At 49.6% G+C, this 71,457-nt stretch overlaps 3 protein-coding genes and 1 pseudogene across 3 annotated transcripts; all 4 read left to right on the top strand.

Annotated features, from left to right (window-relative positions):
- Positions 1-7,415: 7,415 nt before the first annotated feature.
- On the top strand, positions 7,416-12,718 carry LOC140389413 (zinc-binding protein A33-like; annotated as a pseudogene).
- An 8,514-nt stretch (positions 12,719-21,232) lies between these two features.
- On the top strand, positions 21,233-30,170 carry LOC140389415 (E3 ubiquitin-protein ligase TRIM69-like). Its single transcript, XM_072473557.1, has 2 exons — positions 21,233-21,347; positions 29,334-30,170. Exons 1-2 carry the CDS (start codon positions 21,236-21,238, stop codon positions 29,852-29,854), a joined length of 633 nt encoding a protein of 210 aa, XP_072329658.1. The 5' UTR covers positions 21,233-21,235; the 3' UTR covers positions 29,855-30,170.
- A 5,326-nt stretch (positions 30,171-35,496) lies between these two features.
- LOC140389127 (zinc-binding protein A33-like) lies at positions 35,497-45,710 on the top strand. The gene is made up of 6 exons (XM_072473283.1): positions 35,497-35,898; positions 36,273-36,368; positions 37,178-37,411; positions 38,427-38,449; positions 38,534-38,652; positions 44,861-45,710. The coding sequence occupies exons 1-6, from the start codon at positions 35,497-35,499 to the stop codon at positions 45,391-45,393; spliced, it is 1,407 nt and encodes a 468-aa protein (XP_072329384.1). The 3' UTR covers positions 45,394-45,710.
- Positions 45,711-58,254: 12,544 nt separating this feature from the next.
- LOC140389126 (zinc-binding protein A33-like) lies at positions 58,255-68,596 on the top strand. Its single transcript, XM_072473282.1, has 5 exons — positions 58,255-58,656; positions 59,034-59,129; positions 61,406-61,428; positions 61,513-61,631; positions 67,733-68,596. The coding sequence occupies exons 1-5, from the start codon at positions 58,255-58,257 to the stop codon at positions 68,281-68,283; spliced, it is 1,191 nt and encodes a 396-aa protein (XP_072329383.1). The 3' UTR covers positions 68,284-68,596.
- Positions 68,597-71,457: the final 2,861 nt, after the last annotated feature.

Here is a 71,457-nt window from a genome sequence, read left to right as displayed (position 1 = left end):
CAGAGCAGCCAGGGTGAGCATCTCCCCCCTCCAATATCCATATCCCCCCTCCCCCATATTCTCCCTCCCCCATATCCCCCCTCCCCCATATCCCCCCTCCCCATATCCCCCCTCCCCCATATCCCCCCTCCCCCATATCCCCCCCTCCCCCATATCCCCCCTCCCCCATATCACCTGATCACTGCCTGCGTGTCTAACCATGCATGCCTCATTGTGTATCGCAGGAGCAAACGTCGAGGCACCCATCCCCGCAGATGCGTCCACCCGCAATTGTGCCGCAGGTGGATCGGCAATGGGGGGGGTGGTGTGCATGCGGGTGGGGTGGGTGGGGTTGGGGAGGGGGGTGAGGGTGGTGGATGGGTGGGGGGTGTGGGTGGTCGGCTGTTGCCATGGTGTGCGGTCTGTTGCCATACTACCCGATTCCCACGCCCATCTAGTCAGTAAAGCGGGCGGCTATCAGCCTGTCCCGTGCCCGCTGGGCCAGCCGGTAACGGTGGACAGCCACCCGCCTGTGTCTAGCCCGTCTGCCCTGACCATTGCCCCCATCCCCCCATCTGGGGAGGACTGCGCCTCTTCCTGCTGCTCCTCCACTCCGCCCTCCTCTGCCTGCGGCACATCGCCCCTCTGTTGGGCTATGTTGTGCAGGACGCAGCACACCACAATGATGCGGCCGACCCTATCTGACCGACACTGGAGGGCTCCCCCAGAGAGGTCCAGGCACCTAAAACGCATCTTCAGCACGCCAAAGCACCTCTCCATCACTCCCCTTGTCGCTACATGGGCATCATTGTAGCGGTTCTCCGCCTCATTGCATGGCCTCCGTACAGGCGTCATCAGCCACGATCGCAATGGGTAGCCCCTGTCGCCCAGCAACCAGCCCCTCAGCCGGGGATGGCGTCCCTCGTACATGCCGGGGATGGATGACCGCGACAACACGTATGAGTCGTGTACACTGCCTGGGTAACGGGCGCAGACTTGCAGGATCATCATGCGGTGGTCGCAGACCACCTGTATGTTCATCGAATAGGTCCCCTTCCTATTGGTGAACACGGCCCTGTTATCTGCAGGTGGCCGCACGGCGACGTGCATCCCATCAATCGCGCCCTGGACCATGGGGAACCCGGCCACGGCAGAGAAGCCCACGGCCCGGGCATCTTGGCTGGCCCGGTCCACAGGGAAGCGGATGTAGTGGTGCGCCATGGCATATAGGGCATCTGTCACTGCCCGGATGCATCGGTGCAACGATGTCTGTGATATGCCGGACAGGTCCCCACTCGGTGCCTGGAATGACCCCGTTGCATAAAAGTTCAGGGCAACCGTAACCTTGACGGACACGGGGAGAGGGTGTCCCCCGCCAGGGCCACGCGGTGACAGGTGTGCCAGCAGGTGGCAGATGTGTGCCACGGTTTCCCGGCTCATCCGGAGTCTCCTCCTGTATTCCCGGTCCGTGAGGTCCTGGTATGAGTGCCGGGGCCGGTACACATGGGGCGCCCTCGGGTGCCTCCGTTGCCATGGGGCCGCGACGTCCTCCTCCCCCTCCTCGTCCTGTCGGTCAGGTGTCCCTCCAGCCTGGGCGGCTGCCGCCTGCCCCTCTGCGGCAGCCTGCGCCGTCTCTCTGGCACGCTCCTCCTCCTCCTCCTCCTCCTCCTCCTCCTCCTCCTCCTCCTCATCCAGGGCAACATGGACATGAGCTGCTGCCGCCACGGCGGCCAACATCGCTGGATGATCTGAAAACATGACGGCCTGGTGCGGGGGGGGGGGGGACAACGACATGTCATCATTGCCCATATCCCCTCCTTCCCCCCAGCCAGGTGGCATGGACCGCATGGGTCCAACTGTTGGAGGCTGGCACCTGGCCAGGTGGACCAACTCACTTGCCCCCCCCCATCCCCCTCCCCGGCACGGACCCCCCCCATCCTCATCCCCGGCACGGACCCCCCATCCCCCTCCCCGGCACGGACCCCCCCCATCCTCCTCCCCGGCATGGACCCCCCATCCCCCTCCCCAGCACGGACCCCCCATCCCCCTCCCGGGCACGGACCCCCCATCCCCCTCCCCAGCACCGACCCCCCATCCCCCTCCCTGGCACGGACCCCCCATCCCCCTCCCCAGCACCGACCCCCCATCCCCCTCCCTGGCACGGACCCCCCATCCCCCTCCCTGGCACGGACCTCCCATCCTCCTCCCCGGCACGAACCCCCCATCCCCCTCCCCGGCACGGACCCCCCATCCCCCTCCCCAGCACCGACCCCCCATCCCCCTCCCCGGCACGGACCCCCCATCCCCCTCCCCTGCACCGACCCCCCCATCCCCCTCCCCAGCACCGACCCCCCATCCCCCTCCCTGGCACGGACCTCCCATCCCTCTCCCCGGCACGGACACCCCATCCTCCTCCCCGGCACGGACCCCCCATCCCCCTCCCCGGCACGGACCCCCCATCCTCCTCCCCGGCACGGAGCCCCCATCCCCCTCCCCGACACGGACTCCCCATCCCCCTCCCTGGCACGGACCCCCCATCCCCCTCCCTGGCACGGACCCCCCATCCCCCTCCCCGGCACGGAACCCCCATCCTTCTCCCCGGCACGGACCCCCCATCCTCCTCCCCGGCACGGACCCCCCATCCCCCTCCCCGGCACGGACCCCGCCATCCCCCTCCCCGGCACGGACCCCCCATCCCCCTACCCGGCACGGACCCCCCATCCCCCTCCCCGGCACGGACACCCCATCCCCCTCCCTGACACGGACACCCCATCCTCCTCCCCGGCACGGACCCCCCATCCCCCTCCACGGCACGGACCCCCCATCCCCCTCCCCGGCACGGACCCCCCATCCCCCTCCCTGGCACGGACACCCCATTCTCCTCCCCGGCACGGACCCCCCATCCTCCTCCCCGGCCCTCCCCGGCACTGACCCCCCCCTCCCGGCACTCTCCTGGAGCCCAGCCCACTCTAACCACCCCCCTCCCCCACCCTCCGCACACACACACACACACAACCCGAGACACACCTCTCCTCACGCATTCAGACTGCGGCCACGCCATCGCCTGCCCAGAGCCACCGTCACTCACCTCCACGCTGGTCGGCGTGAACCTGGAGCACAGGTTTACGCCGATGAAAAGGAAGTTTGATTTACGTCGACGTGACCGGTCATCACGTCGACGGGACTTCGGCCCATCCGGAAGGGAGAATATCGGCAGGCCGAAAATCGGCTGCCTTGCGCAGACCCGTGACATTCTCCGCGGCAGCGGCGACATTAACGCCCCGCTGACTTTTCTCCCTTCGGAGACTTCGGCAACCGGCGGGGGCGGGATTCACGGCGGCCAACGGCCATTCTCCGACCCGCTGGGGGGTCGGAGAATGACGCCCCAACATTGAGACTGAATCTGTTGTTCGAGACGCTTCTCCCCACAGGCAGAGAATGTGCAGCATCTGAGAAATGAGCAGCTCCAACACAGCGTTGTTCCTCTTCACTCCAGTTACACAAACTCTGCACCAACTTTCCATCTTCCTGTCCAGAAGCTGATCGGAGAGGTTCAGGCAGGATTGAGGGGGGAAAGATGGGCCCGGATTTGGGAGAGAGAAAGAGACTCTCCAGGAATTTGGGGAACAAGGGGGAGGTTGGAGATGGGGGTGGACATTTTCAAAAAGATGTTTTTTGTAAGAATGAGGGTCAGCTGGACACAGGGTGGAGAGAGAATAAGGAGGGGCTCAGGGATGAGATGGATTTGGAAAGGACTTGGGGAGGGGAGGGTGGGGGGAGATAAAATAGATAAAGATGTGGGGGTGAAGGGGGGATGTTTGGTCAGTGGGTTGGGGGGGGGGGGCAGGAGGTTAGTAACAGAAACAGCTGTAAGGATGGTCTGGATTTTAACTGAGAAAGTCACTTCTGACTTCCACAGACAGGGGGAGTTGAGGGAGGTGGGGAAAGGGGGGAGAGAGTTTTCAAGGAGTGAGTTTGTAGCGAGAGAGAAGAGAAATAATGTTATAAAGCTGACTTTATAAAAGTGAAAAAGGCTTCAGACACAATAAAGGGGTCAGTTTGATTTAATTCCAAAGTTCCTGACACTGAGATGTGTCACTGATCAGTTGAAGTGAAATCCAGGAAGTGCAGCCCTGAACAGGAATTGAAAGCGAAAGAGCTTGAACAGGGAAGGAGAGAGAGACTCTGAGCACTGGGATGGCGTCTCCAGATCTCACACAGGAACTAACCTGTCCCATCTGTCTGGAGATATTCACCCAGCCGGTGACTCTGGAATGTGGACATCATTTCTGCAGCTCCTGCATCTCTCAGAGTTGGCAGAAGGTCCCGGGCGATGTTTCCTGCCCCCAGTGTCGACAGGTCTTCACCCAGAGCAACGTCAGGCCTGCTCTGACCCTGATTAACATCGTGGAGAAGTTCAGAGAGCTGAAGGTGAAGGTGACACAGCCACAGGAGGAGTTTTACTGTCAGGAACACGAAGAGAAGCTGAAACTCTTCTGTGAAGATGAACACAAAGCGATCTGTGTGGTGTGTGGGATGTCCAGAGCTCATAAGATGCACAGTGTGATCCCAATAAAGGAGGCAGCCCAGATATACAAGGTACTGGATCACTGCTACTGACACAGGTAGATGGGGAAGAGGGACAGGGTGTAAGTAATAGAGAGAGAGAGTGTTTGTCGAATGTGGGAAGGGGAAGAGAGGGCAGGAGAGAAAGGGGTAGGGAAGGGGAGAGGAATGTAAATAGGAGAGTGTTGGAACGAGGAAAGGATTGATTGAGGAGGGGAATTAACCTGGAGGAGGATAATTGTAACAAACAGAATTAACCCACAGCTTCTACTTGTGAGTGTCAATCCTGAGAATATCTCCTTCTCTACCTCACTAGTCTCACTCTATTTAAAACAGCAAACTCCTCCAGAATGTGACAATGATTGTTTCCTTTGACAAACCCCTTTGTGTCCTTTCTGTCTCAGAACAAGTTAGAAACATCATTGGAAACTCTGCAGAAGCAAATGGACCTCAGTCTCCACAGTAAAAGAGAACGAGAGGATGGGATTTTACACATGAAGGTAGGAGACTGGCCTTTAGGCTTTGTGTAAACTTCCCTGTGTTTGTTATTGAGAGTGAGTGAGCTTCTCACACAGTCAGAGAGAGAGTTTTACTGAATAAAATGCTGCTGCTCCAAAGTACACTGCGAGCTGCTCCCCGAACTGCAAGATAAGGGAGCGTCTGCAAATTGCAGATTATTATGACAATGTGAAAATGTCTTATTTTCTCTCCTAATCAATCACATCAATTGATTAAATAAATCTTGTCTGTAACTCACTCCCAGGTATCCATTATACTATATATAAACCATCTGAACCCCTTGATTAGATTCCAGTCTGTAACTCACTCCCCGGCATCCATTATTCTATATATAAACCAACTGAACCCCTCGATTAGATTCCAGACTGTAACTCACTCCCCGGCATCCTTTATCAAGATATAAACCATCTGAACCCCTCGATTAGATTCCATTCCGTAAGTCACTCCCAGGTTTCCATTATTCTATATATCAACCATCTGAACCCCTCGATTAGATTCCAGTCTGTAACTCACTCCCAGGTATCCATTATTCTATATATCAACCATCTGAACCCCTCGATTAGATTCCAGTCTGTAACTCACTCCCAGGTATCCATTATTCTATATATAAACCATCTGAACCCCTCGATTAGATTCCAGTCTGTAACTCACTCCCAGGTATCCATTATTCTATGTATAAACCATCTGAACCCCTCGATTAGATTCCATTCCGTAAGTCACTCCCAGGTATCCATTATTCTATATAGCAACCATCTGAACCCCTCGATTAGATTCCAGTCTGTAATTCACTCCCAGGTATCCATTATTCTTTTCTAAACCATCTGAACCCCTCGATTAGATTCCAGTCTGTAACTCACACCCAGGTATCCATTATTCTATATATAAACCATCTGAACCCCTCGATTAGATTCCAGTCTGTAACTCACTCCCAGGTATCCATTATTCTATATATAAACCATCTGAACCCCTCGATTAGATTCCAGTCTATAACTCACTCCCAGGTATCCATTATTCTATATATAAACCATCTGAACCCCTCGATTAAATTCCAGTCTGTAATTCACACCTTGATGATTCTTATTTAGGATTAACCATTGGAATCACTTTATAATGTTTATTTGTAACTCACTCCCACAGACCCAATATTCCATCAAATTATTGAGCCGGTAGTGAGCTGTTATTATTTGTTAGTCATACTGGATGCAAATTGTTTTCCTCTATCCCAGTGGACAGAGACCGGGAAACTGGGATTATAAACGTTGCTTATTCTGTTCTGTATTCAATCTGTTCCAGGCTGAAGTTGACAGACTGAGAAATGAAATCAACAGTGAATTTGAAAAGATGCACAAGTTCCTGGTTGAGAAGGAGGAGCTGCTGAAAGCAGAGTTGGAGAGAAAAAGCAATAAAGTGTTCGAGGAAATGGAGCAGAATTTAAACAAAACCATGGCTGAAATGTCTTCTCTTGAAGGAGCAATAAGAGATCTAAAATCGAGGCTGGGGGTACAAGAGGCCCCAGAGTTCCTCAAGGTACAAAATCTCTTTGTCTTGTCCAGTGAAACATTCCAGAGACTGAGGGCGGGCACTCTGACCTTTAACCTCTGGGATTGGGTAAGGCCTCAGTCTGATTGGTTGGGTGATTGTTTCTTTCTGCTGTCAGTAAGGGTCCAATGGGGAATGAGGTGAGATAATCTCAGTGTGATTCCGATACTCAGTGTAACCACGGAACTGATTGATGATTGGACTCAGAGAGAGCTGGGCTGGGAACTGGAGACGTTTACACTGCTACCCATGGAGTTCTACTGAGGACGGGGTTAAGATGCATTGTTAAAGTGGAGTTGTTAGATCTTTATTGAGTTGTGGGTTTTGCTGTTCCTGATCCTGCGAACGCTGGATTCAAATGAAGCCTCAGCCAGCAATCGTGTTGGGATTAATATCGGGGATGGACAAGAGACACAAATTAGAGGATGTCTCGGAGGGTTGTGGAGCTGGAGGAGATTACAGAGATAGGGAGGAGTGAGGCCATGGAGGAATTTGAAAACAAGGATGAGAATTTTCAACATCAATACGTTGTTGAACCGGGAGCCAATGTAGTTCACCAACCACAGGGGTGATGGGGGCTACGGTTAGAGAGATAAGAGTGGGAACTGGTGCGGGCAGAACACCCAGCTGGACAACAGTGGAGAGGCGGTGGAGGAGGATGGTGTGATCGACCGTGTCAAAGGTTGCAGACTGATCGAGAATAATGAGGAGGCGAGAGGGGTGAAAATGTAGATTTCTACTCGGGATTTACATCAACTAGAACTCTTTAATCTGACTCGATCATATCTATTCTGTTTCTTTCCCCTCAGGATATTCAGGACCTGTTGATGAGGTAAGCAGGTTTAAAGAAACAGTTTTGTGATGTGATCACTGCTGTCTCTCTAACACACACTGATTTCCAGACCTGTTTTTGCAGGAGTCAGATGGTGTTTCACAAGCCTGGAACTGTCTCCACTCAGTTACCTGCGGATATCGCTGGTGAACCAGTCAAATACATCAAAGTGTGGAGGGAAATGAGGGCAGTGATTTCTCCAGGTATCATTCTCTGTATATTACCGTCTCCCTGCTGTTATCCACGTGATTAATGAGGTTTGACACACTGATGAAATGATCATAAGATCAGAAGGAATAAGAACAGGAGTGGTCCAGCCCAGTGAACCTGCTCTGATTTTTGATAAGATCATGTCTGATCGAATTGTGGCCTTTACTCCACTTTCCTGCCTGTCCCAGATGACCCTTAACCCCCTTGTTGATCAACAATCTATCGAACTCGGTCATGAATCAATGGCCCAGCCTCTGCTGGTCTCTGTGGTAGAGAATTCCAAAGACTAATAACCCTCTCCGAGATGGAATTCCTCATCTAACACAGGAATAGTCCTGGAGGATTGCAAATGTGATGCCGTTGTTTCAGAAAGGGGCAAAGGTTAACCCAGGAAAGTACAGACCTGTCAGTTTGACATCAGCAGTGGGAAAACTGATAGAGGCGATAATATGAGATGAGAAAAATATGCACTTCGAGAAAAATTAATTAATATTAGCCAGTCCTCATGGCTTTGTCAAGGGCAGGCCATGTCTACCAAATGTAATTGAGTTATTTGACAAGGTGACACAGGTAGTGGATGAGGGTAGTGGTGTGGATGTTGTATATTTGTACTTTGAGAAAGCATTTGATACAGTGCCACATGGCAGGTTGGTTAGCAGATTAAAAATGTTTGGGATTGAAGGGTCCTGGGCTGCATGGATTGGAAATTGGTTAAAAGATAGGAGACAGAGGGTAGGTATAGATGGCCATTTCTCAGACTGGAGACGAGTTGCAAGTGGTGTTCCCCAGGGCTCAGTGTTGGGACACTTGCTTTTTACGATTGATATAAATGATTTAGAGTTGCGTGTTGAGGGTAAAATCTCTAAATTTGTAGATGACACTAAGCTCGGGAGAATACCGAATTGTGACGATGACGCTGGGCGACTTCAGAGGGACATTGACAAGTTGGCCAATGGGTAGATACCTGGCAGATGAATTTCAATGCAGTGAAATGTGAGGTAATGCATTTTAGTAGAAGAATCATGGGGAGACAATATAGGCTCAATGGTACAACTTTGAGGGGAGTACAGGAGCAGAGGGACCTCAGGATTCAAGTGCATAATTCTCTCTAAAGGGGGCCTGGCAAGTTGAAAGAGTTGTTAAGAAGGCTAAATGGATCCTTGGGTTTATAAATAGAGGCACAGAGTATAAAAGCAAAGATGTGATGCTACACCACTACAAATCATTGGTCGAGTATTGTGTTCAGTTCTGGGCACATTATTTAAGGAAAGATGTTAAAGCCCTTGAGAGAGTGCAAAGGAGATTTACTAGGATGATACCAGCAGTGAGGAATTTTAGATACAAGGAAATATTGGGGAAAATTGGGCTTGTTCTCCAGAGCAGAGAAGATTAAGAAGTGACCTTATTGAGGTGTTCAAAATTATCAACAGTTTTGACAAGGAGACTCTGTTTCCACTGGTTGGTAAGTCAGTGACTAGGAGTCACAATTTCAAGATGGCCAGCAAGAGAGCTAGGAGTGAGGTGAGGAGAAACTTCTTTACTCATGGGGCAGCACGGTAGCCTTGTGGATAGCACAATTGCTTCACAGCTCCAGGGTCCCAGGTTCGATTCTGGCTTGGGTCACTGTCTGTGCGGAGTCTGCACATCCTCCCCGTGTGTGCGTGGGTTTCCTCCGGGTGCTCCGGTTTCCTCCCACAGTCCAAAGATGTGCGGGTTAGGTGGATTGGCCATGATAAATTGCCCTTAGTGTCCAAAATTGCCCGTGGGGCTACTGGGTTATGGGGATAGGGTGGCGGTGTTGACCTTGGGTAGGGTGCTCTTTCCAAGAACCGGTGCAGACTCGATGGGCTGAATGGCCTCCTTCTGCTCTGTAAATTCCATGATAATGATGTACTCAGAGAGTTGTTGGGAATTGGAATGTGGTACATGGGAGAGTGGTGGAGGCGGATTCCACAGGAGGTTTCAAAAGAGAGCTGGATATATATTTGAATGTGCCGAATTTAGGGGACCACGGAGACAGGGCTGGAGAATGGGACTAGCTGGGCCGCTCTTTTGGGAGCTGGTACGGACATGATGGGCCGAATGGCATCCTTCTGTGCTGTAAATAGCAACATCTCTGTCTTAAATAGAGGCCCCTTCATTTGATGCTGTGTCGCCTACACCTCGCTTACCCCAGAGATCAAACATCCTCCCAGCATCTACCCTGACGAAGGAATCCCTCAGAATGTTATGTTTCAATAAGATAACCTTTTATTCTTCTAAACTCCAGTGAGTACAGACCAACCTGTTCAACCTTTCCACATAAGGCAATCCCTTCATCCCAGGAATCAGCCCAGTGAATCTTCTCTGAACTGTGTCCAATGAGAGTCTCTCCCTCCTGATGTAAGGAGATCAGATCTGAACACAGTACTCAAGCTGCAGTCTCACCAATCCCCTGTAAAGTTGTAGCAAGTCTTCCCTACTCTACACTCCATCCCTTTTCCAATAAAGGCCAACATTCCATTCGCCTTCCTCATTCCTTGCTGTACCTGGACACTAACTTTTAGTGATTGATGTACAAGGTCCCCCAGATCCCGCTGTACTGCAGCATTCTGCCGTCTCTTTCTGTTGAAGGGACTGTTTAGCACAGGGCTAAATCGCTGGTTTTGAAAGCAGACCAAGGCAGGCCAGCAGCACGGTTCGGTTCCCGTAACAGCCTCCCCGAACAGGCGCAGGAATGTGGCGACTAGGGGCTTTTCACAGAAACTTCATTTGAAGCCTACTTGTGACAATAAGCGATTTTCATTTCATTTTCATTTCATCTTCATTTCAAATCATTTGCTGATTTTCTATTCTTTCTGCCAAGGTGGACCACCTCACATTTTCCTACATTATACTCCATCTGCTAAATCTTTGTCCACTCACTTAACCGGTCTATATCCCTCCGCAGATGCTTTGTATCCTCCTCACAACTTCCCAACCAAACTTTCTGTCATCAGTAAATTTGGCTCCAGATTTGGTCTCTTCATCCAATCACTAATATAGATCAGAAACAATTGTGTCCCCATCACTGATCCGTGTGTCACTCCACTAGTCACAGTTTGCCAACCTGAAAATGAACCATTTATATTGGCTATGCCAGGTAGTTTGCCAATCCTCTATCCAACACCATGAACTCTTATATTGTGCAGTAATATTTTACATGAGGACATGTCGTTTGGAAATCCAAATACACAACATCTACTGGTTCACCTTTATCTACCCTGCTGGTCCCATACTCAGAAAGCTCTGATAAATGTCTCAAAAACAATCTTCATTTAACAAAACCGTGTGGACTCCGCCTGATTGTATGAAGATTTTCTAAATGTCTTGTGACTCCCTCCTTCACAATGGCATCAAGAGTTTCCAAATAACAGATTTGGCCCAAATCTTCCTGCTTTGTCTCCCTCCTTTTTTGGAACATTTCCAAACCGCTGGGACTTTTCCAGAATGGGGGGAATTTGGAAAGATTACAACCAATGCATCCACTTTCTCCAAAACCACTGCTTTAAAATCCTGGGTTGCAGGACATCAGGTCCAGGGGACAAGTTGCCTTTCATCCCAATAGTTTTCCAGATACTTTCTCTTTGGTGACCATGATTGATTTTAAGTTCCTCCCTCCCTTTTTCCCTCCTGCCTCTGTCCTGGGTCAGAAGCAGATGAGGGTCAACTTGTCTTAACCAAGGTCTTGTCCTGGAGAGAGATGTTTATTCTCAGTGAATTGATGCTGATCTGTGCTGAGTGAATGGAGCTGAAGGAATGGGGAGAAATGTCTTCACACACTCTGGGCCCCCTCCCCCGCAGGCCGTCGCCCTTCAACGCTGCGTTCCGGCCGGCTGAGAGCCGGTGTGGGCGGCGCCGGTGGGACTCGGCGTTTCCACGACGGCCGCTCGGCCCCTCCCGGCCCGAGAATCGGCGGGCCTGCCGCATAGAGCGGCTCGCGACCGATGCCGAGCCAACCACGCCAGCGCCGCTCAGCAGAGAATCGCGTGCCGGCGTCAGGGGGGCGTGGCGCGATTCGCACCGCTCCCGGGGATTGTCCGGCCAGGCCCCGGGCTGAGAGAATCCCGTCCTCTGTCCCTGAGCTTCCACAGTTCCTGGGCTGAGGAAAGTGGTGATGTCCCATCACCGTCTGTACACGTCTCGTCATTCACTCCTGTTTTTCTCACAGTAACAGCTTCCCAATCATGTTCTCTTCCAGTTCCAGCATCTCTCACCCTGGACCCGGAGACGGCACACAACTATCTCATCTCATCATTTCCCAGGATCTGACTAGTGTGAGGTTCGGAAATGAGAAGCAAGCTCGACCTGATCATCTGGGAAGATTTAATAAACACTTGTATGTTTTGAGCTCCCAGAGTTTCACATCAGGGAGACACTACTGGGAGGTGGGTCTTGGAAACAAGCCTTACTGGATTGTGGGTGTCTGCAGAGAGTCTGTCAACAGGAAAGCAAACATCACACGTTCACCTGAGAATGGATTCTGGGTCATCGCCCGGTATCCTAACTGCAAATCATTGAAAATCCCGGATGTCATCTCCCAGCAGAAAGTGAAACCCCGGAAGTTGGGAATTTACCTGGATTATGAGGGAGGACAGGTGTCATTTTATGATGCTGAGGACATGTCTCACCTGTACACCTTCACTGACACATTCACCGAGAAACTCTACCCCATCTTTAATCCTTGTAATGATAAGTCTGGTGATAACCTTGACTCACTCACACTGCTCACTGGGTAACACAGTGGGACACGTTTTGGGAGGTCGGAGTTTTAGTGAGAAGCCTGATTCACTGTCTGAACAGCTCATGTTGTCCTGATTCTCTGCTGTGTGCTGTCAGGGGGTGAGTGTGTTTCTGTATTGTTTATTCTGTAAATTTAACTCAGATTCTCCACCCATCCCACTGTCCCTCTCTGAATATAATGGTACCCATAAACACTGGGCTGGTATAGAATGAAGCAAAATCTCCTGAATTGTGGTAACTGTGCCCAGCTCTCGAACAATTCATTGTGAATCTTTATTTTGTTTCCTCCCTTGAATAAATGTTTTATTTGAAGACGGGCCTGACACCTGGTGTGATGATTACTGATTCAGTGAATGAGCAGAAAGAATGTTTTCTCTCCTGTCTGGGATGTGGATGTCGCTGGCTGAGCCCTCGTTGCCCATCCCTAATTGCCCTTGAGAAGGTGGTGTAGGTACACCCACTGTGCTGTTAGGGAGGGAGTTCCAGGATTTTGACCCAGTGACAGTGAAGGAACGGCCGATATGTTTCCCAGTCGGGATGGTGAGTGACTGGAAGGGAACCTCCAGGTGGTGGTATCAGGAATGAGAATATCAGAATAGGTTCCGGAGTAGGACATGTGACCATTCAGTAAGATCCTGTCTGATCATCAACACCGACTCCACTTTCCCCTCCTATCCCTTCATTCTCTTTGCACTCAGGAATATACCGATCTCTGTGTGGAATATACTCACTGACATCTCACCGCGAGAGAGAATCCCAAAGATTCACAACTCTCTCTGAGGGAAGGAATTTCTCCTCATCTCAGTCTTAAATGGACGACCCTTTATCCTGATTCTGTGACCCCCTCGTTCTAGACCAGTGTCAGCATCTACCCTGTCAGGATCTCGGAGAATTGTACATGTTTCAATAAGATCACCTATTATTCTTTTAAACCTCAAAGAATATAGATCGATCCAACTCAATCCTTCCTCATATCAGAAAACCCTTTCATCCCAAGTATCAATTCCGAGAACCTTCATTGCTCCCTCTAAGGTAAGTACATGTTTCCTCAGGTACGGAGACTAAAACTGTCCACAGTCCTCCAGCTGTGACCACACTCAATCCCTGTTACTTTGCAGCAAGACTTATAGTCTTATACTTCAGCCCCGTTGTAATAAAGGCTAAGATACCATTTACCTTCCTAATAGTTCACTGTATCTGCTTGCTAACTTTCTCTGTTTCAGCTTATTTTGGGGGGTTGCCATTTAGGGTAGGTAGGGATAGGTTTAGGTATCTGGGGGTCCAGGTGACAGGGGAGTGGGCGACACTGCATAAGTGGAACTTAACAAAGTTGGTGGAGTAGATAAAGGAGGACTTTAGGAGGTGGGATACACAGCATCTGATGCTGGCGGGAGGGGTCCAAGTGGTTAAGATGAATGTCTTGCCAAGGTTTTTATTTGTATTTCAGATGCTCCCGATTTGTATTCCGAAGGCCTTCTTCCGGAATTTGGTCAACGTAATTTCGGAGTTTATTCGGGCGGGGAAGGTGAAAGGGTGAAGTGGGCCGTGATACAGAGGCAGGGAGAGAAAGGGGACTTGGCGTTACCGAACCTGCTGCACTATCACCTCATACGCTGCAGGAAAGGATGTCCCGAAGCGTGGTACATTGGCGAGACCATGCAGACGCTGCGACAACGAATGAACGGACATCGTGCAACAATCACCAGGCAGGAACGTTCCCTTCCAGTCGGGGAACATTTCAGCAGTCAAGGGCATTCAGCCTCTAATCTCCGGGTAAGCGTTCTCCAAGGCGGCCTTCAGGACGCACGACAACGCAGAATCGGCGAGCAGAAACTTATAGCCAAGTTCCGCACACATGAGTGCGGCCTCAACCGGGACCTGGGATTCATGTCGCATTACATTCATCCCCCACCATCTGGCCTGCGAAATCCTACCAACTGTCCTGGCTTGACACAATTCACACCTCTTTAACCTGGGGTTACCCCATCTCTGGATCTGTAAAGATTTAATCACCTGCTAATGCTCGCATTCCAAGCATTGTCTGGCATCTTTGAATCTGTCTATATATATGTTTCTGGAACATACTTCTTCATTCATCTGAGGAAGGAGCAGCGCTCCGAAAATTAGTGACATCGAAACAAACCTGTTGGACTTTAACCTGGTGTTGTAAAAATTCTTACTGCACTATTATTGGGTGGTGAATGTGGAGAAAGTGAGGTGATAGTGGGAGGGAGAGAGGCCAGAATGGGTTAGGGTGGAGGAGGAATCCTGTCGGGGGCCCAGATTCAGGGCCACGGTAACGGTGGCACTACCGTTGTCACCGAGGAGATATATGGAGAGCCCGGTTGTACAGTCCACGGTTAGGGTGTGGAACCAGCTGAGGAGACAGTTTCGGATGGCGGGGATGTCGGTGCTAACATTGTTGTGTGTGAACCACGGACTCAAACCGGGGGAGACGGATGGCATGTACAGGAGGTGGAGAGAGGTGGGGTTGGTGAGGGCCAGGGATTTATATTTGGAGGAGAGGTTTGCCAGTCTGGGAGAGCTGCGGGAGAGGGGAGAGCTCCCGAGGGGAGTGAATTTAGGTATCTACAAGTGAGTGACTTTGCACGGATGGTGTGTAAAGAGTTCCCCAGGCTGCCGAAGTATGTCCCATTGGAACGGCTGCTGCTTCCGCACATGGAGGAGGAGGGTAGGATTGGGGACATATACGGGTGGCTGGGGGAGCAGGGGGAATGCACATGGTGAGGATTCAGGAGAAATGGGAGGAGGAGTTGGGGGAGAGATAAGGTGGAGAGTGAGGCGCTGGGCGGGGTGAATTTGACCTCTTGTGCGAGACTGAGTTTGATACAGTTAAAGGTGGGATGGGATACAGTGAGTTACAGACTGGAATCTAATCGAGGGGTTCAGATGGTTTATATATAGAATAATGGATACCTGGGAGTGAGTTACAGACTGGAATCTAATCGAGGGGTTCAGATGGTTTATATATAGAATAATGGATACCTGGGATTGATTTACAGAATGGAATCCAATCGAGGGGTTCAGATGGTTTATATAAAGAATAATGGATACCTGGGAGTGAGTTACAGACTGGAATCTAATCGAGGAGTTCAGATGGTTTATATATAGAATAATGGATACCTGGGAGTGATTTACAGACTGGAATCCAATCGAGGAGTTCAGATGGTTTATATATAGAATAATGGATACCTGGGAGTGAGTTACAGACTGGAATCTAATCGAGGGGTTCAGATGGTTTATATATAGAATAATGGATACCCGGGAGTGAGTTACAGACTGGAATCTAACCGAGGAGTTCAGATGGTTTATATACAGAATAATGGACACCTGGGAGTGAGTTACGGACTGGAATCTAATCGAGGGGTTCAGATGGTTTATATATAGAATAATGGATACCTGGGAGTGAGTTACACACTGGAATCTAATCGAGGGGTTCAGATGGTTTATATATAGAATAATGGATACCTGGGAGTGGGTTACAGACTGGAATCTAATCGAGGAGTTCAGATGGTTTATATATAGAATAATGGATACCTGGGGGTGAGTCACAGACTGGAATCTAATCGAGGAGTTCAGATGGTTTATATATAGAATAATGGATACCTGGGAGAGAGTTACAGACTAAAATCTAATCGAGGGGTTCAGATGGTTCATATAGAGAATAGTGGGCAGCACTGTAGCACAGTGGTTAGCACTGTTGCTACACAGCTCCAGGGTCCCAGGTGCGATTCCCTGCTTGGGGCACTGTCTGGCACGTTCTCCCTGTGTCGGTGTGGGTTTCCTCCGGGTGCTCCGGTTTCCTCCCACAAGTCCCGAAAGATGTGCTGTTAGTTAATTTGGATATTCTGAATTCCCGCTCTGTGTACCCGAACAGGCGCCGGCATGTGGCGACTAAGGGCTTTTCACAGTAACTTCATTGCAGTGTTAATGTAAGCCGACTTGCGACAACAATAAAGATTATTATTGTTATATTTATGGCCTCACTCAAATCCGGCCTCCAACTGAAAGGCAGCTGACTGTGCAAGTGGTCATTCACAGTACTGCCCCCAGATGACGGCACTGCTCCATGTAAAGCGCTTCCAGCCAACATGGGGAAAGTGTGGGTCAGGATGAGAGACTGATAAATATTGGGAGACAGAAGGATTTTTGTATCCATGAAGTAGGAAAAGTTTTTTTAATGTATTTTATTCCAAATAAATTAAATAATACAAAAACATCAGCAACCTGGGGAACATCCTCCCCAGCACACAATGTTACAATCTGTACAAATGTTTCCCTTTTACACATTCCCGGCCGCGCGGCGGATTATTCCTCAAACGTGGCCACCGACGATCCCCACCGTGTGGGGATCAGAATCCCCTCAGATATGGGAGTTACTGGGAAATCCAATCGGGAATTCAGGAGAAACATCTTTACCCAGAGAGTGATTAGAATGAGGAGGTCACTGCCCTTCACTGAGAACAGGGCAGGGGACGCGGTTCAAATAGAGGGAGTGTGTCCTTGCCCACCAGCTCAGTGCTGGACTCACTCTGACTGGGTTTGGGGATGGAGACGAGGCCCTTGTTTCAGGTGAAGCAATATTTTAAATCCAGGCTCGATGTACTCACAGTGACTCCCAGTGGGATTCAATGGAAAGGGATATTGTCCAGAGTGTTCAACAAGAGGCTGATTCACTGTCTCCCATTGAGTGCTGCCACCCCAGTCGAATATCCTTTAATGAGCATCACTGTCTCAGTAAAATGTCTTGTGAGATGATCACTAACTGCGGGTGAAGCAATAGCAGAATCAGCTTCACGATTTGTTCAAACTAACAGAAGATTAACAAGCGGATGGAGCAGGAGGTGAACAGGAATTTAAAGATGTTATTGTGCAGTCGATGTCCCAGTTCCAGATGTGTAAATGTGATCTAGTGACTGACGGAGCCTGTCCCTTCATCACTCTCCAGTAAATGGAAGCTCTGCCTAGGTAGGGTGTGTCTGTGTGTGTGAGTATGTCTCTGTGGGTGTCTGTCTGTCTATCTGAGTGTGTGTGTCTCTCTGAGAGTGTGTGTATATGTGTGTGCCTGTCTGTGTGTGTCTATGTGTGTCTGGGTCTGTGTGTGTATTTGCGTGTGTGTCTGTGTGTGTGTCTGTCTGTCAGGGTCTCTGACTGGGACTGAAGACCCCCCTCAGGACAGTTTCCAGCACAAACACTTTGATTCAGTCAGAGGCAACAACAAATTACATTTATATAGCGCCTTCAATGCAGTGAAACATCCAAAGGGACCCGACAGCAGCGTGAATCAGACAATATTGAGACTGAATCTGTTGTTCGAGACGCTTCTCCCCACAGGCAGAGAATGTGCAGCATCTGAGAAATGAGCAGCTCCAACACAGCATTGTTCCTCTTCACTCCAGTTACACAAACTCTGCACCAACTTTCCATCTTCCTGTCCAGAAGCTGATCGGAGAGGTTCAGGCAGGATTGAGGGGGGAAAGATGGGCCCGGATTTGGGAGAGAGAAAGAGACTCTCCAGGAATTTGGGGAACAAGGGGGAGGTTGGAGATGGGGGTGGACATTTTCGAAAAGATGTTTTTTGTAAGAATGAGGGTCAGGTGGAGACAGGGTGGAGAGAGGATAAGGAGGGGCTCAGGGATGAGGGAGGGGCTCCAGACACAATAATGGGGTCAGTTTGATTTAATTCCAAAGTTCCTGACACTGAGTATGTCACTGATCAGTTGAAGTGAAATCCAGGAAGTGCAGCCCTGAACAGGAATTGAAAGCGAAAGAGCTTGAACAGGGAAGGAGAGAGAGACTCTGAGCACTGGGATGGCGTCTCCAGATCTCACACAGGAACTAACCTGTCCCATCTGTCTGGAGATATTCACCCAGCCGGTGTCTCTGGAATGTGGACATCATTTCTGCAGCTCCTGCATCTCTCAGAGTTGGCAGAAGGTCCCGGGCGATGTTTCCTGCCCCCAGTGTCGACAGGTCTTCATCCAGAGCAACGTTAGGCCCGCTCTCACCCTGATTAACATCGTGGAGAGGTTCAGGGGGCAGAACGTGAAGGTGACACAGCCACAGGAGGAGTTTTACTGTCAGGAACACGAGGAGAAGCTGAAACTCTTCTGTGAAGATGAACACAAAGCGATCTGTGTGGTGTGTGGGGTGTCCAGAGCTCATAAGACGCACAGTGTGATCCCAATAAAGGAGGCAGCCCAGATAAACAAGGTACTGCATCACTGCTACTGACACAGGTAGATGGGGAAGAGGGACAGGGTGTAAGTAATAGAGAGAGAGAGTGTTTGTAGAATGTGTGGAGGGGAAGAGAGGGCAGGAGAGAAAGGGGTAGGGAAGGGGAGAGGAGTGTAAAGAGGAGAGTGTTGGAACGAGGAAAGGATTGATTGAGGAGGGGAATTAACCTGGAGGAGGATAATTGTAACAAACAGAATTAACCCACAGCTTCTACTTTGTTTATTGAGTGTCAATCCTGAGAATATCTCCTTCTCTACCTCACTAGTCTCACTCTATTTAAAACAGCAAACTCCTCCAGAAGGTGACAATGATTGTTTCCTTTGACAAACCCCTTTGTGTCCTTTCTGTCTCAGAACAAGTTAGAAACATCATTGGAAACTCTGCAGAAGCAAATGGACCTCAGTCTCCACAGTAAAAGGGAACGCGAGGATGGGATTTTACACATGAAGGTAGGAGAGTGTCCTTTAGGCTTTGTGTAAACTTCCCTGTGTTTGTTATTGAGAGTGAGTGAGCTTCTCACACAGTCAGAGAGAGAGTTTTACTGAATAAAATGCTGCTGCTCCAAAGTACACTGCGGGCTGCTCCCCGAACTGCAAGATAAGGGAGCGTCTGCAAATTGCAGATTATTATGACAATGTGAAAATGTCTTATTTTCTCTCCTAATCAATCACATCAATTGATTAAATAAATCTTGTCTGTAACTCACTCCTGTGTATCCATTATTCTATATATAAAGCATCTGAACCCCTCGATTAGATTCCAGTCTGAACTCACTCCGAGGTATCCATTATTCTATATATAAACCATCTGAACCCCTCGATTCGATTCCAGTCAGTAACTCGCTCCCAGGTATCCATTATTCTATATAAGGACCATCTGAACCCCTCGATTAGTTTCCAGTCTGTCACTCACTCCCAGATATCCATTATTCCATATATAAACCATTTGAACCCCTCGATTAAATTCCAGTCTGTAATTCACACCTTGATGGTTCTTATTCAGGATTAACCATTGGAATCACTTTATAATGTTTATTTGTAACTCACTCCCACAGACCCAATATTCCATCAAATTATTGAGCCGGCAGTGAGCTGTTATTATTTGTTAGTCGTACTGGATGCAAATTGTTTTCCTCTATCCCAGTGGACAGAGACCGGGAAACTGGGATTGTAAACGTTGTTTATTCCGTTCTGTATTCAATCTGTTCCAGGCTGAAGTTGACAGACTGAGAAATGAAATCAACAGTGAATTTGAAAAGATGCACAAGTTCCTGGTTGAGAAGGAGGAGCTGCTGAAAGCAGAGTTGGAGAGAAAAAGCAATAAAATAATAGAGGAAATGGAGCAGAACTTAACCAAAACCATGGCTGAAATGTCTTCTCTTGAAGGAGCAATAAGAGATCTAAAATCGAGGCTGGAGGTACAAGAGGCCCCAAAGTTCCTCAAGGTACAAAATCTCTTTGTCTTGTCCAGTGAAACATTCCAGAGACTGAGGGCGGGCACTCTGACCTTTAACCTCTGGGATTGGGCAAGGCCTCAGTCTGATTGGTTGGGTGATTGTTTCTTTCTGCTGTCTGTAAGGGTCCAATGGGGAATGAGGTGAGACAATCTCAGTGTGATTCCTATACTCAGTGTAACCACGGCACTGATTGATGATTGGACTCAGAGAGAGCTGGGCTGGGAACTGGAGACGTTTACACTGCTGCCCATGGAGTTCTACTGAGGTCGGGGTTAAGATGCGTTGTTAAAGTGGAGTCGGTAGATCTTTATTGAGTTGTGGGTTTTGCTGTTCCTGATCCTGCGAACGCTGGATTCAAATGAAGCCTCAGCCAGCAATAGTGTTGGGATTAATATTGGGGATGGACAAGAGACACAAATTAGAGGATGTCTCGGAGGGTTGTGGAGCTGGAGGAGATTACAGAGATAGGGAGGAGTGAGGCCATGGAGGAATTTGAAAACAAGGATGAGAATTTTCAACATCAATACGTTGTTGAACCGGGAGCTAATGTAGTTCACCAACCACAGGGGTGATGGGGGCTACGGTTCGAGAGATAAGAGTGGGAACTGGTGCGGGCAGAACACCCAGCTGGACAACAGTGGAGAGGCGGTGGAGGAGGATGGTGTGATCGACCGTGTCAAAAGTTGCAGACTGATCGAGAATAATGAGGAGGTGAGAGGGGTGAAGATGTAGATTTAAAGGAGAGACAATCCCAGCTAACATGGGGACCAGCAGGGGAGTTTGGGAGATCAGTAATTTGGGGAAGAGGATGGAGGGGACAGGAGGTGGGTCTGATGACCAGGATGAGTTCAGAGAGGGAATGAAAGGAAAAAGTAAAAGTTATTTTCTATCTGATTCCTTGTCTCGATTCTGTCCCTCTTCATAATTTCTACTCGGGATTTACATCAACAAGAACTCTTTAATCTGGCTCGATCATATCTATTCTGTTTCTTTCCCCTCAGGATATTCAGGACCTGTTGATGAGGTAAGCAGGTTTAAAGAAACAGTTTTGTGATGTGATCACTGCTGTCTCTCTAACACACACTGATTTCCAGACCTGTTTTTACAGGAGTCAGATGGAGTTTGGCAAGCCTGGAACTGTCTCCACTCAGTTACCTGCGGATATCGCTGGTGAACCAGTCAAATACATCAAAGTGTGGAGGGAAATGAGGGCAGTGATTTCTCCAGGTATCATTCTCTGTATATTACCGTCTCCCTGCTGTTATCCAAGTGATTAATGAGGTTTGACACACTGATGAAATGATCAGAAGGAATAAGAACAGGAGCAGTCCAGCCCAGTGAACCTGCTCTGATTTTTGATCAGAACATGTCTGATCGAATTGTGGCCTTTACTCCACTTTCCTGCCTGTCCCAGATGACCCTTAACCCCCTTGTTTTTAAAAAAAAAAATCTTTTTATTCTCCTCCATTTTTCACGTTTTCTCCCACATTTACATCCATCAACAATAAACAATAATCAGCAAGATATGTCAGTCCCCATAATAACAACGATCCCATCCGCCCACCAACCCCCAAACCTCAACCCGCCTGTTTACATAAACAAACGACAAAAAGAAATCAGGGATTACCCGTAGTCACCCTTAATCTTACACAGCTCCCACCCCCCCCCTCCCCCCCACCCCCCTCTCCCCCCCCCACCGCAGGTCTCCAGCTCCTCCCGTCCACTGCCTCTTGTTAAACTCCTCCTCCCAACCTTGGTTCCTTCCCCCCAACTTTCCACCCCGGCTAGACCACTCGGACCCTGCTCTGCCAGGCTCCGATGGCCGCAGCCCCTCCCCCCACCTCACTCCCGTTCACTGGCCGGCTTAAACCGGCCAGCATGGAGGCCCCCGCCCGGGTCCCTTTCCCACTTGCCCGGCCCCAGGAAAGCCCAAAGATCCCCTTTTAGCACACAAACCCCGCATATCCACCTACACCCCAAAGAACTCTCATTTCGAGTGAAAGTCCCGTCCCTTCCGTTGTCCAAATACCACTTTGGCTCCTTTAATCTCTACACCCGCGTACTACTACTCCAGTGATACAAAAAAGAAGAAAATACAGTCATGAGGTTACATCGGCACATGGCCATTCCTCAATTTGTCAGTTCTGCCACAGTCCTTCTGCTTTCGCAAACTCCTCCGCTGCTTCCGCCGTTCCAAAATAAAAGTCCCTGAGCTTGTAAGTCACCCTCAGCTTAGCTGGATATACAATGCCGCACCACACCTTGCTAATGTACAGTGCCCTCTTCACCCGGTTGAAGGCAGCCCGCCTCCTTGCTAGCTCCACCGTAAAGTCCTGGTATACACGTATACCAGCTCCAGCCCACTGCACCACCCGCTTCTGCTTGGCCCAACTCAGGACCTTCTCCTTCACCCTGTACCTACGGAAGCACAGAGTCACTGCCCTTGGCGGCTCACTCGCCTTTGGTACAGGCCTCCACGACCGATGAGCCCAATCCAGTTCATATCGGGAGGAATCCTCCCCCTCCCCCAATAGTTTCGCCAGCATCGCGGCAAAATACTCAGTCAGCTTCGGTCCTTCAACTCCTTCGGGCAGCCCCACAATCCTCAAATTCTGTCGCCTGGATCTGTTTTCCAGGTCTTCCATTTTTCCTCACAGATACTTGTTAATGTCCATCACCTTCCGCATCTCTTTCCCCATCGAGGCAAGTTGATCACCGTGCTGCAATAACGTCTCCTCCACTTCCTTCAGCGCCTCCCCTTGCTCTCGCACCTCCGCCACTGCGCTCGCCACCTCCGTCCTCACCGGGGAAACCGCCTCCTCCACCAGCACACTCAAAACCTCCCTCATCTCCTTCCTCACCGTCTCCATGCATTTCGCAATCTGCGCCAACTACTTTTCAAATTCCGCAGCCATCGCCTTAGTTATTTCTTCAGCCGTAAGCAGTGGGGCCTTCCCTGGTGCTCCAGCCCCCATTTTTCCTGGTGACCCCGCGGTGACCTTTCCACTCCCCGACGGACCTCCAGCTGTTTTTTTTCCGGCCGTTTTCTTTCTCACCCTCGACATTTTTCTTTGTTCTTTTTTTCCTCCTGTGTCTTCACTGTGCCTCCTCTGTGCCTTCTCCCTGCTTCTGCCGCCTCCGCGGACCCTGGGACCGGGCTTAAAGCCCCGAAAATGCCGTTGCCGAACGGGAGCACTCCATTTTGCGGCCGCCTCCCGCCCGCCATCACCGCAAGTCCCTTAACCCCCTTGTTGATCAACAATCTATCAAACTCGGTCATGAATCAATGACCCAGCCTCTGCTGGTCTCTGTGGTAGAGAATTCCAAAGACTAATAACCCTCTCCGAGAAGGAATTCCTCCTCATCTCTGTCTTAAGTAGAGGCCCCTTCATTTGATGCTGTGTCACCAACACCTCGCTTACCCCAGAGATCAAACATCCTCCCAGCATCTACCCTGACGAAGGAATCCCCTCAGAATGTTATGTTTCAATAAGATAACCTCTTATTCTTCTAAACTACAGACCACAGTACAGACCAACCTGCTCAACCTTTCCTCATAGAATAATCCCTTCACCAGGAATCAGCCCAGTGAATCTTCTCTGAACTGTGTCCAATGAGAGTCTCTCCCTCCTGATGTAAGGAGATCAGATCTGAACACAGTACTCAAGCTGCAGTCTCACCAATCCCCTGTACAGTTGCAGCACGTCTTCCCTACTCTACACTCCATCCCTTTTCCAATAAAGGCCAACATTCCATTTGTTTTCCTCGTTCCTTGCTGTACCTGGACACTAACTTTTAGTGATTGATGTACAAGGTCCCCCAGATCCCTCTGTACTGCAGCATTCTGCCGTCTCTATTGAAATAATTTGCTGCTTTTTCTATTCTTCCTTCCAAGGTGGACAACCTCACATTTTCCCACTTTATACTCCCTCTGCTAAATCTTTGTCCACTCACTCAACCGGTCTATATCCCTATGCAGAACCATTGTATCCTCCTCACAACTTCAAGACCTAACTTTGTGGCATCAGACAATTTAGCTCCAGTACATTCGGTTTCTTCATCCAATCAGGAATATTGATCATAAATAGTTGTATCCCCATCATTGATCAGTAATCTCGGGAATTTGCAAAGATTACAACCAATGCATCCACTTTCTCTCCAGCCCCGCCTTTAAAATCCTGGGATGCAGGACATCAGGTCCAGGGGACAAGTTGCCTTAAATCCCATTAGTTTTCCAGATACTTTTTCTCTGGTGATCATGATTGTTTTATGTTTATCCCTCCCTTTTCCCTCCTGCTTTTCCCCAACACTGGATGACCCCAAGTGTTATTCTCTGTATCTTGTTGGGTATTTTTCTTTCCCCAGGTTATAAGAAAACATTTAACGATATTCTGTCATTTCTAAGGGACATTGCCAGACCTCCGCACAGAGCGCCGATTGGTCCCCACATGCCCCGTTGTCAACACTGATACACTCGGGCAACACGATGGCACAGTGGTTAGCATTGCTGCCTGACGGCGCCGAGGTCCCAGGTTCGATCCCGGCTCTCGGTCACTGTCCGTGTGGAGTTTTTACATTCTCCCCGTGTTTGCGTGGGTTTCGCCCCCACAACCCAAAATATGTGCAGGGTAGGTGGATTGGCTACGCTAAATTGCCCCTCAATAAAAAAAAACAAAAAAACACTGATACACTTCCCCTCTCTCCGTATACCAATCACCATGACTACATTCTGTCCCCTTCTGTGACCAAGGACAGGAACTCCCAACTTAGGCAGACTTCACCTTCTGTCTCTTCCTCAGGATTTTGTCTTGTAGCAAATGGAATTCGGATCAGAGAAGTGTGAGGTTAATGTATTGGGAGGGGGAAGATCTGGCAAGGGAATAGACAGTAAGTGGTAAGATAGCGAGAGTTGTGGAGGAACAGAGGGAGCTTTGAATTTATGTCCACAGGTTCAGGACAGGGGGATAATGTTGTGAAGATAACACAACGGATATTTTCCTCTACTGACCTCGGAATAGAAAATAAGAGCAGAGAGGTAATGTAGGAACTTTATTAAACACTAGTTAGTCTACAACTAGAGTACTTTGTATCTTTCTGGTCAGTGTGCTGGAGAGGTTACCGAGGAGATTTATGATGGTGTTGGATGGGTCAGAGAACTTGAGTTCTGCGTTATGATTGGATGGATTGGGATTGTTTTCATTGGATCAGAGAAGGCTGAGGGGAGATTTAATTGATGTGTATAAAATTAAGAATGTCCTGATTGGAAAAGCCCCGAGTTCCATTGTCTCGGTGTCCATGATCATAGAGAGTAGATACAGGGTAAGAGGGAGGAGGGTGAAAGGGGATTATTTTCACTCAGGGTGTGGTCTGGATCTGGGAAAGGAAGATTGAGGCAGAAACCCTCGTCACATTTATAAAGTAATCAGATCAACACTCCAGGTGCCGTAACCGACAGGGTTACGGAGCAGGAACTGGAAACCGGGATTGGGCTAGAGAATTCATTTGCAGCCGAATCAGGTTGGTCTGGAATGGTCTCTTTCTGTGAATCCCAGAATGTTTACAAAACAGGAGGAAACCAATCGGCCCATTGTGTTCCTGCTAGCTCGTTGCAAGATCAACTCCCCAGGGCCGTTCCTTCACCTTTTCTCTGTAACTCTGCAGATTATATAGATACATAGATACATAGAAGATAGGAGCAGGAGGAGGCCTTTTGGCCCTTCAAGCCTGCTCCGCCATTCATCACGATCATGGCTGATCATCCAACTCAATAGCCTAATCCTGCTTTCTCCCCATAGCCTTTGAACCCATTATCCTCAAGTGCTATATCCAGCCGCCTCTTGAATATATTCAATATTTTAGCATCAATTACTTCCTGTGGTAATGAATTCCACAGGCTCACCACTCTGGGTGAAGAATTGTCTCCTTATCTCTGTCCGAAATGATTTATCCTGAATCTTCAGACTGTGGCCCCTGGTTCTGGACACACCCATCATTGGTAACATCTTCCCTGCATCTACCCTGTCTAGTCCTGTTCGAATTTTATAAGTCTCTATGAGATCCCCCCTCATTCTTCTGAACTCCAGCGAAAACAATCCCAACCTCGTCAATCCCTCCTCATATGACAGTCCCGCCATCCCTGAAATCAGTCTGGTAAACCTTTGTTACACTCCCTCGAGACCAGAACATCCTACCTCAAAGAAGACCAAAACTGCACACAATACCCAGGTGTGGCCTCACCAAGGCCCTGTACAATTGCAGCAACACATCCCTGCTTCTGTACTCGAAATCTCTCACAATGAAGGCCAACATACCATTAGCCTTCTTTACCGCCTGCTGTACCTGCATGCTTACCTTCAGCGACTGGTGCACAAGGACATCCAGGTCCCACTGCACACTCCCCTCTCCCAATTTACAACCATTCAGGGAGTAATCTGCCTTCCTGTTTTTGCTTCCAAAGTGAATAACATCAGACATATCCAAATTACACTGCATCTGCCATTGATTTGCCCATTTGCCCAACCTGTCCAGATCTTGCTGTAGCATCCCTGAATCGTCGTCACAGTTCACAGTTTGAAGAATAAAGGGTTATGGTGTTTGGGTGGAAAATTGGAGCTGAGTCCACAAAAGATCAGCCATGATCTCATTGAATAACGGAGCAGGCTCGAAGGGCCAGGTGGCCTACTCCTGCTCCTAGTTCTTATGTTATGTTCACCCTCCCACCCAACTTGATATTATCTTGAAACTTTGAGATGTTACATTTTGTTCCCTCATCTAAATCATTCATATATATTGTGAATAGCTGCGATCCCAGCACCGATCCCTGTGGTACCCCAGGAGTTACTGCCTGCCAATTTGAAAAGGACCCATTAATCCCCACTCTTTGTTTCCTCACTGCCAACCAGTTTTCTATCCACGTCAATAGATTTCCCCCAATCCCATGCGCTTTAATTTTGCACAATAAACTCTTATACGGGACTTTGTCAAACGCCTTCTGAAAGTCCAAATGTACCACATCGACTGCCTCCCCCTTGTCAACTGTACTGGTTACATCTTCAAAGAATTCCAGTAGATTTGTCAAGCATGATTTTCCCTTCATAACTCCACGCTGACTCTGCCTGATCCTGACGTTGATTGTTCCTCTTCAGTTAATGATTCAATTCCATATGAAAGCTGTGATTCAATCTGATTCCATCACAGTACATTCCTGACCCTAAACACTCGCTGTGTGAAAAGGTTTTCCCTCACGCTAAAAGGGCTACTTTTTGTTGATCTGCTTAAATTCTGTGTCCTCTGGTTCTCTTCTCTCAGTGGAACCACCTCAGCTTCACTAATGTGTGTCCGTAACTGAAGTTCCTCCTCCCAGGAATCATTGTGGTGAATGTTCCCTGCACTCTCTCTAATGCCCTCACATCCTCCCTCAAGTGTGTTGCCCAGAACAGAGTTGAGGATTAACCAGTGTTTTGTACAGATATAATTTTGTCACTCTATTCTGCGTTAATAAAGCCTAAGATGCTGCATTCTTATTAATCGCTCTCTCAACTTGTTCTGTCACCCGCTAATTGTGAACTGATGTTCTGTACATTAAGGTTTAGGTCATTAAGTTACACAGGAAGAGTCAGGGTGTGAACACTGACCCCTGTGAACACTAATGTATATCTATGTCCAGTCTGAACAACCAACAACTGTCATTCACCCCATTCCATATCCATGTTGCTACTGTCCTCGTTATTCTGGACATTTTCTAGGTTTCTGTCTGTTAGGGCCATGTTGCCATGGAGACAGGGAACATACGAGGAGATTAAAGAACAAAACCGTGCATTGAGATAACTGAAGTAACTTCTCCGTCATTTAGATGTGAATTTTCCACTGGGATCACTCCTTCCGACTGTGAATGGAATTCCCAGTGGGAATGTTGTCCGTGTTATCCCATCACTGAGTCAGAAAGCTGTAGATTTCTGTCCCATGCCAGAATCTGGAGCAGAAATATATATTGGGGCAGCACGGTAGCATTGTGGTTAGCACAATTGCTTCACAGCTCCAGGGTCCCAGGTTCGATTCCGGCTTGGGTCACTGTCTGTGCGGAGTCTGCACATCCTCCCCGTGTGTGCGTGGGTTTCCTCCGGGTGCTCCGGTTTCCTCCCACAGTCCAAAGATGTGCCGGTTAGGTGGATTGGCCATGATAAATTGCCCTTAGTGTCCAAAATTGCCCTTAGTGTTGGGTGGGGTTACTGGGTTATGGGGACAGGGTGGAGGTGTTGACCTTGGGTAGGGTGCTCTTTCCAAGAGCCGGTGCAGACTCGATGGGCCGAATGGCCTCCTTCTGCACTGTAAATTCTATGATAATCTATGAAAGTGCAGACTGACAATCCCAGCGCGGTACTGAGGAAGTGCTGCAGTGTTGGAGGAGCCTCTTTCAGGTGAGACTTTACCCCTTCTCAGCTGGGGGTCAATGATTCCGTGGCAGGAGTTTGAAGAGGAGGAGGAGAGCTCACCCCCTTGTCCTGACTGAGATCTCGGAGGGGGTTGTAGGGCTGGAGGAGGAGAGCTCACCCCCTTGTCCTGACTGAGATCTCGGAGGGGGTTGTAGGGCTGGAGGAGGTGACAGACGTACAGAGTGTGGGGAGGCCGTGTAGACATTTAATTTTGAGACATCCCTGTGTCAGAAGCCGATGAGGGTCAGTGAGAGTGCGCTCGGGGGAGTGGGAAAGGTGAGGGGGGCACGTGTGGTTGGTGATGGGTGTCTGGGTCTTGGTGGAAGTTAGACGGTGGGCACAGAATTTGGATGAGCTCGAGTTTCCGTTTCTGGTTCTGCGTTGAAAATAAATGAACATCTGGACTCCCCCTTGACTGATGTGTACAGGAATGTGAGAGAGTTAATGCTTCAATCCCATTCACACGTTGAAAAATGCGTCAACACTGTCCACAAAAGTTCACAACAGGCTGGACTCAGAGCGGTGACCGAGTTCCCACAACTTGTCTTAACCGAGGTCTTGTATTGGAGAGAGATCTTTATTCTCAGTGAATTGATGCTGATCTGAGCCGAGTGAATGGAGCTGAGGGAAGGGGGAGAAATTTCTTCACACACTCTGTCCCTGAGCTTCCACAGTTCCTGGGCTGAGGAAAGTGGTGATGTCCCATCACCGTCTGTACACGTCTCGTCATTCACTCCTGTTTTTCTCACAGTAACAGCTTCCCAATTATGTTCTCTTCCAGTTCCAGCAAGTCTCACCCTGGACCCGGAGACAGCTAACAACCAGCTCATCATTTCCCAGGATCTGACTAGTGTGAGGCACGGAAATGAACAGCAAAGTCGATTTTATAATCCGGAAAGATTTAGTACATATATGTATGTGTTGAGCTCCCAGAGTTTCACATCAGGGAGACACTACTGGGAGGTGGGTCTTGGACACAAGCCTTACTGGGTTGTGGGTGTCTGCAGAGAGTCTGTCAACAGGAAAGCAAACATCACACATTCACCTGAGAATGGATTCTGGGTCATCGCCCGATTGGCAGACTGCAAATCATTGAAAATCCCAGATGTCATCACCCAGCGGAAAGTGAAACCCCGGAAGTTGGGAATTTACCTGGATTATGAGGGTGGACAGGTGTCATTTTACGATGCTGAGGACATGTCTCACCTGTACACCTTCACTGACACATTCACCGAGAAACTCTACCCCGCCTTCAATCCCTGTCGTAATAACTCTGACCCACTGACCCTGCTCACTGGGTAACACAGTGGGACACGTTTTGGGAGGTCGGAGTTTTAGTGAGAAGCCTGATTCACTGTCTGAACAGCTCATGTTGTCCTGATTCTCTGCTGTGTGCTGTCAGGGGGTGAGTGTGTTTCTGTATTGTTTATTCTGTAAATTTAACTCAGATTCTCCACCCATCCCACTGTCCCTCTCTGAATCTAATGGGACCCATAAACACTGGACTGGTATAGAATGAAGCAAAATCTCCTGAATTGTGGTAACTGTGCCCAGCTCTCGAACAATTCATTGTGAATCTTTATTTTGTTTCCTCCCTTGAATAAATGTTTTATTTGAAGACGGGACTGACACCTGGTGTGATGATTACTGATTCAGTGAATGAGCAGAAAGAATGTTTTCTCTCCTGTCTGGGATGTGGATGTCGCTGGCTGAGCCCTCGTTGCCCATCCCTAATTGCCCTTGAGAAGGTGGTGTAGGTACACCCACAGTGCTGTTAGGGAGGGAGTTCCAGGATTCTGACCCAGTGACAGTGAAGGAACGGCCGATATGTTTCCCAGTCGGGATGGTGAGTGACTGGAAGGGAACCTCCAGGTGGTGGTATCAGGAATGAGAATATCAGAATAGGTTCCGGAGTAGGACATGTGACCATTCAGTAAGATCCTGTCTGAACATCAACACCGACTCCACTTTCCCCTCCTATCCCTTCATTCTCTTTGCACTCATGAATATACCGATCTCTGTGTGGAATATACTCACTGACATCTCGCCGAGGGAGAGAATCCCAAAGATTCACAACTCTCTCTGAGGGAAGGAATTTCTCCTCATCTCAGTCTTAAATGGACAACCCTTTATCCTGATTCTGTGACCCCCTCGTTCTAGACCAGTGTCAGCATCTATCCTTAGAGAATTGTATATGTTTCAATAAGATCACCCATTATTCTTTTAAACCTCAAAGAATATAGATCGATCCAACTCAATCCTTCCTCATATCAGAAAACCCTTTCATCCCAAGTATCAATTCCGAGAACCTTCATTGCTCCCTCTAAGGTAAGTACATGTTTCCTCAGGTACGGAGACTAAAACTGTCCAAAATCCTCCAGCTGTGACCACACTCAATCCCTGTTACTTTGCAGCAAGACTTATAGTCTTATACTTCAGCCCCGTTGTAGTAAAGGCTAAGATACCATTTACCTTCCTAATAGTTCACTGTATCTAATAGTTCACTGAAACTTTCTCTGTTTCAGCTAATTTAGGGGGGTTGCCATTTAGGGTAGGTAGGGATAGGTTTAGGTATCTGGGGGTCCAGGTGACAGGGGAGTGGGCGACACTGCATAAGTGGAACTTAACAAAGTTGGTGGAGTAGATAAAGGAGGACTTTAGGAGGTGGGATACACAGCACCTGATGCTGGCGGGAGGGGTCCAAGTGGTTAAGATGAATGTCTTGCCAAGGTTTTTATTTGTATTTCAGATGCTCCCGATTATTATTCCGAAGGCCTTCTTCCGGAATTTGGTCAACGTAATTTCGGAGTTTATTCGGGCGGGGAAGGTGAAAGGGGGAAGTGGGCTGTGATACAGAGGCAGGGAGAGAAAGGGGACTTGGCGTTACCGCACCTGCTGCACTATTACCTCATACGCTGCAGGAAAGGATGTCCCAAAGCGTGGTACATTGGCGAGACCATGCAGACGCTGCGACAACGAATGAACGGACATCGTGCAACAATCACCAGGCAGGAATGTTCCCTTCCAGTCGGGGAACACTTCAGCAGTCAAGGGCATTCAGCCTCTGATCTCCGGGTAAGCGTTCTCCAAGGCGGCCTTCAGGACGCACGACAACGCAGAATCGCTGAGCAGAAGCTTATAGCCAAGTTCCGCACACATGAGTGCGTCCTCAACTGGGAGCTGGGATTCATGTCGCATTACATTCATCCCCCACCACCTGGCCTGCAAAATCCTACCAACTGTCCTGGCTTGACACAATTCACACCTCTTTAACCTGGGGTTACCCCATCTCTGGATCTGTAAAGATTTAATCACCTGCTAATGCTCGCATTCCAAGCATTGTCTGGCATCTTTGAATCTGTCTATATATATGTTTCTGGAACATACTTCTTCATTCATCTGAGGAAGGAGCAGCGCTCCGAAAATTAGTGACATCGAAACAAACCTGTTGGACTTTAACCTGGTGTTGTAAAAATTCTTACTGCACTATTATTGGGTGGTGAATGTGGAGAAAGTGAGGTGATAGTGGGAGGGAGAGAGGCCGGAATGGGTTAGGGTGGAGGAGGAGTCCTGTCGGGGCCCAGCTTCAGGGCCATGGTAACGGTGGCACTACCGTTGTCACCGAGGAGATATATGGAGAGCCCGGTTGTACAGTCCACGGTTAGGGTGTGGAACCAGCTGAGGAGACAGTTTCGGACGGAGGGGATGTCGGTGCTAACATTGTTGTGTGTGAACCACGGATTCAAACCGGGGGAGACGGATGGCATGTACAGGAGGTGGAGAGAGGTGGGGTTGATGAGGGCCAGGGATTTATATTTGGAGGAGAGTTTTGCCAGTCTGGGAGAGCTGCGGGAGATGGGAGAGCTCCCGAGGGGAGTGATTTTAGGTATCTACAAGTGAGTGACTTTGCACGGATGGTGTGTAAAGAGTTCCCCAGGCTGCCGAAGTATGTCCCATTGGAACGGCTGCTGCTTCCGGACATGGAGGAGGAGGGTAGGATTGGGGACATATACGGGTGGCTGGGGAAGCAGGGGGAATGCACATGATGAGGATTCAGGAGAAATGGGAGGAGGAGTTGGGGGAGAGATACGGTGGAGAGTGAGGCGCTGGGCGGGGTGAATTTGACCTCTTGTGCGAGACTGAGTTTGATACAGTTAAAGGTGGGATGGGATACAGTGAGTTACAGACTGGAATCTAATCGAGGGGTTCAGATGGTTTATATATAGAATAATGGATACCTGGGAGTGAGTTACAGACTGGAATCTAATCGAGGGGTTCAGATGGTTTATATATAGAATAATGGATACCTGGGAGTGAATTACAGACTGGAATCTAATCGAGGGGTTCAGATGGTTTATATATAGAATAATGGATACCTGGGAGTGAGTTACAGACTGGAATCTAATCGAGGGGTTCAGATGGTTTATATAATGAATAATGGATACCTGGGAGTGAGTTACAGACTGGAATCTAATCAAGGAGTTCAGATGGTTTATATATAGAATAGTGGATACCTGGGAGTGAGTGCCAGACTGGAATCTAATCGAGGGGTTCAGATGGTTTATATATAGAATAATGGATACCTGGGAGTGAGTTACAGACTGGAATCTAATCGAGGGATTCAGATGGTTTATATATAGAATAATGGATACCAGGGAGTGACTTACAGACTAGAATCTAATCGAGGGGTTCAGATGGTTTGTATAGAGAATAATGGATACCTGGGAGTGAGTTACAGACTGGAATCTAATCGAGGGATTCAGATGGTTTATATATAGAATAGTGGATACCAGGGAGTGAGTTACAGACTGGAATCTAATCGAGGGGTTCAGATGGTTTATATATAGAATAATGGATACCTGGGAGTGAGTCACAGACTGGAATCTAATCGAGGGGTTCAGATGGTTTATATATAGAATAATGGATACCAGGGAGTGAGTTACAGACTGGAATCTAATCGAGGGGTTCAGATGGTTTGTATAGAGAATAGTGGGCAGCACTGTAGCACAGTGGTTAGCACTGTTGCTACACAGCTCCAGGGTCCCAGGTGCGATTCCCTGCTTGGGGCACTGTCTGGCACGTTCTCCCTGTGTCGGTGTGGGTTTCCTCCGGGTGCTCCGGTTTCCTCCCACAAGTCCCGAAAGATGTGCTGTTAGTTAATTTGGATATTCTGAATTCTCCCTCTGTGTACCCGAACAGGTGCCGGAATGTGGCGATAAGGGGCTTTTCACAGTAACTTCATTGCAGTGTTAATGTAAGCCGACTTGTGACAATAATAAAGATTATTATTATTATATTTATGGCCTCACTCAATCCGGTCTCCAACTGAAAGGCAGCTGACTGTGCAAGTGGACAGTCACAGTACTGCCAGCAGATGGCGGCACTGCTCCATGTCAAGCCCTTCCAGCCAACAGGGGGAAAGTGTGGGTCAGGATGAGAGAGATCAAGGGGGGATTTCAGGAAACGCTTCTTCACACAAAGGTTACAAAACCAAGGTGAGTAAATGTGGTTCAGGTACAGATCAGCTATGAGCTGACTGAATGGTGGAACAGGCTGGAGGGGCTCAATACCCAACATGTTCTGTAAAATTATCACTTTGACACGAGGATCTCAGGATATCTTTAAAAGATGAGAGACTGATAAATATTGGGAGACAGAAGGATTTTTGTACCCATGAAGTAGGAAAAGTTTTTTTAATGTATTTTATTCCAAATAAATTAAATAATACAAAAACATCAGCAACCTGGGGAACATCCTCCCCAGCACACAATGTTACAATCTGGACAAATGTTTCCATTTTACACATTCCCGCCCGCGCGACGGACAATTCCTCAAACGTGGCCACCGACGGTCCCCACCGTGTGGGGATCAGAATCCCCTCAGATATGGGAGTCACTGGGAAATCCAATAGGGAATTCAGGAGAAACATCTTTACCCAGAGAGTGATTAGAATGAGGAGGTCACTGCCGTTCACTGAGAACAGGGCAGGGGACGCGGTTCAAATAGAGGGAGTGTGTCCTGACCCAGCTGCTCAGGGCTGGACTCACTCTGACTGGGTTTGGGGATGGAGACGAGGCCCTTGTTTCAGGTGAAGCAATATTTTAAATCCGGGCTCGATGTACTCCCAGTGACTCCCAGTGGGGGCCAATGGAAAGGGATATTGTCCAGAATGTTCAACAAGAGGCTGATTCACTGTCTCCCATTGAGTGCTGCCACCCCAGTCGAATATCCTTTAATGAGCATCACTGTCTCAGTAACATGTCTTGTGAGATGATCACTAACTGTGGGTGAGGCAATCGCAGAATCAGCTTCACGATTTGTTCAAACTAACAGAAGATTAACAAGCGGATGGAGCTGGAGGTGAACAGGAATTTAAAGATGTTATTGTGCAGTCGATGTCCCAGTTCTAGATGTGTAAATGTGATCTAGTGACTGACAGAGCCTGTCCCTTCATCACTCTCCAGTAAATGGAAGCTCTGCTAGGTAGGGTGTGTCTGTGTGTGTGAGTATGTCTCTGTGGGTGTCTGTCTGTCTATCTGAGTGTGTGTGTGTCTCTCTGAGAGTGTGTGTATATGTGTGTGCCTGTCTGTATGTGTGTCTGTCTGTGTGTGTCTATGTGTGTCTGGGTCTGTGTGTGTGTTTGCGTGTGTGTCTGTGTGTGTCTGTCAAGGTCTCTGACTGGGACTGAAGACCCCCCTCAGGACAGTTTCCAGCACAAACACTTTGATTCAGTCAGAGGCAACAACAAATTACATTTAGGGGCTCAGGGATGAGGGAGGGGCTCCAGACACAATAATGGGGTCAGTTTGATTTAATTCCAAAGTTCCTGACACTGAGATGTGTCACTGATCACGTGAAGTGAAATCCAGGAAGTGCAGCCCTGAACAGGAATTGAAAGCGAAAGAGCTGGAACAGGGAAGGAGAGAGAGACTCTGAGCACTGGGATGGCGTCTCCAGATCTCACACAGGAACTAACCTGTCCCATCTGTCTGGAGATATTCACCCAGCCGGTGTCTCTGGAATGTGGACATCATTTCTGCAGCTCCTGCATCTCTCAGAGTTGGCAGAAGGTCCCGGGCGATGTTTCCTGCCCCCAGTGTCGACAGGTCTTCACCCAGAGGAACGTCAGGCCTGCTCTGACCCTGATTAACATCGTGGAGAAGTTCAGAGAGCAGAAGGTGAAGGTGACACAGCCACAGGAGGAGTTTTACTGTCAGGAACACGAGGAGAAGCTGAAACTCTTCTGTGAAGATGAACACAAAGCGATCTGTGTGGTGTGTGGGATGTCCAGAGCTCATAAGACGCACAGTGTGATCCCAATAAAGGAGGCAGCCCAGATATACAAGGTACTGGATCACTGTTACTGACACAGGTAGATGGGGAAGAGGGATAGGGTGTAAGTAATAGAGAGAGAGAGTGTTTGTCGAATGTGGGAAGGGGAAGAGAGGGCAGGAGAGAAAGGGGTAGGGAAGGGGAGAGGAATGTAAAGAGAGGGTTTGAACGAGGAAAGGATTGATTGAGGAGGGGAATTAACCTGGAGGAGGATAATTGCAATAAACAGAATTAACCCACAGCTTCTACTTTGTTTATTGAGTGTCAATCCTGAGAATATCTCCTTCTCTACCTCACTAGTCTCACTCGATTTAAAACAGCAAACTCCTCCAGAATGTGACAATGATTGTTTCCTTTGACAAACCCCTTTGTGTCCTTTCTGTCTCAGAACAAGTTAGAAACATCATTGGAAACTCTGCAGAAGCAAATGGACCTCAGTCTCCACAGTAAAAGAGAACGCGAGGATGGGATTTTACACATGAAGGTAGGAGAGTGTCCTTTAGGCTTTGTGTAAACTTCCCTGTGTTTGATATTGAGAGTGAGTGAGCTTCTCACACAGTCAGAGAGAGAGTTTTACTGAATAAAATGCTGCTGCTCCAAAGTACACTGTGGGCTGCTCCCCAAACTGCAAGATAAGGGAGCGTCTGCAAATTGCAGATTATTATGACAGTGTGAAAATGTCTTATTTTCTCTCTCAAACCAATCCCATCAATTGATTCAATAAATCTTGTCTGTAACTCACTTCCGTGTATCCATTATTCTATATATAAACCAGCTGAACCTCTCGATTAGATTCCAGTCTGTAACTCACTCCCAGGTTTCCATTATTCTATATATAAACCATCTGAACCCCTCGATTAGATTCCAGTCTGTAACTCACTCCCAGGAATCCATTATTCTATATATAAACCATCTGAACCCCTCGATTAGATTCCAGTCTGTAACTCACTCCCAGGTATCCATTATTCTATATATAAACCATCTGAACCCCTTGATTAGATTCCAGTCTGTAACTCACTCCCAGGTATCCATTATTCTATATATAAACCATCTGCATTCCACGATTAGATTCCACTCGGTGACTCAGTCCTTGATGTCTATTATTTAATGATAAACTATTGGAATCACTGAAACATGTTTGTAACTCACTCCCACACAGCCAAAGTTCCATCAAACTGTTCAGCAGGCAGTGAGCTGTTATTATTTGTTATCCTTGCTGGATATCAATTTTTATCCCAGGGTCACTGGGATTATAAACGTTTTTTATTCCGTTCTGTATTCAATCTGTTCCAGGCTGAAGTTGACAGACTGAGAAATGAAATCAACAGTGAATTTGAAAAGATGCACAAGTTCCTGTTTGAGAAGGAGGAGCTGCTGAAAGCAGAGTTGGAGACAAAAAGCAATAAAATAATAGAGGAAATGGAGCAGAATTTAACCAAAACCATGGATGAATTGTCTTCTCTTGAAGGAGCAATAAGAGATCTAAAATCGAGGCTGGGGGTACAAGAGGCCCCAGAGTTCCTCAAGGTACAAAATCTCTTTGTCTTGTCCAGTGAAACATTCCAGAGACTGAGGGCGGGCACTCTGACCTTTAACCGCTGGGATTTGGCAAGGCCTCAGTCTGATTGGTTGGGTGATTGTTTCTTTCTGCTGTCAGTAAGGCTCCAATGGGAAATGAGGTGAGAGAATCTCAGTGTGATTCCTATACTCAGTGTAACCACGGCACTGATTGATGATTGGACTCAGAGAGAGCTGGGCTGGGAACTGGAGACGTTTACACTGCTGCAGATGGAGTTCTACTGAGGACGGGGTTAAGATGCGTTGTTAAAGTGGAGTCGGTAGATCTTTATTGAGTTGTGGGTTTGCTGTTCCTGATCCTGCGAACGCTGGATTCAAATGAAGTCTCAGCCAACAATAGTGTTGGGATTAATATCGGGGGTGGACAAGAGACACAAATTAGAGGATGTCTCGGAGGGTTGTGGAGCTGGAGGAGATTACAGAGATAGGGAGGAGTGAGGCCATGGAGGAATTTGAAAACAAGGATGAGAATTTTCAACATCAATACGTTGTTGAACCGGGAGCCAATGTAGTTCACCGACCACAGGGGTGATGGGGGCTACGGTTAGAGAGATAAGAGTGGGAACTGGTGCGGGCAGAACACCCAGCTGGACAACAGTGGAGAGGCAGTGGAGGAGGATGGTGTGATCGACCGTGTCAAAGGCTGCAGACTGATCGAGAATAATGAGGAGGTGAGAGGGGTGAAGATGTAGATTTAAAGGAGAGACAATCCCGCTAACATGGGGACCAGCAGGGGAGTTTGGGAGATCAGTAGTTTTTGGGAAGAGGATGGAGGGGACAGGAGGTGGGTCTGATGACCAGGATGAGCTCAGAGAGGGAATGAAAGGAAAAAGTAAAAGTTATTTTCCAACTGAAATCTTGGTCTCTCAATTCTGTCCCTCTTCATAATTTCTACTCGGGATTTACATCAACAAGAACTCTTTAATCTGAGTCGATCATATCTATTCTGTTTCTTTCCCCTCAGGATATTCAGGACCTGTTGATGAGGTAAGCAGGTTTAAAGAAACAGTTTTGTGATGCGATCACTCCTGTCTCTCTAACACACACTGATTTCCAGACCTGTTTTCACAGGAGTCAGATGGAGTTTCACAAGCCTGGAACTGTCTCCACTCAGTTACCTGTGGATATCGCTGGTGAACCAGTCAAATACATCAAAGTGTGGAGGGAAATGAGAGCAGCGATTTCTCCAGGTATCATTCTCTGTATATTACCGTCTCCCTGCTGTTATCCACGTGATTAATGAGGTTTGACACACTGATGAAATGATCATAAGATCAGAAGGAATAAGAACAGGAGCAGTCCAGCCCAGTGAACCTGCTCTGATTTTTGATAAGATCATGTCTGATCGAATTGTGGCCTTTACTCCACTTTCCTGCCTGTCCCAGATGACCCTTAACCTCCTTTTTGATCAACAATCTATCGAACTCGGTCATGAATCAATGGCCCAGCCTCTGCTGGTCTCTGTGGTAGAGAATTCCAAAGACTAATAACCCTCTCCGAGAAGGAATTCCTTCTCATCTCTGTCTTGAGTAGAGGCCCCTTCATTTGATGCTGTGTCACCAACACCTCGCTTACCCCAGAGATCAAACATCCTCCCAGTATCTACCCTGACGAAGGAACTCCCTCAATATTCTGCATGTTTCAATAAGATAACCTCTTATTCTTCTAAACTCCAATGAGTACAGACCAACCTGCTCAACCTTTTCCTCATAAAACAATCCCTTCACCAGGAATCAGCCCAGTGAATCTTCTCTGAACTGTGTCCAATGAGAGTCTCTCCCTCCTGATGTAAGGGGATCAGATCTGAGCACAGTACTCAAGCTGCAGTCTCACCAATCCCCTGTACAGTTGCAGCACATCTTCCCTACTCTACACTCCATCCCTTTTCCAATAAAGGCCAACATTCCATTTGTTTTCCCCATTCCTTGCTGTACCTGGATACTAACTTTTAGTGATTCATGGTCAAGGTCCCCCAGATCCCTCTGTACTGCAGCATTCTGCCGTCTCTTTCTATTGAAATAATTTGCTGCTTTTCTATTCCTGCCAATGTTGACAACCTCCCATTTTCTCACTTTATACTCCATCTGCTAAATCTTTGTCCTCGCACTTAACCGGTCTATATCCCTCCACAGAACCTTTGTATCCTCCTCACAACTTCCCGACCAAACTTTGTGTCATCAGACAATTTAGCTCCAGTATATTCGGTTTCTTCATCCAATCAGGAATATTGATCATAAATAGTTGTATCCCCATCATTGATCAGTAATCTCGGGAATTTGCAAAGATTACAACCAATGCATCCACTTTCTCTCCAGCCCCTCCTTTAAAATCCTGGGATGCAGGACATCAGGTCCAGGGGACAAGTTGCCTTAAATCCCATTAGTTTTCCAGATACTTTTTCTCTGGTGATCATGATTGTTTTATGTTTATCCCTCCCTTTTCCCTTCTGGCTTTTCCCCAACACTGGATGACCCCAAGTGTTATTCTCTGTATATTGTTGGGTATTTTTCTTTCCCCAGGTTATAAGAAAACATTTAATTAACGATATTCTGTCATTTCTAAGGGACATTGCCAGATCTCCGCACAGAGCGCCGATTGGTCCCCACATGCCCCGTTGTCAAGACGGATACACTTCCCCTCACTCCATATACCAATCACCATGACTACATTATGTCTCCTTCTGTGACCAATAACAACGGGGTGGGATTCTCCAAAATGGAGGCAGAGAGTCCACGCCGTTGCAAATGCCGTCGCGTGAACAGGCCGCTCCCACGTCGAATTCTGGCCCCTACAGGGGGCCAGCACGGCGCTGGAGTGGTTTGCGACACTCCAGCCGCAGATCCCGGCATGAACTGGGCGCCACTGGATCCGCGCATGTGCAGTTGCGCCAGCGCCAATGATGATATGCGCAGTGGCGCAGGTGCCTCGCGGAGCGCTCCGGACCCTCACCAACATGGCACCGGGGTTCTGGGGCCGGTCGCGCAAGGAAGTAGGCCCGGTGGGGGGAGAGGCCGGCCCGTCGATCGGTGAGACCCGATCGTGGGCCAGACCCCACGGAGCCCCCACCCCCCCTCAACAGGCCGTCCCCCCAAGTCTTTGCGACAAGTACCCGCTGGCAGCGACCAGATGTGGACGGCGCTGGTGGGACTAGGCCTCTTACGCGGGGCCGCTCTGCCCACCCAGCCGGAGAATCGGCGCTCGCCATTTGCAGCGATTCTCTGAGCGGCCCGGCGCGATTCGCGCGGCGCTTGTTTCGGGGGGTGGGAGAATCACGTGCGGGGGTCGGGGCGGCGTGGTGCGATTCTCCCCATCCGGCCGGGGGTGGGGGTGAGAATCCCGCCCAGGAACTCCCAACCTAGGCAGACTTCACCTTCTGTCTCTTCCTCAGAACTTTGTCTTGTAATAAATGGAATTCGGATCAGAGAAGTGTGAGGTTAATGTATTGGGAGGGGGAAGATCTGGCAAGTGAATTGACAATAAACAAGAAGATAGTGAGAGTTGTGGAGGAACAGAGGGAGCTTTGAATTTATGTCCACAGATTCAGGACAGGTGGATAAAGTTGTGACGATAATACACCGGCTATTTTCCTCTACTGACCGAGGAATAGAAAATAGGAGCAGAGAGGTAATGTAGGAACTTTATTAAACACTAGTTAGTCTACAACTAGAGTACTTTGTATCTTTCTGGTCAATATGCTGGAGAAGTTACCGAGGAGATTAATGAGGGTGTTGGATGGATCAAAGAACTTGAGTTCTGAGTTATGATTGGATGGATTGGGGTTGTTTTCATTGGATGAGAGGAGGCTGAGGCAAGATTTAATTGACGTGTATAAAATGAGGAGTGTCCAGATAGAGTGGAGAGGAAGCCTCGATTTCCATTGGCTCGGGGTCCATGATTAGGGAGAGCAGATACAGGGTAAGCAGGAGGAGGTTTAAAGGTGTTAGGTTGATAGAGGCGGAAACCCTCATAACCATTATAAAGTAATCAGATCTGTACTGGAAGTGCAGTAACCGACAGGGTTAAGGAGCAGGAACTGGAAAACGGGATTGGGCTGGAAAATCCTTTTTCCGCCGAATCTCACAGGTTGATGTGGAATTGCCTCTTTCTGTGAATCCCAGAATGTTTCCAAAACAGGAGGTGATTGTCATAATATACACATCAGTATATGCTGGTGCAGAGACACACACTGACTGACACACTGCAAGACCAATCAACACACACAACACAGCAGCCAATCACCAGTTAGGGCACGGTCACTATAAAGACAGAGGGCACTAGTTTTCCCGCTCATTCGGGATGCAGCCTCTGAGACAGACAGAGCCCGCAGTCAGTAACACAAACATCCACCATGTGCTAGCAGTATAGGCTGGTCAGGTTAGGCATAGGTCTTCAGTCAATCTAACATAGTGTCCACCCACAGTGCAAGTATGTTTAACAGCTCTTAGTTAAATAAAATAAAGTTGTACTATTACAAGTGTTGGTAGCCTGTCGATGTTACTGCTAAGGTATTCGTAGTCTCCACAGATCCAGAGTACCCAACACATCAGTGAGTTCTGGTTCATTGAGTTCCTGCGAGCTCACTGGAAGATCAACTCACCCAGAACCATTCCTTCACCTTTTCATAGAATTTCATACAATTTACAGTGCAGAAGGAGGCCATTCAGCCCATCGAGTCTGCACCGGCCCTTGGAAAGAACACCCTATTTAGGCCCACGCCTCCACCCTATCCCCGAAACCCAATAACCTCACCTAACCTTTTGGATACTAAGGGATACTAAGCAGGACCACCTAACCTGCACATCTTTTGTGGGAGGAAACTGGAGCACCCGGAGGAAACCCATGTAAACGTGGGGAGAAAGTGCAAACGCTACACAGCCAGTCACCCAAGGCCGGAATTGAACCCGGGACCCTGGAGCTGTGAGGCAGCAGTGCTAACCACTGTGCCGCCCTGTAGCTCTGCAGATTTTTCCTCTTCAGTTACTGATTCAATTCCGTTTGAAAGCTGTGATTGAATCTGATTCCACCACAGTTCATTACTGATTGTAAACAGTCGCTGTGTGAAAAGCTTTTTTCTCACGATAATGTGGCCACTTTTGTCAACAGTTTAAATTCTGGTTCTCGTCTCCCAGTGGAATCACCTCAGCTTCACTAATCTGTGTCCGTAACTGGAGTTCCTCCTCCCAGGAATCACTGTGGTGAATGTTTCCTGCACGCTCTCTAATACCCTCACATCCTCCCTCAAGTGCGTGGGTTTCCTCCGGGTGCTCCGGTTTCCTCCCACAAGTCCCGAAAGACATGCTGTTAGGTAATTTGGACATTCTGAATTCTCCCTGTTAGGTAATTTGGACATTCTGAATTCTCCCTGTTAGGTAATTTGGACATTCTGAATTCTCCCTCTGTGTACCTGAACAGGCGCCGGAATGTGGCGACTGGGGGGATTTTCACAGTAACTTCATTGCAGTGTTAATGTAAGCCTACTTGTGACAATAAAGATTATTATTATTAGAATTAACCAGTGTTTAATACAGATATAACGTAACCTCTCTGCTTTGTCTCTCTATTCTGCGTTAATAAAGCCTAAGATGCTGCATTCTTATTAACCACTCTCTCAACTTGTCCTGTCACCCGCTAATTGTGAACTGATGTTCTGTACATCAAGGTTTAGGTCATTAATTTACACCAGGAAGAGTCAGTGTGTGAACACTGACCCCTGTGAACACTAATGTATATCTATGTCCAGTCTGAACAACCAACAACTGTCATTCACCCCATTCCATATCCATGTTGCTACTGTCCTCGTTATTCTCTACATTTTCTAGGTTTCTGTCTGTTAGGGTCCCTGTTGCCATAGAGACCAGGGAACAGCAAAGAGGTTAAAGAACAAAAGCGTGTATTGGGATAACTGAAGTAACTTCTCCGTCATTTAGATGTGAATTTTCCACTGGGATCACTCCTTCCGACTGTGAATGGAATTCCCAGTGGGAATGTAGCTGGTTGTCTGTGTTACCCCATCACTGAGTCAGACAGCTGTAGATTTCTGTCCCATTCCAGAATCTGGAGCAGAAAGTGCAGACTGGCAATCCCAGCGCAGTACTGAGGAAGTGCTGCAGTGTTGGAGGAGCCTCTTTCAGGTGAGACTTTACCCCTTCTCAGCTGGAGGTCAATGATCCAGGAGTTTGAAGAGGAGGAAGAGAACTCACCCACTGGTCCTGACTGAGATCTCAGAGAGGGTTGTAGGGCTGGAGGATGAGAGCTCACCCCCTTGTCCTGACTGAGATCTCGGAGGGGGTTGGAGGGCTGGAGGAGGTGTCAGAGATAGGGTGTGGACAGTAAGAATTTCAAGTTTGAGGCATTGCTGGGTTCAAAGCTGATGAGGATCAGTGAGCACTGGGGGGGCTGAAATTATCAACAGGGGACAACCAGTGTCAGATTCCAGTAGATTGAGTTCAGGGCGATGACCGACTTCCTACAACTTGTCTTAACCGAGGTCTTGTACTGGAGAGAGATCTTTATTCCCAGTGAATTGATGCTGATCTGAGCCGAGTGAATGGAGCTGAGGGAATGGGGAGACGTTTCTTCAGATCTCCTGGGCTGGATTCTCCGTTCCTGCATCTTAAATGCTGACACCACGATCCACGGTCTTTGACGACGGAAACATCGGTTGCGCACACGCACCGATTCCGTTACCGGTGAGGGGCTAGCACCGGCATTGCGTGAAACATCCGTGGAACACGCGGAAAATGGTGGGAGAATCGGCGGGTCCGCGCTGGACACGCGCAGGGCTGACAAGCTGCAGCTGTGCGTACGCCTACACCCCCCACACGCACACGCACCGATCGCACAGAAACGATGACACCGGTTGTCCTGGACCATGAGCCCGTCCACCCCGACACCACAGCCCCTTTCATGTCCCCCCCCAGCCCTGACAGAAGCCCCCCTCCCCCCAGCCCTGGCAGAAGCCCCCCCCGGCCAACGGCCCGGCTCTCGGCGCAGTATGGTGGCGCTGGACACTGTCCGCATGCCCACTCTCTCTCCGCAGCCGCCACGCCAGGCTCGCGAACGCTGAGACCACGCGTGGCCGCATCGTCGGGAACTCGGCCCATCGGAGGCAGAACATCGCAGGTGGGCCCGATAATTATATTCAAACTGGGTGGCGAATGCGCAGGCGCAGGTCTCGGTGACGCTGATTTGGAGGGGGCGGAGCACCGTGACCCACGGCAAACCGGCGCGTGCCGTGGTTTCGGCATCGGGGAAACGGAGATTCCGGCCCCCTGTCTCTCAGCTTCCACAGTTCCTGGGCTGAGGAAAGTGGTGATGTCCCCTCACCGTCTGTACACGTCTCGGCATTCACTCCTGTTTTTCTCACAGTAACAGCTTCCCAATTATGTTCTCTTCCAGTTCCAGCATCTCTCACCCTGGACCCAGAGACGGCACACAACAAACTCATCATTTCCCAGGATCTGACTAGTGTGAGGCACGGAAATGAGGAGCAAGATCTCCCTGATCATCCGGGAAGATTTAATGAATACTATTATGTTTCGAGCTCCCAGAGTTTCACATCAGGGAGACACTACTGGGAGGTGGGTCTTGGACACAAACCTCTCTGGATTGTGGGTGTCTGCAGAGAGTCTGTCAACAGGAAAGGAAAGATCATTCCTTCACCTGAGAATGGATTCTGGGTCATTGCCCGGTCTCCTAACTGCAAATCATTGAAAATCCCAGATGTCATCTCCCAGCGGAAAGTGAAACCCCGGAAGTTGGGAATTTACCTGGATTACGAGGGAGGACAGGTGTCATTTTACGATGCTGAGGACATGTCTCACCTGTACACCTTCACTGACACATTCACCGAGAAACTCTACCCCATCTTTAATCCTTGTAATCATAAGTCTGGTGCTAACTCTGAGCCACTGACCCTGCTCACTGGGTAACACAGTGGGACACGTTTTGGGAGGTCGGAGTTTTAGTGAGAAGCCTGATTCACTGTCTGAACAGCTCATGTTGTCCTGATTCTCTGCTGTGTGCTGTCAGGGGGTGAGTGTGTTTCCTGTATTGTTTATTCTGTAAATTTAACTCAGATTCTCCACCCATCCCACTGTCCCTCTCTGAATATAATGGGACCCATAAACACTGGGCTGGTGTAGAATGAAGCATAATCTCCTGAATTGTGGTAACTGTGCCCAGCTCTCGAACAATTCATTGTGAATCTTTATTTTGTTTCCTCCCTTGAATAAATATTTTATTTGAAGACGGGACTGACACCTGGGGCGAAATTCTCCGTTATCGGCGGAAACTCCGCCGATCGGCGCAAAAAACGGCGCAAATCCCACTTGCGTCACGTCATAAAAATGGGCCGATAGTCTGCGGCCCGAAATGGGCTAGCAGCGACGTAACGGGATCCGCGCTTGCGCAGTGGTTCACGCCGTGCAGCGTCATACGCGCTGCACGGCGTGACGGCTCATAAGGCCGCGCAGCTCCCCCCCACCCGACCGGAACAGCCGACCGCAACACCCGACTTGATGGCTGGCCGTCGCTCAGCCCCGAGGTTCGAGTCACGCGATGTGGAGGCGCTCCTGGATGCGGTGGAGCAGAGGAGGGACGCCCTGTATCCCGGGCACGGCCGCAGAGTTGCCCCACGCCACAGCCGGCGTCTGTGGAGGGAGGTGGCAGAGGCCGTCACCGCTGTGGCCCTGACACCACGAACAGGCACCCAGTGCCACAAGAAGGTGAACGACCTCGTCAGAGCAGGCAGGGTGAGCGTCCCCCATATCCCCATATCCCCTCTCCCCCAAATCCCCCCTCCCCCATATCCCCCCTCCCCATATCCCCCCCTCCCCCATATCCCCCATATCCCCCCCCCATATCCCCCATATCCCCCCCCCATATCCCCCCTCCCCCATATCCCCCCCTCCCACATATCCCCCCTCCCCCATATCCCCCATATCCCCCCTCCCCCATATCCCCCCTCCCCCATATCCCCCATATCCCCCCTCCCCCATATCCCCCCTCCCCCATATCCCCCCTCCCCCATATCCCCCATATACCCCCTCCCCATATCCCCTCTCCCCCAAATCCCCCCTCCCCCATATCCCCCCTCCCCCATATCCCCCCCTCCCCCATATCCCCCATATCCCCCCTCCCCCATATCCCCCCCTCCCCCATATCCCCCCTCCCCCATATCCCCCCTCCCCCATATCCCCCATATCCCCCCTCCCCCATATCCCCCCCCCATATCCCCCATATCCCCCATATTCCCCCCTCCCCCATATCCCCCCTCCCCCATATCCCCCCTCCCCCATATCCCCCATATCCCCCCTCCCCCATATCCCCCCCCATATCCCCCATATCCCCCCTCCCCCATATCCCCCATATTCCCCCGTCCCCCATATCCCCCATATCCCCCTCCCCCATATCCCCCCTCCCCCATATCCCCCCTCCCCCATATCCCCCATATCCCCCCCCCATATCCCCCATATCACCTATCCCCCATATTCCCCCCTCCCCCATATCCCCCATATCCCCCCTCCCCCATATCCCCCCCTCCCCCATATCCCCCCTCCCCATATCCCCCATATCCCCCCTCCCCCATATTCCCCATATCCCCCCTCCCCCATATTCCCCCCTCCCCCATATCCCCCCTCCCCATATCCCCCCTCCCCCATATCCCCCCTCCCCCATATCCCCCATATCCCCAAGTGAATCCAGCCCTAACCTTAACCTCTGCAATGCACGCGCAACCGATGGCGTGCATTCATATACCTGCCTAACACTGTTGCCTTTTACCCCTGCCACCACCCCCCCCCCCCAGGAGAAGCGCGCACACAACAATAGGGAGCATGTGAGGACTGGAGGAGGGCCCGCTGATGAGAGGCCACTGACCGTACACGAGGAAAGGGCCCTGGAACTGGCTGGCGGACCTGAGGACCGGGAGGCTGCTGATGCAGAGGTCGGGGCCCCACGAGCAAGTGAGCCACCAACAGCCCGTCCCCATATCCCCCCTCCCCTATATCCCCCTCTCCCGTATCACCTGATCACTGCCTGATGTCTAACCATGCATGCTTCATTGTGTATCGCAGGACCAAACGTCCAGGCACCCATCCCCGCAGATGCAGACCGCCCGCAGGATGCCCCTCCGAGACCACGGGAGACGGAGAGACCCGCACCCTCCAGCATGCGACGCCCGCAGGATGCCCCTCCGAGACCACGGGAGACGGAGAGACCCGAACCCTCCAGCATGCGACACCCGCAGGATGCCCCTCGGAGACCACGGGAGACGGAGAGACCCGAACCCTCCAGCATGCGACGCCCGCAGGATGCCCCTCGGAGACCACGGGAGACGGAGAGACCCGAACCCTCCAGCATGCGACGCCCGCAGGATGCCCCTCGGAGACCACGGGAGACGGAGAGACCTGGAGCAACAGGGAGACGACACCCCCGTCACGTGCGGGAGCGACCACCCAGCGATGAGGGGGGCAGCCACAGGCCCCCGTCACATCCGAGCCAGGACACCACTACCCAGGACACCACTATCCAGGACACCCCTACCCGGGACACCACTACCCAGGACACCCCTACCCGGGACAGCACTACCCGGGACAGCACTACCCAGGACACCCCTACCCGGGAAGACGAAATACCGGACAGTGACTCAGAGTGGATGGGTGGAGACGAACCCCCACCCCAAAGTGCCATGGACTCAGAGTGGGATGAAGAGCACGACACAACGCCACTGCTGTCACCAACACCCTCCACCATCGCAGAAACACTCACCACGGTTGGGCACTTTAGTGATGAGGCGTCTGGTACACTCACTGGTGCGCACAACACAGCCGTCCCGGTACAGCAGGTGGAGGTAGGAGCAGCAGAGGGACCGGGCGGTCGGAGGGCAGCCCAGGCCAAGCGAACATCTGCCGCCCAGATGGATCCCGGGTTCCTGCAGTTACCACACCCACACATTGATCCGATGCAACCACCGACACGGAGACGAGCGAATAGGGTGACGGGTGGCTTGCGGCGGCTGCGGTCGCAGGTGGAGGAGTCCACCCGCGTCCAGGAGCTGGGAGTGGTCCCGGTCATGCGTGCCACCCAGGCTGACACCGCACGGGTGGCGTCCGCGGTGGAGGCAATGGGTGCGACGGTGTCAGACATGGGGAACGGTTTGCGAGGCCTGGGGCCTTCCGTGCAGGCGGCGTCTGTGGCCCAGGAAATGGCTGCCCTCTCACAGGAGGCCATGAGCCAGTGCCAGCGCCAGATGGCAGAGGCGCTCAACGCCATAGCCCAGTCTCAGCAGGCCATGGCCCAGTCTCAGCAGGCCATAGCCCAGTCTCTGCAGGCCATGGCCCAGTCTCTGCAGGCCATGGCCCAGTCTCAGCAGGCCATCGCTGAGGGCATCGGCGCCAGTGGCCATGTGCGAGCTGGCGTCGCACTGTCGCAGACAGGGTTCGACAACCCCCTGGGCTCCATGGCTGCAAACCTGCAGACCCCTGTCGATACCAGCACGGGCCTCCAGGACTGGCAGCGCCAGATGTCGGGGGCGCGTCGGATGGCCAGTCCATTCGCATCCCCCACCCATGTAGAGGCCTGGGGGCCATCGGGCACCCCGAGGGAGGAGGAGGTGGTGTGGTCCGTCCCGGCTCCCTCTGTAGGGGAGGTCCCGGTACACCGCGACACCTCGGACTCCCCCCCTTCCGTCCCAGGTGCATCGGGTGGGCAACGGGCAGGACAGGCTGGCAGCTTGCCATCCCAGTCGCCCGGGCCGCAGCCTGGCCCATCTAGGCCAGGACGCCCCAGGAAACGGCCGCCAAAGGGATCCAGTGTCAGAGGGCAGGAATCACAGGAGTCCACCTCCAGTTCTGCTGTACCGTCTGGGGAACCACGTAGACGTAGTCAAAGGGCCCGTAAGGCCAAACAATTAGACACTGAGTAAGTTGGCACGGGTGCAGGGCACAGATGAGTTTTAGGCGCTAGGGCACGTGCATGAACTCCTTTGGTTATTAAAGTCAATGTTACACCTACCGAAGCTGCCTTTGTGCTCTGTCCAAAGTGTGCGGGGGTGTCATGTACGTTGAGCGCAAGTGTGTGTGTGAGGGGTGGTCTTACCTCAGCCCCAGGTGAGTCTGCCCCCTTCCCCCTGGGCCGCCATCAACATCCCCCGGGCAGAGGACGGGACCGTGCGCTGCAGTGTCACAGCCGCATGCAGGGATGGTCCGGGTGGATGGTGGTACTGTGGCCATGGGTCAGACATAGTCCAACGATGTAGAGCCAGGAGCTCATCGGAGGCGGGCTGTCATCATTCTCCATGGCCTGCGATAGACACGCGTCCACCCGCAACTGGGTGAGCCCGGCCCGTTGTGCCGCCGGTGGATCGGCAATTGGGAGTGGGGGGGTGGTGTGCATGCGGGTGGGGTGTGTGGGGTTGGGGAGGGGGGTGATGGTGCTGGGTGGATGGATGGGTGGGGGGTGTGGGTGGTCGGCTGTTGTCATGGTGTGCGGTCTGTGGCCATACTACCCGATTCCCACGCCCATCTAGTCAGTGAAGCGGGCGTCTATCAGTCTGTCCCGTGCCCGCTGGGCCAGCCGGTAACGGTGGACAGCCACCCGTCTGTGTCTACCCCGTCTGCCCTGACCATTGCCCCCATCCCCCTCATCTGGGGAGGACTGGGCCTCTTCCTGCTGCTCCTCCACTCCGCCCTCCTCTGCCTGCGGCACATCGCCCCTCTGCTGGGCTATGTTGTGCAGGACGCAGCACACCACAATGATGCGGCCGACCCTATCTGACCGATACTGGAGGGCGCCCCCAGAGAGGTCCAGGCACCTGTGACGCATCTTCAGCACGCCAAAGCACCTCTCGATCACTCCCCTTGTCGCTACATGGGCATCATTGTAGCGGTTCTCCGCCTCATTGCGTGGCCTCCGTATAGGCGTCATCAGCCACGATCGCAATGGGTAGCCCCTGTCGCCCAGCAACCAGCCCCTCAGCCGGGGATGGCGTCCCTCGTACATGCCGGGGATGGATGACCGCGACAACACGAATGAGTCGTGTACACTGCCTGGGTAACGGGCGCAGACGTGCAGGATCATCATGCGGTGGTCGCAGACCACCTGTACGTTCATCGAATAGGTCCCCTTCCTATTAGTGAACACGGCCCTGTTATCTGCAGGTGGCCGCACGGCGACGTGCATCCCATCGATCGCGCCCTGGACCATGGGGAACCCGGCAATGGCAGAGAAGCCCACGGCCCGGGCATCTTGGCTGGCCCGGTCCACGGGGAAGCGGATGTAGCGGTGCGCCATGGCATAAAGGGCATCTGTCACTGCCCGGATGCACCGATGCACCGATGTCTGCGATATGCCGGACAGGTCCCCACTCGGTGCCTGGAATGACCCCGTTGCATAAAAGTTCAGGGCCACCGTAACCTTGACGGACACGGGGAGAGGGTGTCCCCCGCCAGTGCCACGCGGTGACAGGTGTGCCAGCAGGTGGCAGATGTGTGCCACGGTTTCCCGGCTCATCCGGAGTCTCCTCCTGCATTCCCGGTCCGTGAGGTCCTGGTATGACTGCCGGGGCCGGTACACACGGGGCGCCCTCGGGTGCCTCCGTTGCCGTGGGGCCACGACGTCCTCCTCCCCCTCCTCGTCCTGTCGGTCAGGTGTCCCTCCAGCCTGGGCGGCTGCCGCCTGCCCCTCTGCGGCAGCCTGCGCCGCCTCTCTGGCACGCTCCTCCTCCTCCTCCTCCTCCTCCTCCTCCTCCTCATCCAGGGCAACATAGACATGAGCGGCTGCCACCACGGCGGCCAACATCGCTGGATGATCTGAAAACATGACGACCTGGTGGGGGGGAGGGGAACGACGACATGTCATCATTGCCCATATCCCCTCCTCCCCCCAGCCAGGTGGCATGGACCGCATGGGTCCAACTGTTGAAGGCTGGCACCTGGCCAGGTGGACCAACTCATTTGCCCTCCCATCACCCACTCCGGCACGGACCCCCCCCCCCCCCAACCTCCACCCCGGCACGGACCCCCTCCACAACCCCCAACCTCCACCCCGGCACGGACCCCCTCCCCAACCCCCAACCTCCACCCCAGCACGGACCCCCCCCAACCTCCACCCCGGCACGGAACCCCTCCCCAACCCCCAACCTCCACCCCAGCACGGACCCCCCCCCCCAACCTCCACCCCGGCACAGACCCCCTCCACAACCCCCAACCTCCACCCCGGCACGGACCCCCTCCCCAACCTCCACCCCGGCACGGACCCCCTCCCCAACCTCCACCCCGGCACGGACCCCCCCCCCAACCTCCACCCCGGCACGGACCCCCTCCCCAACCCCCAACCTCCACCCCGGCACGGAACCCCTCCCCAACCCCCAACCTCCACCCCAGCACGGACCCCCCCCCCCAACCTCCACCCCGGCACGGACCCCCTCCACAACCCCCAACCTCCACCCCGGCACGGACCCCCCCCCAACCTCCACCCCGGCACGGACCCCCTCCCCAACCCCCAACCTCCACCCCGGCACGGACCCCCTCCCGGCACTCCCCCGGAGCCCAGCCTACTCTAACCACCCCACCCCCCCCCCCCCCCCCCCCCCCCCCGCCGCACACACACACAAGCCGAGACACACCTCTCCTCAGGCAATCAGTCTGCGGCCACGCCATTTCCTGCCCAGAGCCAACCCCCCAGGCCGTCACTCACCTCCTCGCTGGTCGGCGTGAGCCTGGAGCACCGGGTCACGCCGATGAAAAGGAGGTTTGATTGACGTCGACGTGAACGGTCATCACGTCGACGGGACTTCGGCCCATCCGGAAGGGAGAATATCGGCAGGCCGAAAATCGGCTGCCTTGCGCAGACCCGTGACATTCTCCGCGGCAGCGGCGCCATTAACGCCCCGCCGACTTTTCTCCCTTCGGAGACTTCGGCGGGGGCGGGGGCGGGATTCACGGCGGCCAACGGCCATTCTCCGACCCGGCGGGGGGTCGGAGAATGACGCCCCTGGTGTGATGATTACTGATCCAGTGAATGAGCAGAAAGAATGTTTTCTCTCCTGTCTGGGATGTGGATGTCGCTGGCTGAGCCCTCGTTGCCCATCCCTAATTGCCCTTGAGAAGATGGTGTAGGTACACCCACAGTGCTGTTAGGGAGGGAGTTCCAGGATTCTGACCCAGTGACAGTGAAGGAACGGCCGATATGTTTCCCAGTCGGGATGGTGAGTGACTGGAAGGGAACCTCCAGGTGGTGGTATCAGGAATGAGAATATCAGAATAGGTTCCGGAGTAGGACATGTGACCATTCAGTAAGATCCTGTCTGATCATCAACATCGACTCCACTTTCCCATCCTATCCCTTCATTCTCTTTGCACTCAGGAATATTTCGATCTCTGTGTGGAATATACTCACTGACATCTCGCCGAGAGAGAGAATTCCAAAGATTCACAACTCTCTCTGAGAGAAGGAATTTCTCCTCATCTCAGTCTTAAATGGATGACCCCTTATCCTGATTCTGTGACCCCTCGTTCTAGACCAGTCTCAGCATCTACCCTGTCACGATCTCTGAGAATTATATATGTTTCAATAAGATCACCTCTTATTCTTCTAAACCTCAAAGAATATAGATCGATCCAACTCAATCCTTCCTCATATCAGAAAACCCTTTCATCCCAAGTATCAACTCCGAGAACCTTCATTGCTCCCTCTAAGGTAAGTACATGTTTCCTCAGGTACGGAGACTAAAACTGTCCACAGTCCTCCAGCTGTGACCACACTCAATCCCTGTTACATTGCAGCAAGACTTATAGTCTTATACTTCAGCCCCGTTGTAATAAAGGCTAAGACACCATTTACCTGCCTATTAGTTCACTGTATCTGCTTGTTAACTTTCTCTGTTTCAGCTAATTTAGGGGGGGTTGCCATTTAGGGTAGGTAGGGATAGGTTTAGGTATCTGGGGGTCCAGGTGACAGGGGAGTGGGCGACACTGCATAAGTGGAACTTAACAAAGTTGGTGGAGTAGATAAAGGAGGACTTTAGGAGGTGGGATACACAGCACCTGATGCTGGCGGGAAGGGTCCAAGTGGTTAAGATGAATGTCTTGCCAAGGTTTTTATTTGTATTTCAGATGCTCCCGATTATTATTCCGAAGGCCTTCTTCCGGAGTTTGGTCAACGTAATTTCGGAGTTTATTTGGGCGGGGAAGGTGCCAAGGGTGAAGTGGGCTGTGATACAGAGGCAGGGAGAGAAAGGGGACTTGGCGTTACCGCACCTGCTGTACTATTATTGGGTGGTGAATGTGGAGAAAGTGAGGTGAGAGTGGGAGGGAGAGAGGCCGGAATGGGTTAGGGTGGAGGAGGAGTCCTGTCGGGGGCCCAGCTTCAGGGCCATGGTAACGGTGGCACTACCGTTGTCACCGAGGAGATATATGGAGAGCCCGGTTGTACAGTCCACGGTTAGGGTGTGGAACCAGCTGAGGAGACAGTTTCGGATGGAGGAGATGTCGGTGCTAACATTGTTGTGTGTGAACCACGGATTCAAACCGGGGGAGACGGATGGCATGTACAGGAGGTGGAGAGAGGTGGGGTTGATGAGGCCAGGGATTTATATTTGGAGGAGAGGTTTGCCAGTCTGGAAGAGCTGCGGGAGATGGGAGAGCTCCCGAGGGGAGTGATTTTAGGTATCTACAAGTGAGTGACTTTGCACGGATGGTGTGTAAAGGGATCCCCAGGCTGCCGAAGTATGTCCCATTGGAACGGCTGCTGCTTCCGGACATGGAGGAGGAGGGTAGGATTGGGGACATATACGGGTGGCTGGGGGAGCAGGGGGAATACACATGGTGAGCATTCAGGAGAAATGGGAGGAGGAGTTGGGGGAGAGATACGGTGGAGAGTGAGGCGTAGGGTGGGGTGAATTTGACCTCTTGTGCGAGACTGAGTTTGATACAGTTAAAGGTGGGATGGAATACAGTGAGTTACAGACTGGAATCCAATCGAGGGGTAGAGATGGTTTATATATAGAATAATGGATACCTGGGAGTGAGTTGCAGACTGGAATCTAATCGAGGGGTTCAGATGGTTTATATATAGAATAATGGATACCTGGGAGTGAGTTGCAGACTGGAATCTAATCGAGGGGTACAGATGGTTTATATATAGAATAATGGATACCCGGGAGTGAGTTAGAGACTGGAATCTAATCGAGGGGTTCAGATGGTTTATATATAGAATAATGGATACCTGGGAGTGAGTTGCAGACTGGAATCTAATCGAGGGGTTCAGATGGTTTATATATAGAATAATGGATACCCGGGAGTGAGTTAGAGACTGGAATCTAATTGAGGGGTTCAGATGGTTTATATATAGAATAATGGATACCTGGGAGTGAGTTGCAGACTGGAATCTAATCGAGGGGTTCAGATGGTTTATATATAGAATAATGGATACCTGGGAGTGAGTTGCAGACTGGAATCTAATCGAGGGGTTCAGATGGTTTATATATAGAATAATGGATACCTGGGAGTGAGTTGCAGACTGGAATCTAATCGAGGGGTTCAGATGGTTTATATATAGAATAATGGATACCTGGGAGTGAGTTGCAGACTGGAATCTAATCGAGGGGTACAGATGGTTTATATATAGAATAATGGATACCCGGGAGTGAGTTAGAGACTGGAATCTAATCGAGGGGTTCAGATGGTTTATATATAGAATAATGGATACCTGGGAGTGAGTTGCAGACTGGAATCTAATCGAGGGGTTCAGATGGTTTATATATAGAATAATGGATACCTGGGAGTGAGTTGCAGACTGGAATCTAATCGAGGGGTTCAGATGGTTTATATATAGAATAATGGATACCTGGGAGTGAGTTGCAGACTGGAATCTAATCGAGGGGTTCAGATGGTTTATATATAGAATAATGGATACCTGGGAGTGAGTTGCAGACTGGAATCTAATCGAGGGGTACAGATGGTTTATATATAGAATAATGGATACCCGGGAGTGAGTTACAGACTGGAATCTAATCGAGGGATTCAGAGGGTTTATGTATAAAATAATGGATACCTGGGGGTGAGTTACAGACTGGAATCTAATCGAGGGGTTCAGATGGTTTACATGTAGAATAATGGATACCTGGGGGTGAGTTACAGACTGGAATCTAATCGAGGGGTTCAGATGGTTTATATACAGAATAATGGATACCTGGGGGTGAGTTACTGACTGGAATCTAATCGAGGGGTTCAGATGGTTTATATATAGAATAATGGATACCTGGGAGTGAGTTGCAGACTGGAATCTAATCGAGGGGTTCAGATGGTTTATATATAGAATAATGGATACCCGGGAGTGAGTTACAGACTGGAATCTAATCGAGGGATTCAGAGGGTTTATGTATAAAATAATGGATACCTGGGGGTGAGTTACAGACTGGAATCTAATCGAGGGGTTCAGATGGTTTACATGTAGAATAATGGATACCTGGGGGTGAGTTACAGACTGGAATCTAATCGAGGGGTTCAGACGGTTTATATACAGAATAATGGATACCTGGGGGTGAGTTACTGACTGGAATTTAATCGAGGGGTTCAGATGGTTTATATACAGAATAATGGATACCTGGGAGTGAGTTACAGACTGGAATCTAATCGAGGGGTTCACATGGTTTATAGATAGAACAATGGATACCTGGGGGTGAGTTACAGACTGGAATCTAATCGAGGGGTTCAGGTGGTGTATATATAGAATAATAAATACCCGGGAGTGAGTTACAGACTGGAATTTAATCGAGGGGTCTCCAACTGAAAGGCAGCTGACAGTGCAAGTGGTCATTCACAGTACTGCCAGCAGATGGCGGCGCTGCTCCATGTAAAGCCCTTCCAGCCAACAGGGGGAAAGTGTGGGTGAGGATGAGAGAGATCAAGGGGGGATTTCAGGAAGCGCTTCTTCACACAAAGGTTATAAAACCAAGGTGAGTAAATGTGGTTCAGATACAGATCAGCTATGAGCTGACTGAATGGTGGAACAGGCTGGAGGGGCTCAATTCCCAACATGTTCTGTAGAATTATCCACTTTGACATGAGGATCTCAGGATATCTTTAAAAGATGAGAGACTGATAAATATTGGGAGACAGAAGGATTTTTGTATCCATGAAGTAGGAAAAGTTTTTTTAATGTATTTTATTCCAAATAAATTAAATAATACAAAAACATCAGCAACCTGGGGAACATCCTCCCCAGCACACAATGTTACAATCTGTACAAATGTTTCCATTTTACACATTCCCCCCCGCGCGACGGACAATTCCTCAAACGTGGCCACCGACGATCCCCACCGTGTGGGGATCAGAATCCCCTCAGATATGGGAGTCACTGGGAAATCCAATCGGGAATTCAGGAGAAACATCTTTACCCAGAGAGTGATTAGAATGAGGAGGTCACTGCCGTTCACTGAGAACAGGGCAGGGGACGCGGTTCAAATAGAGGGAGTGTGTCCTTGCCCACCAGTTCAGGGCTGGACTCACTCTGACTGGGTTTGGGGATGGAGACGAGGCCCTTGTTTCAGGTGAAGCAATATTTTAAATCCAGGCTCGATGTACTCACAGTGACTCCCAGTGGGATTCAATGGAAAGGGATATTGTCCAGAGTGTTCAACAAGAGGCTGATTCACTTTCTCCCATTGAGTGCTGCCACCCCAGTCGAATATCCTTTAATGAGCATCACTGTCTCAGTAAAATGTCTTGTGAGATGATCACTAACTGCGGGTGAAGCAATAGCAGAATCAGCTTCACGATTTGTTCAAACTAACAGAAGATTAACAAGCGGATGGAGTTGGAGGTGAACAGGAATTTAAAGATGTTATTGTGCAGTCTATGTCCCAGTTCCAGATGTGTAAATGTGATCTAGTGACTGACGGAGCCTGTCCCTTCATCACCCTCCAGTAAATGGAAGCTCTGCCTAGGTAGGGTGTGTCTGTGTGTGTGAGTGTGTCTCTGTGGGTGTCTGTCTGTCTATCTGAGTGTGTGTGTCTCTCTGAGAGTGTGTGTATATGTGTGTGCCTATCTGTGTGTGTCTATGTGTGTCTGGGTCTGTGTGTGTATTTGCGTGTGTGTCTGTGTGAGGGTGTGTGTCAGGGTCTCTGACTGGGACTGAAGACCCCCCTCAGGACAGTTTCCAGCACAAACACTTTGATTCAGTCAGAGGCAACAACAAATTACATTTATATAGCGCCTTCAATGCAGTGAAACATCCAAAGGGACTCGACAGCAGCGTGAATCAGACAACAACATTGAGACTGAATCTGTTGTTCGAGACGCTTCTCCCCACAGGCAGAGAATGTGCAGCATCTGAGAAATGAGCAGCTCCAACACAGCGTTGTTCCTCTTCACTCCAGTTACACAAACTCGGCACCAACTTTCCATCTTCCTGTCCAGAAGCTGATCGGAGAGGTTCAGGCAGGATTGAGGGGGGAAAGATGGGCCCGGATTTGGGAGAGAGAAAGAGACTCTTCATGAATCTGGAGAACAAGGGGGAGGTTGGAGATGGGGGTGGACATTTTCAAAAAGATGTTTTTTGTAAGAATGAGGGTCAGATGGGGACAGGTTGGAGAGAGAATAAGGAGGGGCTCAGGGATGAGGGAGGGGCTCCAGACACAATAAAGGGGTCAGTTTGATTTAATTCCAAAGTTCCTGACACTGAGTGTGTCACTGATCAGTTGAAGTGAAATCCAGGAAGTGCAGCCCTGAACAGGAATTGAAAGTGAAAGAGCTGGAACAGGGAAGGAGAGAGAGTCTCTGAGCACTGGGATGGCATCTCCAGATCTCACACAGGAACTAACCTGTCCCATCTGTCTGGAGATATTCACCCAGCCGGTGTCTCTGGAATGTGGACATCATTTCTGCAGCTCCTGCATCTCTCAGAGTTGGCAGAAGGTCCCGGGAGATTTTTCCTGCCCCCAGTGTCGACAGGTCTTCATCCAGAGCAACATCAGGCCTGCTCTGACCCTGATTAACATCGTGGAGAAGTTCAGAGAGCAGAAGGTGAAGGTGACACAGCCACAGGAGGTGTTTTACTGTCAGGAACACGAGGAGAAGCTGAAACTCTTCTGTGAAGATGAACACAAAGCGATCTGTGTGGTGTGTGGGATGTCCAGAGCTCATAAGACGCACAGTGTGATCCCAATAAAGGAGGCAGCCCAGATATACAAGGTACTGGATCACTGCTACTGACACAGGTAGATGGGGAAGAGGGACAGTGTGTAAGTAATAGAGAGAGAGAGTGTTTGTAGAATGTGTGGAGGGGAAGAGAGGGCAGGAGAGAAAGGGGTAGGGAAGGGGAGAGGAATGTAAAGAGGAGAGTGTTGGAACGAGGAAAGGATTGATTGAGGAGGGGAATTAACCTGGAGGAGGATAATTGTAACAAACAGAATTAACCCACAGCTTCTACTTTGTTTGTTGAGTGTCAATCCTGAGAATATCTCCTTCTCTACCTCACTAGTCTCACTCTATTTAAAACAGCAAACTCCTCCAGAATGTGACAATGATTGTTTCCTTTGACAAACCCCTTTGTGTCCTTTCTGTCTCAGAACAAGTTAGAAACATCATTGGAAACTCTGCAGAAGCAAATGGACCTCAGTCTCCAAAGTAAAAGGGAACGCGAGGATGGGATTTTACACATGAAGGTAGGAGAGTGTCCTTTAGGCTTTGTGTAAACTTCCCTGTGTTTGTTATTGAGAGTGAGTGAGCCTCTCACACAGTCAGAGAGAGAGTTTTACTGAATAAAATGCTGCTGCTCCATAGCCACTACGGGCTGGTCCCTGAAGTGCAATATAAGGGAGTGTCTGCAAATTGCAGATTATTATGACAATGTGAAAATCTCTTATTTTCTCTCTCAAATCAATCACAACAATTCATTAAATAAATCTTGGCTGTAACTCACTCCTGTGTATCCATTATTCTATATATAAAGCCTTTGAACCCCTCTATTAGATTCCAGTCTGTAACTCACCCCCAGGTATCCATTATTCGATATATAAACCATCTGAACCCCTCGATTAGATTCCAGTCTGAACTCACTCCGAGGTATCCATTATTCTATATATAAACCATCTGAACCCCTCGATTCGATTCCAGTCAGTAACTCGCTCCCAGGTATCCATTATTCTATATATGAACCATCTGAACCCCTCGATTAGATTCCAGTCAGTAACTCGCTCCCAACTATCCATTATTCTATATATAAACCATCTAAACCCCTCGATTCGATTCCAGTCTGTAACTCACTCCCAGGTATCCATTATTCTATATATGAACCATCTGAACCCCTCGATTAGATTCCAGTCTATATCTCACTCCCAGGTATCCATTATTCTATATATAAATCATCTAAACCCCTCGATTAGATTCCAGTCTGTAACTCACTCCCAGGTGTGCATTATTCCATATATAAACCATCTGAACACCTCGATTAAATTCCAGTCTGTAATTCACACCTTGATTGTTCTTATTCAGGATTAACCGTTGGAATCACTTTATAATGTTTGTTTGTAACTCACTCCCACATACCCAATATTCCATCAAAGTATTGAGCCGGCAGTGAGCTGTTATTATTTGTTAGTCGTACTGGATGCAAATTGTTTTCCTATATCCCAGTGGACAGAGACCGGGAAACTGGGATTATAAACGTTGTTTATTCCGTTCTGTATTCAATCTGTTCCAGGCTGAAGTTGACAGACTGAGAAATGAAATCAACAGTGAATTTGAAAAGATGCACAAGTTCCTGGTTGAGAAGGAGGAGCTGCTGAAAGCAGAGTTGGAGAGAAAAAGCAATAAAATAATAGAGGAAATGGAGCAGAACTTAACCAAAACCATGGCTGAAATGTCTTCTCTTGAAGGAGCAATAAGAGATCTAAAATCGAGGCTGGAGGTACAAGAGGCCCCAAAGTTCCTCAAGGTACAAAATCTCTTTGTCTTGTCCAGTGAAACATTCCAGAGACTGAGGGCGGGCACTCTGACCTTTAACCTCTGGGATTGGGCAAGGCCTCAGTCTGATTGGTTGGGTGATTGTTTCTTTCTGCTGTCAGTAAGGGTCCAATGGGAAATGAGGTGAGAGAATCTCAGTGTGATTCCGATACTCAGTGTAACCACGGCACTGATTGATGATTGGACTCAGAGAGAGCTGGGCTGGGAACTGGAGACGTTTACACTGCTGCCCATGGAGTTCTACTGAGGACGGGGTTAAGATGCGTTGTTAAAGTGGAGTCGGTAGATCTTTATTGAGTTGTGGGTTTTGCTGTTCCTGATCCTGCGAACGCTGGATTCAAATGAAGCCTCAGCCAGCTGGGATTAATATCGGGGATGGACAAGAGACACAAATTAGAGGATGTCTCGGAGGGTTGTGGAGCTGGAGGAGATTACAGAGATAGGGAGGAGTGAGGCCAGGGAGGAATTTGAAAACAAGGATGAGAATTTTCAACATCAATACGTTGTTGAACCGGGAGCCAATGTAGTTCACCAACCACAGGGGTGATGGGGGCTACGGTTAGAGAGATAAGAGTGGGAACTGGTGCGGGCAGAACACCCAGCTGGACAACAGTGGAGAGGCGGTGGAGGAGGATGGTGTGATCGACCGTGTCAAAGGTTGCAGACTGATCGAGAATAATGAGGAGGCGAGAGGGGTGAAGATGTAGATTTAAAGGAGAGACAATCCCGCTAACATGGGGACCAGGAGGGGAGGTTGGGGGATCAGTAGTTTTTGGGAAGAGGATGGAGGGGACAGGAGGTGGGTCTGATGACCAAGATGAGCTCAGAGAGGGAATGAAAGGAAAAAGTAAAAGTTATTTTCTATCTGATTCCTTGTCTCGATTCTGTCCCTCTTCATAATTTCTACTCGGGATTTACAGCAACAAGAAGTCTTTAATCTGACTCGATCATATCTATTCTGTTTCTTTCCCCTCAGGATATTCAGGACCTGTTGATGAGGTAAGCAGGTTTAAAGAAACAGTTTTGTGATGTGATCACTGCTGTCTCTCTAACACACACTGATTTCCAGACCTGTTTTTGCAGGAGTCAGATGGAGTTTCACAAGCCTGGAACTGTCTCCACTCAGTTACCTGCGGATATCGCTGGTGAACCAGTCAAATACATCAAAGTGTGGAGGGAAATGAGAGCAGCGATTTCTCCAGGTATCATTCTCTGTATATTACCGTCTCCCTGCTGTTATCCACGTGATTAATGAGGTTTGACGCACTGATGAAATGATCAGAAGGAATAAGAACAGGAGCGGTCCAGCCCAGTGAACCTGCTCTGACTTTTGATAAGATCATGTCTGATCGAATTGTGGCCTTTACTCCACTTTCCTGCCTGTCCCAGATGACCCTTAACCCCCTTGTTGATCAACAATCTATCGAACTCGGTCATGAATCAATGACCCAGCCTCTGCTGGTCTCTGTGGTAGAGAATTCCAAAGACTAATAACCCTCTCCCAGAAGGAATTCCTCCTCATCTCTGTCTTAAGTAGAGGCCCCTTCATTTGATGCTGTGTCACCAACCCCTCGCTTACCCCAGAGATCAAACATCCTCCCAGCATCTACCCTGACGAAGGAATCCCCTCAGAATGTTATGTTTCAATAAGATAACCTCTTATTCTTCTAAACTCCAGTGAGTACAGACCAACCTGTTCAACCTTTCCTCATAAAACAATCCCTTCACCAGGAATCAGCCCAGTGAACCTTCTCTGAACTCCAATGAGAGTCTCTCCCTCCTGATGTAAGGAGATCAGAACTGAACACAGTACTCAAGCTGCAGTCTCACCAATCCCCTGTACAGTTGCAGCACATCTTCCCTACTCTACACTCCATCCCTTTTCCAATAAAGGCCAACATTCCATTTGTTTTCCTCATTCCTTGCTGTACCTGGACACTAACATTTAGTGATTCATGGTCAAGGTCCCCCAGATCCCTCTGTACTGCAGCATTCTGCCATCTCTATTGAAATAATTTGCTGCTTTTTCTATTCTTCCTTCCAAGGTGGACAACCTCACATTTTCCCACTTTATACTCCCTCTGCTAAATCTTTGTCCACTCACTCAACCGGTCTATATCCCTCCGCAGAACCATTGTATCCTCCTCACAACTTCAAGACCTAACTTTGTGGCATCAGACAATTTAGCTCCAGTACATTCGGTTTCTTCATCCAATCAGGAATATTGATCATAAATAGTTGTATCCCCATCATTGATCAGTAATCTCGGGAATTTGCAAAGATTACAACCAATGCATCCACTTTCTCTCCAGCCCCGCCTTTAAAATCCTGGGATGCAGGACATCAGGTCCAGGGGACAAGTTGCCTTAAATCCCATTAGTTTTCCAGATACTTTTTCTCTGGTGATCATGATTGTTTTATGTTTATCCCTCCCTTTTCCCTCCTGCTTTTCCCCAACACTGGGTGACCCCAAGTGTTATTCTCTGTATATTGTTGGGTATTTTTCTTTCCCCAGGTTATAAGAAAACATTTATTTAACAATATTCTGTCATTTCTAAGGGACATTTCCAGACCTGACCACAGAGCGCCGATTGGTCCCCACATGCCCCGTTGTCAACACTGATACACTCGGGCAACACGATGGCACAGTGGTTAGCATTGCTGCCTGACGGCGCCGAGGTCCCAGGTTCGATCCCGGCTCTCGGTCACTGTCCGTGTGGAGTTTTTACATTCTCCCCGTGTTTGCGTGGGTTTCGCCCCCACAACCCAAAATATGTGCAGGGTAGGTGGATTGGCTACGCTAAATTGCCCCTCAATAAAAAATACAAAAAAACACTGATACACTTCCCCTCACTCCGTATACCAATCACCATGACTACATTCTGTCCCCTTCTGTGACCAAGGACAGGAACTCCCAACTTAGGCAGACTTCACCTTCTGTCTCTTCCTCAGGATTTTGTCTTGTCGTAAATGGAATTTGGATCAGAGAAGTGTGAGGTTAACGTATTGGGAGGGGGAAGATCTGGCAAGGGAATAGACAGTAAGTGGTAAGATAGTGAGAGTTGTGGAGGAACAGAGGGAGCTTTGAATTTATGTCCACAAATTCAGGACAGATGGATAAAGTTGTGAAGATAACACAACGGATATTTTCCTCTACTGACCTCGGAATAGAAAATAAGAGCAGAGAGGTAATGTAGGAACTTTATTAAACACTAGTTAGTCTACAACTAGAGTACTTTGTATCTTTCTGGTCAGTGTGCTGGAGAGGTTACCGAGGAGATTTATGATGGTGTTGGATGGGTCAGAAAACTTGAGTTCTGCGTTATGATTGGATGGATTGGGATTGTTTTCATTGGATCAGAGAAGGCTGAGGGGAGATTTAATTGATGTGTATAAAATTAAGAATGTCCTGATTGGAAAAGCCCCGAGTTCCATTGTCTCGGTGTCCATGATCATAGAGAGTAGATACAGGGTAAGAGGGAGGAGGGTGAAAGGGGATTATTTTCACTCAGGGTGTGGTCTGGATCTGGGAAAGGAAGATTGAGGCAGAAACCCTCGTCACATTTATAAAGTAATCAGATCAACACTCCAGGTGCCGTAACCGACAGGGTTACGGAGCAGGAACTGGAAACCGGGATTGGGCTGGAGAATTCATTTGCAGCCGAATCAGGTTGGTCTGGAATGGTCTCTTTCTGTGAATCCCAGAATGTTTACAAAACAGGAGGAAACCAATCGGCCCATTGTGTTCCTGCTAGCTCGTTGCAAGATCAACTCCCCAGGGCCATTCCTTCACCTTTTCTCTGTAACTCTGCAGATTATATAGATACATAGATACATAGAAGATAGGAGCAGGAGGAGGCCTTTTGGCCCTTCGAGCCTGCTCCGCCATTCATCACGATCATGGCTGATCATCCAACTCAATAGCCTAATCCTGCTTTCTCCCCATCGCCTTTGAACCCATTATCCTCAAGTGCTATATCCAGCCGCCTCTTGAATATATTCAATGTTTTAGCATCAATTACTTCCTGTGGTAATGAATTCCACAGGCTCACCACTCTGGGTGAAGAATTGTCTCCTTATCTCTGTCCGAAATGATTTATCCTGAATCTTCAGACTGTGGCCCCTGGTTCTGGACACACCCATCATTGGTAACATCTTCCCTGCATCTACCCTGTCTAGTCCTGATTGAATTTTTTAAGTCTCTGTGAGATCCCCCCTCATTCTTCTGAACTCCAGCGAAAACAATCCCAACCTTGTCAATCCCTCCTCATATGACAGTCCCGCCATCCCTGAAATCAGTCTGGTAAACCTTTGTTACACTCCCTCGAGACCAGAACATCCTACCTCAAAGAAGACCAAAACTGCACACAATACCCAGGTGTGGCCTCACCAAGGCCCTGTACAATTGCAGCAACACATCCCTGCTTCTGTACTCGAAATCTCTCGCAATGCTTACCGCCTGCTGCACCTGCATGCTTACCTTCAGCGACTGGTGCACAAGGACATCCAGGTCCTTCTGCACACTCCCCTCTCCCAATTTACAAGCATTCAGGGAGTAATCTGCATTCCTGTTTTTGCTTCCAAAGTGAATAACATCAGACATATCCAAATTACACTGCATCTGCCATTGATTTGCCCACTCGCCCAACCTGTCCAGATCTTGCTGTAGCATCCCTGAATCGTCGTCACAGTTCACAGTTTGAAGAATAAAGGGTTATGGTGTTTGGGTGGAAAATTGGAGCTGAGTCCACAAAAGATCAGCCATGATCTCATTGAATAACGGAGCAGGCTCGAAGGGCCAGGTGGCCTACTCCTGCTCCTAGTTCTTATGTTATGTTCACCCTCCCACCCAACTTGATATTGTCTTGAAACTTTGAGATGTTACATTTTGTTCCCTCATCTAAATCATTCATATATATTGTGAATAGCTGCGATCCCAGCACCGATCCCTGTGGTACCCCAGGAGTTACTGCCTGCCAATTTGAAAAGGACCCATTAATCCCCACTCTTTGTTTCCTCACTGCCAACCAGTTTTCTATCCACGTCAATAGATTTCCCCCAATCCCATGCGCTTTAATTTTGCACAATAAACTCTTATACGGGACTTTGTCAAACGCCTTCTGAAAGTCCAAATGTACCACATCGACTGCCTCCCCCTTGTCAACTGTACTGGTTACATCTTCAAAGAATTCCAGTAGATTTGTCAAGCATGATTTTCCCTTCATAACTCCACGTTGACTCTGCCTGATCCTGACGTTGATTGTTCCTCTTCAGTTAATGATTCAATTCCATATGAAAGCTGTGATTCAATCTGATTCCATCACAGTACATTCCTGACCCGAAACACTCGCTGTGTGAAAAGGTTTTCCCTCACGCTAAAAGGGCTACTTTTTGTTGATCTGCTTAAATTCTGTGTCCTCTGGTTCTCTTCTCTCAGTGGAACCACCTCAGCTTCACTAATGTGTGTCCGTAACTGAAGTTCCTCCTCCCAGGAATCATTGTGGTGAATGTTCCCTGCACTCTCTCTAATGCCCTCACATCCTCCCTCAAGTGTGTTGCCCAGAACAGAGTTGAGGATTAACCAGTGTTTTGTACAGATATAATTTTGTCACTCTATTCTGCGTTAATAAAGCCTAAGATGCTGCATTCTTATTAATCGCTCTCTCAACTTGTTCTGTCACCCGCTAATTGTGAACTGATGTTCTGTACATTAAGGTTTAGGTCATTAAGTTACACAGGAAGAGTCAGGGTGTGAACACTGACCCCTGTGAACACTAATGTATATCTATGTCCAGTCTGAACAACCAACAACTGTCATTCACCCCATTCCATATCCATGTTGCTACTGTCCTCGTTATTCTGGACATTTTCTAGGTTTCTGTCTGTTAGGGCCATGTTGCCATGGAGACAGGGAACATACGAGGAGATTAAAGAACAAAACCGTGCATTGAGATAACTGAAGTAACTTCTCCGTCATTTAGATGTGAATTTTCCACTGGGATCACTCCTTCCGAGTGTGAATGGAATTCCCAGTGGGAATGTTGTTCGTGTTATCCCATCACTGAGTCAGAAAGCTGTAGATTTCTGTCCCATGCCAGAATCTGGAGCAGAAATATATATTGGGGCAGCACGGTGGTTAGCACAATTGCTTCACAGCTCCAGGGTCCCAGGTTCGATTCCGGCTTGGGTCACTGTCTGTGTGGAGTCTGCACATCCTCCCCGTGTGTGCGTGGGTTTCCTCCGAGTGCTCCGGTTTCCTCCCACAGTCCAAAGATGTGCCGGTTAGGTGGATTGGGCATGATAAATTGCCCTTAGTGTCCAAAATTGCCCTTAGTGTTGGGTGGGGTTACTGGGTTATGGGGACAGGGTGGAGGTGTTGACCTTGGGTAGGGTGCTCTTTCCAAGAGCCGGTGCAGACTCGATGGGCCGAATGACCTCCTTCTGCACTGTAAATTCTATGATAATCTATGAAAGTGCAGACTGACAATCCCAGCGCGGTACTGAGGAAGTGCTGCAGTGTTGGAGGAGCCTCTTTCAGGTGAGACTTTACCCCTTCTCAGCTGGGGGTCAATGATTCCGTGGCAGGAGTTTGAAGAGGAGGAGGAGAGCTCACCCCCTTGTCCTGACTGAGATCTCGGAGGGGTTGTAGGGCTGGAGGAGGAGAGTCACCCCCTTGTCCTGACTGAGATCTCGGAGGGGGTTGTAGGGCTGGAGGAGGTGACAGACGTACAGAGTGTGGGGAGGCCGTGTAGACATTTAATTTTGAGACATCCCTGTGTCAGAAGCCGATGAGGGTCAGTGAGAGTGCGCTCGGGGGAGTGAGAAAGGTGAGGGGGGGCACGTGTGGTTGGTGATGGATGTCTGGGTCTTGGTGGAAGTTAGACGGTGGGCACAGAATTTGGATGAGCTCGAATTTCCGTTTCTGGTTCTGCGTTGAAAATAAATGAACATCTGGACTCCCCCTTGACTGATGTGTACAGGAATGTGAGAGAGTTAATGCTTCAATCCCATTCACACGTTGAAAAATGCGTCAACACTGTCCACAAAAGTTCACAACAGGCTGGACTCAGAGCGGTGACCGAGTTCCCACAACTTGTATTAACCGAGGTCTTGTATTGGAGAGAGATCTTTATTCTCAGTGAATTGATGCTGATCTGAGCCGAGTGAATGGAGCTGAGGGAAGGGGGAGAAATTTCTTCAGACACTCTGTCCCTGAGCTTCCACAGTTCCTGGGCTGAGGAAAGTGGTGATGTCCCATCCCCGTCTGTACACGTCTTGTCATTCACTCCTGTTTTTCTCACAGTAACAGCTTCCCAATCATGTTTTCTTCCAGTTCCAGCATCTCTCACCCTGGACCCGGTGACAGCAAACAACCAGCTCATCATTTCCCAGGATCTGACTATTGTGAAGTTCGGAAATGAACAGCAAAGTCGATTTTATAATCCGGAAAGATTTAGTACATATATGTATGTGTTGAGCTCCCAGAGTTTCACATCAGGGAGACACTACTGGGAGGTGGGTCTTGGACACAAGCCTTACTGGGTTGTGGGTGTCTGCAGAGAGTCTGTCAACAGGAAAGCAAACATCACACATTCACCTGAGAATGGATTCTGGGTCATCGCCCGGTTGGCAGACTGCAAATCATTGAAAATCCCAGATGTCATCTCCCAGCTGAAAGTGAAACCCCGGAAGTTGGGAATTTACCTGGATTATGAGGGTGGACAGGTGTCATTTTACGATGCTGAGGACATGTCTCACCTGTACACCTTCACTGACACATTCACCGAGAAACTCTACCCCGCCTTCAATCCCTGTCGTGATAACTCTGACCCACTGACCCTGCTCACTGGGTAACACAGTGGGACACGTTTTGGGAGGTCGGAGTTTTAGTGAGAAGCCTGATTCACTGTCTGAACAGCTCATGTTGTCCTGATTCTCTGCTGTGTGCTGTCAGGGGGTGAGTGTGTTTCCTGTATTGTTTATTCTGTAAATTTAACTCAGATTCTCCACCCATCCCACTGTCCCTCTCTGAATCTAATGGGACCTATAAACACTGGACTGGGATAGAATGAAGCAAAATCTCCTGAATTGTGGTAACTGTGCCCAGCTCTCGAACAAGTCATTCTGAACCTTTATTTTGTTTCCTCCCTTGAATAAATATTTTATTTGAAGACGGGACAGACACCTGGTGTGATGATTATTGATTCAGTGAATGAGCAGAAAGAATGTTTTCTCTCCTGTCTGGGATGTGGATGTCGCTGGCTGAGCCCTCGTTGCCCATCCCTAATTGCCCTTGAGAAGGTGGTGTAGGTACACCCACAGTGCTGTTAGGGAGGGAGTTCCAGGATTCTGACCCAGTGACAGTGAAGGAACGGCCGATATGTTTCCCAGTCGGGATGGTGAGTGACTGGAAGGGAACCTCCAGGTGGTGGTATCAGGAATGAGAATATCAGAATAGGTTCCGGAGTAGGACATGTGACCATTCAGTAAGATCCTGTCTGAACATCAACATCGACTCCACTTTCCCCTCCTATCCCTTCATTCTCTTTGCACTCATGAATATACCGATCTCTGTGTGGAATATACTCACTGACATCTCGCCGAGGGAGAGAATCCCAAAGATTCACAACTCTCTCTGAGGGAAGGAATTTCTCCTCATCTCAGTCTTAAATGGACGACCCTTTATCCTGATTCTGTGACCCCCTCGTTCTAGACCAGTGTCAGCATCTACCCTTAGAGAATTGTATATGTTTCAATAAGATCACCCATTATTCTTTTAAACCTCAAAGAATATAGATCGATCCAACTCAATCCTTCCTCATATCAGAAAACCCTTTCATCCCAAGTATCAATTCCGAGAACCTTCATTGCTCCCTCTAAGGTAAGTACATGTTTCCTCAGGTACGGAGACTAAAACTGTCCAAAATCCTCCAGCTGTGACCACACTCAATCCCTGTTACTTTGCAGCAAGACTTATAGTCTTATACTTCAGCCCCGTTGTAGTAAAGGCTAAGATACCATTTACCTTCCTAATAGTTCACTGTATCTGCTTGCTAACTTTCTCTGTTTCAGCTAATTTAGGGGGGTTGCCATTTAGGGGAGGTAGGGATAGGTTTAGGTATCTGGGGGTCCAGGTGACAGGGGAGTGGGCGACACTGCATAAGTGGAACTTAACAAAGTTGGTGGAGTAGATAAAGGAGGACTTTAGGAGGTGGGATACACAGCACCTGATGCTGGCGGGAGGGGTCCAAGTGGTTAAGATGAATGTCTTGCCAAGGTTTTTATTTGTATTTCAGATGCTCCCGATTATTATTCCGAAGGCCTTCCTCCGGAATTTGGTCAACGTAATTTTGGAGTTTATTTGGGTGGGGAAGGTGCCAAGGGGGAAGTGGGCCCTGATACAGAGGCAGGGAGAGAAAGGGGACTTGGCGTTACCGAACCTGCTGCACTATTACCTCATACGCTGCAGGAAAGGATGTCCCAAAGCGTGGTACATTGGCGAGACCATGCAGACGCTGCGACAACGAATGAACGGACATCGTGCAACAATCACCAGGCAGGAATGTTCCCTTCCAGTCGGGGAACACTTCAGCAGTCAAGGGCATTCAGCCTCTGATCTCCGGGTAAGCGTTCTCCAAGGCGGCCTTCAGGACGCACAACAACGCAGAATCGCTGAGCAGAAGCTTATAGCCAAGTTCCGCACACATGAGTGCGTCCTCAACCGGGAGCTGGGATTCATGTCGCATTACATTCATCCCCCACCATCTGGCCTGCAAAATCCTACCAACAGTCCTGGCTTGACACAATTCACACCTCTTTAACCTGGGGTTACCCCATCTCTGGATCTGTAAAGATTTAATCACCTGCTAATGCTCGCATTCCAAGCATTGTCTGGCATCTTTGAATCTGTCTATATATATGTTTCTGGAACATACTTCTTCATTCATCTGAGGAAGGAGCAGCGCTCCGAAAATTAGTGACATCGAAACAAACCTGTTGGACTTTAACCTGGTGTTGTAAAAATTCTTACTGCACTATTATTGGGTGGTGAATGTGGAGAAAGTGAGGTGATAGTGGGAGGGAGAGAGGCCAGAATGGGTTAGGGTGGAGGAGGAGTCCTGTCGGGGGCCCAGATTCAGGGCCATGGTAACGGTGGCACTACCGTTGTTACCGAGGAGATATATGGAGAGCCCGGTTGTACAGTCCACGGTTAGGGTGTGGAACCAGCTGAGGAGACAGTTTCGGACGGAGGGGATGTCGATGCTAACATTGTTGTGTGTGAACCATGGATTCAAACCGGGGGAGACGGATGGCATGTACAGGAGGTGGAGAGAGGTGGGGTTGATGAGGGCCAGGGATTTATATTTGGAGGAGAGGTTTGCCAGTCTGGAAGAGCTGCGGGAGATGGGAGAGCTCCCGAGGGGAGTGATTTTAGGTATCTACAAGTGAGTGACTTTGCACGGATGGTGTGTAAAGGGTTCTCCAGGCTGCCGAAGTATGTCCCATTGGAACGGCTGATGCTTCCGGACATGGAGGAGGAGGGTAGGATTGGGGACATCTCCGGGTGGCTGGGGAAGCAGGGGGAATGCACGTGATGAGGATTCAGGAGAAATGGGAGGAGGAGTTGGGGGAGAGATACGGTGGAGAGTGAGGCGCTGGGCGGGGTGAATTTGACCTCTTGTGCGAGACTGAGTTTGATACAGTTAAAGGTGGGATGGGATACAATGAGTTACAGACTGGAATCCAATCGAGGGGTTCAGATGGTTTATATATAGAATAATGGATACCCGGGAGTGAGTTACAGACTGGAATCCAATCGAAGGGTTCAGATGGTTTATATATAGAATAATGGATACCTGGGAGTGAGTTACAGACTGGAATCTAATCGAGGGGTTCAGATGGTTTATATATAGAATAATGGATACCTGGGAGTGAGTTACAGACTGGAATCTAATCGAGGGGTTCAGATGATTTATATATAGAATAATGGATACCTGGGAGTGAGTTACAGACTGGAATCTAATCGAG

The sequence above is a fragment of the Scyliorhinus torazame genome, chromosome 14, assembly GCF_047496885.1.
Source record: "Scyliorhinus torazame isolate Kashiwa2021f chromosome 14, sScyTor2.1, whole genome shotgun sequence".
NCBI lineage: Eukaryota > Metazoa > Chordata > Chondrichthyes > Carcharhiniformes > Scyliorhinidae > Scyliorhinus > Scyliorhinus torazame.
The sequence above is the reverse complement of the archived record's forward strand: the minus strand, read 5'-3'. Positions and strand labels throughout refer to the sequence as shown.

Bases quoted from the DNA above. Each gene is read 5' to 3' on its own strand.
- LOC140389415 (XM_072473557.1), top strand. From the start codon at position 21,236: ATGGAGTTTGGCAAGCCTGGAACTGTCTCCACTCAGTTACCTGCGGAT. The intron at 21,348-29,333 runs GTATCATTCTCT...GTTCTCTTCCAG, and splicing joins GAGGGCAGTGATTTCTCCAG to TTCCAGCAAGTCTCACCCTG.
- LOC140389127 (XM_072473283.1), top strand. From the start codon at position 35,497: ATGGCGTCTCCAGATCTCACACAGGAACTAACCTGTCCCATCTGTCTG. The intron at 38,450-38,533 runs GTAAGCAGGTTT...CTGTTTTCACAG, and splicing joins ATTCAGGACCTGTTGATGAG to GAGTCAGATGGAGTTTCACA. The intron at 38,653-44,860 runs GTATCATTCTCT...GTTCTCTTCCAG, and splicing joins GAGAGCAGCGATTTCTCCAG to TTCCAGCATCTCTCACCCTG.
- LOC140389126 (XM_072473282.1), top strand. From the start codon at position 58,255: ATGGCATCTCCAGATCTCACACAGGAACTAACCTGTCCCATCTGTCTG. The intron at 59,130-61,405 runs GTAGGAGAGTGT...CTTTCCCCTCAG, and splicing joins ATGGGATTTTACACATGAAG to GATATTCAGGACCTGTTGAT. The intron at 61,632-67,732 runs GTATCATTCTCT...TTTTTCTCACAG, and splicing joins GAGAGCAGCGATTTCTCCAG to TAACAGCTTCCCAATCATGT.